At 43.6% G+C, this 72,089-nt stretch overlaps 1 long non-coding RNA gene across 2 annotated transcripts; it reads right to left on the bottom strand.

Annotated features, from left to right (window-relative positions):
- Positions 1-32,456: 32,456 nt before the first annotated feature.
- Positions 32,457-60,276, bottom strand: LOC134347644 (uncharacterized). 2 transcript variants are annotated; one of them, XR_010018218.1, is made up of 4 exons: positions 59,940-60,276; positions 59,486-59,855; positions 44,789-44,871; positions 32,457-35,447 (listed from the first exon to the last, which is right to left on the bottom strand). It is a non-coding gene; the product is annotated as an uncharacterized LOC134347644 (long non-coding RNA). The 2 variants fall into 2 exon arrangements; XR_010018217.1 differs by lacking the exon at positions 32,457-35,447 and adding an exon at positions 37,474-39,316.
- Positions 60,277-72,089: the final 11,813 nt, after the last annotated feature.

The raw sequence follows: 72,089 nt of genomic DNA, 5'->3' as shown, positions 1-72,089 counted from the left end.
AACCGTACAACTGATATCAGACTGTTGTCTGGGCACTGAGAATATGGAACTTCAGTCAACCTGATAAACTAATTTCTTATCATTGTTGACTTTTTTCTGTGACCTATAAAAGACAAAAGAGTCACTCTTTTGGCGAGACACAGAAGCTCTCTGCTGTCAGGATCTCCAGCTGGAAGTTACTTTAATTGCTGCCATTGGCCTTGAGTGAGATTAGACCTTCTGAGGAGGTTAAACCATTTAAGGCTTGATCTTAAAAGCAAACAAGTCAGTGTAGCCCAGCCAACTGAAGGAACAGCAAGTGTAATCAGGAACGTTATGTCTGGTCAGCAAGGCAAGGAAGGGTGTCTCAGTACCATGGAAGGGTAGCATGTTAACGTAGCCAACTGTAAGATCAGGGTTCGATTCCCACTGGTGTCTGTAAGAAATTGGTCCATTCTCCCCATGACCAGATGAGATTCCTCTGAGTGCTCTGGTTTCCTCCCACCTTCTTAAGATGTACGGTTCAGGCTTAGTGAGTTGTTGGCATGCTATGTTGGCACCAGGAGAGTGGCAATACTTGCGAGCTGCCGAACACAATCCTCGCTGATCTGATTTGATGCAAATGACACATTTCACTGTATGTTTCAATGTACATGTGACAGACAAAGCAAACCACCTTCTTCTTCATTAATTTCTTTAATAGTTACACACCCATCATTGCAGAGATATCTCCTCATCCCCCAGACCTCAGAAGCAATCTGTGATGAATATTATACAATATCAAAAGTGCTAGTAATATCTTAGCTTTATCCATCTTTATTCTAGACATTCAGCAATACTTTGCCTTTATAATCTAAGTGCTCATGTGCCCTATTTAAAAACTGTTGCCCTCATTGCGATTTTATAGCACATTATGGATTATGCAATACTAATCTGACTTCTGGTATGAAGACGTTGCCTTAAGAGAAACGAAGAACAAAGAGAAAGCCTACTGAAGCATCAAGATTCTGCTGGCAGGTTCTGATGAAGGATCTCGGCTGGAAACCTTGACTCTTTATACCTTTCATAGATGCTGCCTGACCTGCTGAATTCATCCAGCATTTTCTGGATTTCCAGCATCTGCAGAGTGTCATGAGTTTAGATTCTGAAGGTATGACAGGATAAATCCTGAGGGAACGTTCCCCCAGTACAGGAGCCCAGAAACAGGCACATACTCTCAGGATAGTGTGCACCAGATAACATTCCCCTGGTACAAGAGCCCAGAAACAGGCACATACTGTCACGGTAATGTGCACCCCATTTAAAAGAGAGGTGGGGAGAAACTTCTTCTTCACCCCAACCCTGAACATATTGGAGGCCACCTTAATCATTTGGACCATCATGGCTGAGTGACATAGGACCTATGGGCATCCCAGCAGTGCAGCTGGTGGAGCTGCTGCTTCACAGCTCTGTGGGCCTGGTTTCAATCCTGTCCTCTGGCACGGTGTGTCTGGAACTTCCATGTTGTCCTGGTATTCCAGTTTCCTTTTTCTCCACAAAGCAGGCAAGCTGGAGGGTTAATTGTCTGTCGTAAGTTATCTGAAGTGTAGGTGAAGGTTAGAATCCAAGGGCTGTGGGGCGAGGGGGTGCGGTGTGCGGGTGCAAGGGAAGTTGATAGGAATCTTGAGGGAATAACATGGGATCAATTTAGGATTAGTATAGGTAGGTCAGCACAGACTTGGTGGGCCTACGGGCCTGTTTTATGCTGGATCTCTCAAGGGCATAGGCAACGTTGAGGCCATGATCAAATCAGCCCACGATCTTATGAAATGATAGGGAGGGTCTGAGAGGCCGAGTGGCCTACTTCTGCTCCTTTTGCTCATAGCTTACTGTAAAAATTGAGCACCATCTTGCCACTGACTGCACAGTCTGAACTTGGTTTACATAAAACCCTTGCTAGCACGTATAATGGGGCTGGTAGCCATTATCAATTTACCTCACTAAGGAATGTGGTGAAGCACCTGCTGCTTCATGCTGACTTTATTGAATTTGCTATTGCCAAGTGCAGTACATTGGGAAAGCTAAAGTGCGAGACTTCGCACCCTGACCTGCTGCAACCACTCTGTTGTTGCTCACACTCCATTACTGCACTGGTGACCTAAGGGATCAGAGGTCAATCTCCCAGACACTGCTGAAAGGTCAGGGGTTGGGTGGGAGGGTGCGCAGTTGTAGTTAAGATAGATACTGGGATGGGAAATGGGGTTCAAGGTAACAGCAAGTGTTGAATTGGGGAAAGTGTCAAATCATAAGAACATTAGAGGAAGTTGAGTGTTTTTCACATTTTGTAAGTGTGCTACTAGTTAGCAGGAGAAAGGCAAATTGGACATCTGGAAGCCAGAGGTCATTTGATCAACATTCCAGGGTTATGTGCAATTAGAGCCAGCAAAGGTTTCACCAGATGTTTTAGGGGGCGTAACAGATGCGAACAAAACCACTTCTAGCAAAAAAGGTGTTAACTCTTCTAAAAGAAAGGGAAAGGGAGGGGAGGAGAGAAAACAAGACAGCCCTGCCATAGCAGAAATATTTCTCAGCTTAGTATTGGAATAAGTGCCACATTTTCAATCTTGCATTGAAAATGGAGGAGCTTGTAAGATCAGCTTTATTTGTCACGTGTATATTGAAACACCGAAAGGCACAGTGAAAAGCACCGTTTGCGTCAGTGTCCGACACACTCTGAAGAGGTGCGGGGGCAGACTGCAAGTGTCGCCATGTTTCTGGCACCAATATAGCATGATCACAACTCACTAACCCTGAGCCACACTCCTTTGGAATGTGGGAGGAAACTGGAGCACCTGGAGGGAACTCACATGGTGTTGGGGGGGGGGGAAGTACAAAGTACAAACTCCTTACGGACAGCAGTGGGAATTGATCCTAGGTCATTGGTGCTGTAAAACATCGTACTAACTGTTAAACTACAGTGCTGTCCACTGGAGATAGTGACCTGTGCCATGATGCTGCTTAATCCAATACATACCCATTTTAAAATTGGCTCTACTGTTTTGCAGACAATAATAACTTTCTTGTACTTGCATTATGAATTTCTGGGATCAAAGCATTCACCTTTCTAAGCCAGTGACATCACAGGCAACCCTTGTCGTCACTCACTCATAACCTTTAGTCACCCGTAGCCACCCATTCTGAGTTTTGATATCTCCAAGCCTTCAGGCTTTTAGGAGAGATTCCAGACCTCCAGTCCCTGTGTGTGAAATGTGTTTCCTGATTTCAGGAAAAGGAAACACCTCCACAGACTCTCCTTTGCCAAGTTCCTTCAAAATGCACAACTCCAATAATAAGATTAAGTCACTTTTCTCATGACCCACTATAACATTTAAAACACCATGCTTTGCTGTTCTATTTGGGACAAAGACACCACACAAGTAACTGCTGAAGATAGCTACCAAGTCACCTCGGTGTCTAAGACTTATCTTCCCAGTGCAGGGAGGGATGGGTAAGAAGTGCCAGCCTTACTCAGTAACACATACATCATGGGATAAATGCAATCAATGTTCCATTTTAAAATATTAAAATCTTCTGTCTCTGAAGTGCCTCAGAGCGATTCACACTGAATTATTTTGCAAGTTCAGTGAATGATTTCAATCAGCAAAACAACACTGTACTAAAATAGTCCAGTGCCGTCATTCTCACAGCGTACAAATCTGTGGTCAGATCTCTGCATCGCTAGAGCACAAGTGTGGCATTCAAACTCTGGATCTGGTTCACAGAAATGTCACCAAACTGATTTCTGATGCCAGACCAGAACTATGAGGGAGGGCATGAGACCTCATAGCTTCCCGTCTCTGTGCCCCTGTGGCCTGGCCACAGAGTCCCTGTTGGAATTTCTATGTGTTTATAAATAACAAATAAAATGGATATTCAGGACATCACTCAAGACTAGACAGGAGTGCAGGTTAAAAGTAGAATCATGGAGCTATTCAGCTGGGAAAAAGGCTTTTCTGCCCACTAATGCTGTGCTGGACATCAGGACGAGTCACTTACTCTGAGCCTTTTTTATTTTCGCTACCATCCCATCGGCATCAAGAAGCACTGCAGGATGAAACGTGGAAGGAAGCTGTTCTCCACACACGGATAGTCACGTTAATGTTTTTTACAGTGGTGTTTGATGAAGTCACTGCAAGCAGAATGACGAGAGCTTTGTGAGACCGGTGACCATCCCAAAAGCAATGGAGCAGCTGCTGGTTTCAGAAAATGGGAGCCATCGAGGAAACAGCAGATTTGGATTTTGTGCCAATTTTCTGGGTGGACATGCTAGAACTAGTTAAATGATCCTTAGAGTCATAGAATCCTACAGAAACAGGCCCTTAAATCTACCACATCCACGCCAACTGACATGCTTGTCTATACTAATCTTATTTGCCTGTATTATTTCCATCACCCTCTTTGCCCTGCTCATTCAACTACCTATCAAGTGCCTCTTTAATATTAATTCGTTCTGCCTCCACCACATCTTTGGAAGCTCATTCAAGGTACCAATGACGCCATGGGTGAAACGTTCACCCCTCGGATCCTGTTTCTACACCCTTCCTATCACTTTGAGCTTGTGTCCTCTGGTCTCAGACACCCCTAGCACAAGCACCAAGCTCTGACTTTCTCCTCTATCTATGCCACTCATAACTTTATAAACCACTATCATTGCCACCTCTCAGCCTCCTTCACTTCAGGAAAAACAGTCACAACCTATCCAAACTCTCCTGATAAGTCAAGTTTTTCCATCCAAGCAACATCCTTGGGAATCCTCACTGCACCCTCTCTAGCTTAATCACGTCCTCCTTATACCATGGCAACCAGAAATGCCTGCATATTCCGAGTGTGACCTCACCGAAAACCCGTGCAACTTAGCATAACGTCCCAGATCTTGTACTCAATGCCTCTGCAAATGAAGGTAAACATGCTATGGGACACAATGGAGATGTTTTAAGATTCATTCAACAGAATGTGCTGAGCCAGTATTTAATTACCCATCCCTAACTGCCCTTGTGAAACATAGAAAATAGGTGCAGGAGTAGGCCATTTGGCCCTTCGAGCCTGCACCACTATTTATTATGATCATGGCTGACCATCCAACTCAGAACCCTGCACCAGCCTTCCCTCCATACCCCCTGATCCCCGTAGCCACAAGGGCCATATCTAACTCCCTCTTAAATATAGCCAATGAACTGGCCTCAACTGTTTCCTGTGGCAGAGAATTCTACAGATTCACCACTCTCTGTGTGAAGACGTTTTTCCTAATCTCAGTCCTAAAAGGCTTCCCCCTTATCCTCAAACTGTGACCCCTCGTTCTGGACTTTCCCAACATCGGGAACAATCTTCCTGCATCTAGCCTGTCCAATCCCTTTAGGATTTTATACGTTTCAATCAGATCCCCCCTCAATCTTCTAAATTCCAACGAGTACAAGCCTAGTTCATCCAGTCTTTCTTCATATGAAAGTCCTGCCGTCCCAGGAATCAATCTGGTGAACCTTTTTTGTACTCCCTCTATGGCAAGGATGTCTTTCCTCAGATTAGGGGACCAAAACTGCACACAATACTCCAGGTGTGGTCTCACCAAGGCCTTGTACAACTGCAGTAGTACCTCCCTGCTCCTGTACTCGAATTCTCTCGCTATAAATGCCAGCATACCATTCGCCTTTTTCACCGCTTGCTGTACCTGCATGCCCACTTTCAATGACTGGTGTATAATGACACCCAGGTCTCGTTGCACCTCCCCTTTTCCTAATCAGCCACCATTCAGATAATAATCTGTTTTCCTATTTTTGCCACCAAAGTGGATAACTTCACATTTATCCACATTAAATTGCATCTGCCATGAATTTGCCCACTCACCCAACCTATCCAAGTCACCCTGCATCCTCTTAGCATCCTCCTCACAGCTAACACTGCCGCCCAGCTTCGTGTCATCCGCAAACTTGGAGATGCTGCATTTAATTCCCTCATCCAAGTCATTAATATATATTGTAAACAACTGGGGTCCCAGCACTGAGCCTTGCGGTACCCCACTAGTCACTGCCTGCCATTCTGAAAAGGTCCCGTTTATTCCCACTCTTTGCTTCCTGTCTGCTAACCAATTCTCTATCCACATCAATACCTTACCCCCAATACCGTGTGCTTTAAGTTTGCACACTAATCTCCTGTGTGGGACCTTGTCAAAAGCCTTTTGAAAATCCAAATATACCACATCCACTGGTTCTCCCCTATCCACTCTACTAGTTACATCCTCAAAAAATTCTATGAGATTCGTCAGACATGATTTTCCTTTCACAAATCCATGCTGACTTTGTCCGATGATTTCACCGCTTTCCAAATGTGCTGTTATCACATCTTTGATAACTGACTCCAGCAGTTTCCCCACCACCGACGTTAGGCTAACCGGTCTATAATTCCCCGGTTTTTTTTTGAAGGGGGTGATGAACAACCTTCTTGAACTGGGAGGGTAGTTGCAGGATCTTGACCCAATGACAATGAAAGAACATTGATATATTGCCAAGTCAGGATGATGTGTGGCTAAGAGGGCAACTTCCAGATGGAGGTTACCAGGGCTTCACTACCCTTGTCCTTTAAGCTAGTCGTAGGTTAGAAGTTGGTGTCTAAGGAGTCTTATTGAGTTGCCACAATGCATCTTGTAGATGTTACAAATGCCTGTTACTGTGCATCAATAACTAAGTGAATGAATGTTTGCAAATGGGGTGCCCTATCAATTGGGCTGTGAGTGGTGCGAGTTCTCCTGAAGTTAATAACAATCTATTTTGTCATCTTGATATTGATGAAGAGGTCATTTGCTTTGAACTCTGCTACCTCCCTTCTAGACCATCTCATCATTATTGGTGATGAGACCCACTAATGATGGCACTTTGTTCTCATAACATGTACACATGTAAGTAAAATGTGTTGCTGTGGATTGAAGAAATGCACCTAGGAAGATTTTGTTTTAGGGTCAGCTTTTTATTGATTATTGTGAAATGCATTAGCCTGGGATAATAAAGGTGCTATATAAAGGAAGTGTTGCTGAGTGAATCCCATGTTATAGTGGGTGTCTATCTGGCTGTGCGACCCAATCGTTCATTGTGGCAATAACCCAGGAAATGTTGGTGACAAATATCCGAATTGTTATGTTTGGCTGATTCTTTCATTACAAATCTACTCCACTTGTCCTAAACCAGACCCTGGTCTCAGGAGGCTCACCCAGCTCTGTCTACTTTCTGCTTAGATCAAGACTCAGCTGACGCAAATGCCATGAGATTGTCTCTGTCCTAGTGAAGCGTTGTCAATTTGCATCATGGTCTGGTATAGAAACACCAATGCCCAGGACTGAAAAGCCTTCAAAAAAGTAGTGGTTTCGCCCAGTCCATCACAGGGTAAGCCCTCCCTACAATTACAAGGAGGACTGCCACAAGAAGGCAGCATCTACATCAAAGAGCCTTCACCATCCAGGCCATACTCTCTTCTCGCTGCTGTTATTGGGAAAGAAGTACAGAAGCCTTAGACCCACAGTACCAGGTTCAGGAACAGTTATTACCCTTCAGCCAACAGGCTCCCGAACCAGCATGGGTAATTTCACTCGCTCCAATCCTGAAATGATTCCACAACCCATGGATTCACTTTCAAGGACTCTACAACTCATGTTCTCAGTATTATTTATTTTCTACTTCTTTATATATTTGCATTTACACAGTTAGTCTTCTTTTGCACATTGTTTGTCTGTCAGTCTTTGTTCGGGTGTAATTCTTCATTGATTCGACTGTATTATTTTTGTATCTACTGTGAATGCCCACAAGAAAATAAATCTCAGGGTAGTATATGGTGACATATATATATATATAAAATATTTGATAATAAATTTACTTTGAACATTGAGGTGTCTACCAGAATGTGTCTCTACCTGAAGCAGGATTTTATTCCAATACTATCTGCAGAATGGGATCAATCTTGTAGCACAATTTCTTCCTCATCTGAGTAAGTTGCAAGGGAACGGCTGCTGCAGAAAATGGAAGTGTCACACGTAGGCACTAGGAGGTGTGCTGATCAATATGCAGTGACTTTCTACCTAACTCATGCTGGGTCCGAACAGAATGTCATTTGGCAGTGTAGAGGGGTGCTAGCTCTGCACTTGAACTAAACTCTGCCTGATCTACCTATTATTTAAAGAGCAGTGTCAAGGGAGATTTATTCAGGTGCCAGTAGCTTCAGCTGGTAATCTTACACTCATTCAGCATGGAAATTGCCCCTCCGGAAAACTGAGTCCTCACCAACCTACACTTATGCTAATCCCACATTTCCATCAACACCTGAGAATCCACTATTCACCCATATATAGAATCAATTTACAGTAGCAAATGAACCTACCAGCCTGCATGTCTTGGGAATGTGGGAGGACACTGACTCAGCAGAGGGAAACCCTTACAGGGAGAAGGTGTAAACCCACGCAGAGATCGGGATCGAAATCTGGTCCCTGGAGCAGCCCTACCTGCTGCTTCACTGTGGTACACATGAACCTGGGTGAAAGGGATTGGCAATTTAATTCCCTCCTCAGCAACTTGAGCCAAAAAAAAGAGTAGGTTGAACTTCAGTTCAGTCCAGATGGAACAGCACTCCTCTTTATAGGCTATGTCTTTTTTCAAAAGATATGAGAACAAGTTGTCTCTCCAGGTGAGCTCTGACGAGGCATTCCCTGAGGTGACGTTCCCTGATACACTTCCTCTGGACTGCCTGACAGCCTTTGAGAGTTCACTGGTTTTAAAAGGCTTTTTTAAATCCATTTTAAAACATTTCTGAAGGTCAGAGATGTTTAAAATCTGCTCTATGAGATTTAAATTATCTCAAAAACAATTTTAAGCTGAGCAATTAAAAGTACTAAAATAAAGTGAAGTAACCTATTTCCCAATGGTCAGCGTCACTGAAATGCAAGGCACCTACAGCCATCACAACTGTTCTTATGTTGTAGGCACTGGGTTGTTTTCAATTATCTCATTGTACGCAATTGCTAATCACGTTTATGACTTGTGCAGTTAATGGATTTATGGAAGAGCAAGTGGATATTCTGTATAAACATAATAAAACCGTGTCATTCTGGAAAGGATTTCGGCAGTTTATTGAAGAAACAAAATAATACTGTGCATTGACTGTTGAATATGAAATGGTCTAATTAAGCAATAAACCGCATGGGCCTTGGACCACATACAGTCGATGGGAGATCTTGCCAAAACAAACGTACACAATACACTAAATGATATTTTTTTTGCCAAAGTAAATATTAGATATACAACTTGAGATTTGAATAATATATTAAATATGGTAAACAAAATGGAAATAATTAAAAACTATACAGACTGCAATAGAGCACTTCTTGATAAGAGAGTGGGATAAGTACATAAACAAAAGAACTTAAGAATTCAGAGCAGGAGGCCATTTGGACCTTCAGACCTGCTCCCCCTTTCATTGTAGTTGATCTCCCTCAGTGCCATTTTCCTGCACTGTTCCCATAGGTATTGATTTCTTTAATATCCAATAATCCATTAATCCCTATTTTGAAAGAATCCACTAAGTGAGTTTCTACCATTTGCCAAAGAACTTTGCGACTGCTCTGCCTGAAGAAATCTCTTCTCATTTTCAGTGCTAATTGGCCCATTCCTTGTCGTGAAACGTTGAACCTTTGGGCTAATTTCTTCATCCATGGGGAACATTCACCCTGCTTCCAACCAGATGGGTTACATGAGAATCTTATATGTTTCAATGAGAGCTCCTCTAATCCTTTACACTCTAGAGGATACAGGCCTAATCTATTCAATCTGTAAAATTCAATCTATTTAATCTGTTAAATGTAAAATTGGTCAGCTCCATCTTGGGTACTAGCCTCTGTAGTATGCAAGACATCTTCAAGGAGCAACGTTTCTGAAAGGCAGCACTGATCATTAAGGGCCTCCATCACCCAGGACACGGCCTTTTCTCATTGTTACCATCAGGAACAGGAACAGAAGCCTGAAGGCAAACATTCAGTGATTCAAGAACAGCTTCTTCTCCTCTGCGATCCAATTCTTAAATGGACATTGAACCCATGTACACTACCTCACTTTTATAAATGACCTAGATGAGGAAGTGGAGGGATGGGTTAGTAAATTTGCTGATGACACAAAGGTTGGGTGTGTTCTGGATAGTGTGGAGGGCTGTCAGAGGTTACAGCGGGATATCCATAGGATGCAAAACTGAGCTGAGAGGTAGCAATGGAGTTCAACCCAGATAACTGCGAGGTGGTTCATTTTGGTAGGTCAAACATAATGGCAGAATATAGCGTTAATGGCAAGAGTCTTGGCAGTGTGGAGGACCAGAGGGATCTTGGGGTCCGTGTCCATAGGACACTCAAAGCTGCTGCACAGGTTGGCTGTGTGGTTAAGAAGGCATATGGTGCATTGGCCTTTATTAACCATGGGATTGAATTCAAGAGCTGAGAGGTAATGTTACAGCTATATAGGACCCTGATCAGACCCTTCTTGGAGTACTGTGCTCAGTTCTGGTCACCTCACTACAGGAAGGATGTTCAAACTATAGAAAGGAAGCAGAGGAGATTTACAAGGAGGTTGCCTGGATTTGGGAACATGCCTTACGAGATAGGTTAAGTGAACTTGGCCTTTTCTCCATGGAGTGACGGAGGATGAGAGGTGACCTAATAGAGGTGTATAAGATGATAAGAGGCATTGATCATGTGGATAATCAGAGGCTTTTTCCCAGGGCTGAAATGGCTAGCACGAGAGTGCACAGTTTTAAGGTGCTTGAAAATAGGTACAGAGGAGATGTCAGGGGTAAGGTTTTTAAGTAGAGATGGCGAGTGCGTGGAATGGGCTGCCAGCGACTGTGGTGGAGGTGGATATGATAGGGCCTTTTAAGAGACTCCTGGATAGGTACATGGAGCGTAGAAAAATAGAGGGCTATGTGTAACCCTAGGTAATTTCTAAGTTTGGCACAGCATTGTGGGCCGAAGGCCCTGTATTGTGCTGTAGGGTTTTCTATGTTTTCTATGTTTATTGTTTCCGTTTTTGCACCATTTTTAATTAACTATTTAATACACATAGATATACTATTGTAATTGATTTACTTATATATTTTTTTCTCCATATTATCATGTATTACATCGTACTCCTGCCAATAAGTTAACAGATTTCACAACATATGCCGATGATAGTAACCCTGATTCTAATTCTGATCCTGATCTTTCCTTGTACAGTAAGTCCGCCATCCCTTGCACCTGTCAGGTGAACAATCAGATGAAAAGAGACTAAAACTGCATTCAATATTCTAGTATTCTAGGGCAGTGATTCCCAGTGGTGGTGGGGGGTAGTTACGTGAACTAAGGGGGCGTTAGGGGCAATAAAAGGTGTTCAAGATTCTTGAAGGAGGAGTGATAAGTAGCATTCTAACTTGAGGCACAAGACCTGACCGACTGTTAGTGCTGCAGACGCTTCCAAAAAAAAGAATGAGTCACTGGAACACAGGAACAACCATTGCTCTGTGGGCGGTGAGCAGTCATCATCACAACGTGTCTGAAACTCTGCAATCTCATCCGACCTTAGCAACCAAACAGACATTATTGGGGATGCATAAATTAGCAACCATTTCCCCTTGACTCACGGTACAGAATGAGTTCATGCAATTTAACAGTAGGTAAGTCAAGTGTGCCCTCTCAAATTTCTGTACGTATCTACAGTCATGCAATGATACGGCGCTAGCTGTTTCCAAATGGTGAAAGAGAGCCAATCAGTGAACCTGCCAACCCAGAGGATTTCTCTTAAGGTGTTCAAAGCAACCTTGGCTTCGTATGTGGATTCAAGAACTATGTTTAGGGATTATGAGACCTCACGTGATTGGTCATGTAATAGTATAAATGTAGCTTGCTGAACACCAGCTCTATCCTGACTAACATTCAGATTCCAATCCGAAGGCAGGGAAGCCTTGAATTCTTATCCTGCTGAGAAACAGAAACTACAGAAAGTGCATCAATATAAAGTTACATACCTGGAATATGGGTTTTATTCTGTTCCTGTCAGATCAGCGACACCCAATGTGTCTTATTCGAAATACTGCACTGTCTAATGAAGCCATGAAACCATCAAGGTTGCAGGAAAACTTCCATAAAAGTCACCCGGAAAAGGCTCCTTATGGTATTACTCAGTTCCAGAAGATGGAAGTGACATTTGAAACACATTGCACACTCGAGTCATTTGGCAAGAATGCTTAAAAATGACCTTGATAGTGGTCTCATTGCTTTTTATAACATCCCCAAAATGATAGCAAAGTGTGGAAGATCTCACACAATTGGTGGAAGATTAATAATGCCTGCTGTATCAGAAGTGGTCACCACTGTTCTCAAAATGGATACCAGTATTTTAAATCAATTTCTCTGAGTAATAACTCTGTAGCTCATCGTTTTGATGAAATGAATGAAGACATTGAGTATCAACTATGCTCAGAGCTACGAAAAAACAGAATTTGTGGTATAACTAGATGAGTCAACTGTGAAAAACAATGAGCCATTGCGAACAGCACATGCATGGCTTATCAAAAATGGAAAAGTTTATGATGAGATTCTCTTTCGTAAAAAGTTAAAAACAAATATCAATGGAGAATCAATCTACGACAAGATCAAAATGTATATTGAGAATAAAAGTATTCCAATTAGGAACATGATTTCTTGTGCATCGGATGGAGTACCATACAGGACAGGTTGCCATGCTGGTTTAGTGGCATTTATGAAAAAATAAATTCCGAGTCTGTTTGCAATCTATTGTACAATTCATCATCAACATCTCGCAGCCAAAAACCCCAGCCAGCGACTTTTTCAAGCGTGACTCTTGTAATATCTGCTATCAACAAAATTAAAGCTCATCCATTAAACAGCATAATATTTCACCAGTTATGCCAAGATAACGATGAAGAGTTTGAATGCTTGCTTCTTCACACTGAAGTGTGTTGGCTGTCAAAAGGCTGCTGCTTAAAATATTTCTTTGATCTTTTAGATACTGGGATTGAATTTTTGCTCAAAGTTGACAAGAGCTTGGAAAACAAGATTGAACTTTTATGTGGAGATGTGGCATATGAACGTTCTAAATATGAGACTGCAGGGTGGGAATTTCAACTTAATCCAGGCAAAAAGTGCAATGTCCACTTTTATCAGAAGATTGAAAAAACATACACGAAACCTTGGGAGAAGGCTGTTCTTACAGTTTTCCTGCATGGAAATTATGGCACTCTCTTTCACAGACAGTGATTTGCAAGAGTACTGCTTACACCTGCAGTCACTGAAGAAAGATTTTCAGAATTAATTCCACTATTTGAACCTTCTGGAAATTCCGGACTGGGTAATTAACCTATTTCTTTGCAAGGTGGAAGAACAGGAAGAGAACTTGCAAGAAGACATTATCAAAATTCAGAATAATGAAGAAGCAAAAATGCTTTTCAAAAATGTCAGCTTTTGCGGTATGTGGCTACACTGCCTTATGAAGTTTCCTAGTCTTTGGAGAAGAGCCAAACTGCTCTTCATTGCATTTCCTACCTTGTTAAAAGAGGCTTCAGTGCAATGAACCACATACTCAAAACACAGAAACAGCTTGGACATTGTTACACATAGGGCCTTAACACTTTTGCTGTCACAACTTGAACCAGATATTTCAACTCTTGCTAAAAACCATCAAGCTCAAGGATCACATTCATATTGAAGCTGCTGTACAGTGCATAGGTACTGTGTTACCTAGGTTTAAAGAGAAATAAAATTTAAAACAGAATCATTTTTCATATGTTAGCATATGGTAGACATATTTTTTACACTATGGGGGGGTGGTGGAAAGTATATTGTGTCTAAGAGGGGCGTTGGCAAATATGAAAGTGCTTCAGGGAGGCATTGGGCTTAAAAAGGTTAGGAAACACTGTTCTAGGTCCAGTCTCACCAGGGTCCACTATAAATTGGGTTCAACTCTCATAGTAATTCTGTCACACGTGTGTACCATAACATTGATCAAAACACTCTAAAAAAAATCATCTGTGGAGTTTCTTTCAGGCTCTACAAATTAATAAGAGAAGCCCCAAATCTTCCCATAGCCCTTCTCCTCTGAGCTTCTTGTCATCTATCACCTTGATTCTCCTTTCTACAGCCACTCTGACCTCTGACTTTAGCTCTCTCCGATGATATGGCTATATGCCTCAGTCTAGTTTCTTCTGTTTGAAAAAGATAGTTGACAGCTTTGGTCTAAACCCCTTGCTCTCTTTTACATGTTACTAAGACACAGAGGACAGCAGACGAAGGGAAGTCGAGTTGGTGGAGATGAATACGATGGCCACTATTGATAAGGTGGGTTAAAGACCTACTTCTGTTCTGTATGACTCCAAGATGGGAAGGTCTATCATGTCCATGGTGGCTACAGGCAGAGCAGATGCATGAGTCCCACTACCCACCTCCTTATTTCCCTGTGCTCCTGAACCGCATTCTCTTTCCCATTCCCATTAACTCCCCTTTGAAACTTTTGCAACTTACTTCCACTAGGGGCAAAAGACAGTACATCAGGAAGTGGAAGGAAACTGGGTCACTAGGAGGAAACTCACAGCATCACAGGGAGAATTTGAAATCTCCACACGAAACCCCTGAGGTCAGAATTGAACCTAGATCTCTGGAGCAATGAGACAACACAGTAACTCCTCTCTCACTGCCCTCTCTCACTCCACAGTAACTCCTCTCTCACTCCACAGTAACTCCTCTCTCACTGCCCTCTCTCACTCCACAGTAACTCCTCTCTCACGCCACAGTAACTCCTCTCTCACTGCCCTCTCTCACGCCACAGTAACTCCTCTCTCACTGCCCTCTCTCACTCCACAGCTTAAAGAATGCCTGATTTTCTTTCACTTTCCCCATTTGTGACGATGGGTCTTCAGTCAGAACTGTTATCTCTGTTTTCTCTCTCTCCAGATGCTGCCTGACCTGCAGCGTGTTTCCAGCATCTTCTGATTTCATTTCAGATTTCCAACATCTGCAGTTTTTTGCTGCAATCCATGTGGGGACTGTTTCATTGCAAGTTAAAAGACTAAGCAGTTCTTCTAAGCCACCTTACAGATAATAGTGCTGGGAACTAATGTCAGATAGATCAACTTTAACTTAAAAATCTATCCAGGAGATCCTCCCATTCCTCACCCCTTTGCCTTTTGCCCCTTCACCCATAATTTCACCCTGACATCTGCCAATCTTCCTCACCTTCACCCTCTAGAGAGTTCTATGGCAGTCAGCTCTGACTGGAGCGTAAAGATGCTCACAAATGCAGCCTGTTTAACACCACCCTGGACTCCAAAGAATTTCAGGTCCCATTTGTGCTGGTCATGAGGAGTGAGTGAATTGGAGCGGGAGTTGGACACAACAGCTCCTGGACCCTGCATGCTGCTCAAAAAGATCATCTTTTACCACCTCTCCACTTCTCCATCTAATCACCAGATTCCCATATTCCTTTATGAGTTCCAACTTGAATATACTTATCAGATCTCCAAAGGGTGGATAACTCCAATAACCAGGAATAGAGTGAAGTAAATCTTCCGCAAGGTACTTTAGCCAGAGGATGGTGAATCTGTGGAATTCATTGCCACAGACGGCTGAGGAGGCCAAGTCACTGGGTATATTTAAAGCGGAGGTTGATATGTTCTTGATTAGTAAGGACGTCAAGAGTTATGGGAAGAAGTCAGGAGAATAGGGTTGAGAGAGAGAATATATCAGTCTCCATGGAATGGTCTAACTCTATGTCGTGTGCTGTTATCTCATCCCCTGAAATGAAACTCCACTTTGTTCTTCCTGAAACAATGGAAGTTCAAAGCTCTGTGTAATCCTCCCCACTACCCCCCCCACCCGCCCTCACTGTCTGTGTACCTAGACATACAGTAAGGTAGACTTTCATTGTTCACACTCACAGTATTCACTAACATCCTGCGTGCCACGTTGCTTGCCTTAAATAATTAACGGAGAATCAGCTTCCTTGTATTTTCTGTGTTGCTAGGGACAGCATATGATGTAACCAGGGTGTGTGCATGTTAATAGTTAAAAAGTTAGCCAAATATGCAATAGAACGTTGAAAAACTGCATAATTTGGAGTCACCCTGGTGCTGAGTGTTTGAGACTTTTCTCGCACATCAGGTTAGAAGTTAGGGTCCAGGCTTTTCCAACTCCAACTATTCCAACCCAAACAGCCGCGCGAGAAACCGATTTTAATGACTGTTAAAAGATCTGTCGGCTGTTTCAGCTCGTTTCTCAGTGTTTTACACAGTCATAAAACACCTCGTTACACCTCTCAGCAAAGGTATGCACTGAGAGCTGCTTGGAAGTGCAGTCGCTATTCTTACACTTGGCCAATGCAGGAAAGTGGGGTTTTAGCAAAGCACGATCCCACAATCTACAATAAGCTGAATGGCAGCCAATCTGTTCTTTGGCAATGCCGACACTTGGGAGGAGAAATGATATACAGTGGAACGCTGAGGAATGTTTTAGGAACAGAGTCTTCCTCTGTGACATCAGATTTCTGAATGGCCCATGAACCAACCAACACGACATCACTATTCCTCTTTTGCACTACTTTTTTATTTGAATTTTTATTGTAACTGATATTGATGGGCCAAAAAGCCTAATTCTGGTTCTATGTCCTCTGGTCTTATAGTAGTTTTTGTCTTGCACTCTATTCCTGCCATAAAACAAATGTCAGTGATAATAAATCTAATTATGATTCTGATTCTGGTGCCAAGCTCCTCTTAAATCCTCAAGATTTCCCTGAGTTGGGAGGCTGCAAGTCTCGCTCAGGAGACTTGAACAGCTAATTTAGAATAAGACCTCAGTGCAGACATGAGGGAGCATTACACATTCAGAGGCCCTGTCTTTCACCTAAAGTCCAAACGAAAACCACCCGATATCACTGCAACAAATGACCGAGCAATTTATCACAATGCTTACTCAGTAAGCTGCAGTAGGTGTTTCCTTCATCGCAACAATGGTTCACGTCTGAATATACTTTGTCAGCTATAAAGCACTTTGGGATGTGCTGAGATAACAGAAGGTGCTCTATGAATGCAGATCTTTTTCTCCTTATTATACAATATTTGGACACTTTGCAAGCACTTTAAGATGCAAGATTCGGGGTAGTTTAATGTCATTTCTAGACTGCAAAGTGATGCTTTAATATGCACATTCTGACCTTGAGGTTTAAGTACCACCAGTCAACCAAGCTGGAGTCAGACAACACCCATGGTGAACCCAATTATTTTGCTAGAATGCAACGCTATCAATCCAAAATTGCTTTCATAATGAGCCATGAATCCAGTTAAATAGAAGATATCTGCATTTCCCCCTTATTACTGTTGTGTCCAAAACTATTCAGCTTTCTTTGTCCTATCTATACCTCTCCCGGCAACTTAAAGCAAACTTGTTTGTCGTCTGTCTCCGTCTCAGCAAAGGGTCTTTGACCTGAAGCGATAACTCTGGGTTCCTCCACGTTCACTGACGGATCTCTAGAGTGCTTCCAGCATTTTCTACTTTTGTTTCAGCGTTTTGGCTATTGGAAAGAACTTCCCGTTTTACTGTTAATCAATTTCCTCTTCTGTTCATTTAGAGTTCTGAAGTAATAAGTTAGACAGGAATAATGCTGGAATTATTCAGCAGGTCAGGAAGCATCTGTGGAAGGAGAAACAAAGTGATTGTTTCCTTTCAACAGAGTCAGGGAAAGTTGGTGGTAAATAAGTTTCGAGAACTCTAGAGAGGGGGCAGAGGGGAGGGTGACACAGGGGTGGCTGTGATTGTGTTAAGTGCATGAGAGTTTATGTGACAAAAGGAATGATGAGAGAAGGTGATGGATATTGGCATCAGCAACAAACGAGGAAATGAGAACCGTCTGGGGGAGGTGTTTATGGGAATAGCAGAAATGGAAACTGAGACTGTTAGACTTGATGTGGAGTCCAGAGGCTGCAATATGTCTCTTTTGGAAGATGAAGTGTTGCTCTTTGAACTCCATTGGAATAGTGTAGGAGGTGAGGGTCAGTAGGGTCAGAGTGGGAGTGGATGGTGAATTAAAGTGACAGGGAACTTGAAGATTCGACTGATGCTTATGGACTTAACAGAGGGGTCTACAGAACAGACTGCAGCTTGTCTCCCTGGTGTAGTGGAGGCTGTATTGTGAGCATTGACAGCAGTGCACGCATTCGAGAGAAGAATGAGTGAATCATTGGTTCACCTGGAAAACACGTCGGGGTCCCTGAACGGTGGCTTGAGAGGAGGTAGAAGTGGAACTGTTGCTGATTTGCAACAGTATCCCCAAAGCTACTGTCGATCTATCACAGCAGAGTTACCCCGATCCTTTGCCATAACGCAATGGATCCCCGGCATTCTCAGTTTGACTCCAGAGACCCGGGAGAAGAGAACTGATGCACGCACTACAGTGCTGTACTTTGCTGAGAGAGTACTCTCAAACTCTCAAATCCTCTGATTTGATTTGATGCAAATGATACCTTTCATACAACATAAAACATAGAACATTACAGCACAGTACAGGCCCTTTGGCCCACAAAGTTGTGCTGACCCTTAACCTACTCTAAGATCAATCTAACCCTTCCCTCTTACATAGCCCTCCATTTTTCTATCATCCCTGTGCCTATCTAAGAGTTTCTTAAAGGCCTAGAATTCTGCCTCTTCCGCCACTGCTGCCAGTGCATTCCACACATCCAACACTTCCTGTGTAAAAAACTTACTTTTGACATTCCCCTATATTTTCCTCCAATCACCTTAAAGTTATGATTTCTTTGTATGTTTTGATGTTTCAGTGTACATATGACAAATAAAGCTAATCTTTCTCTTTCTTTCTCCAGCCCCCAGCTCCAAGTTCTGAGCAAGGGATCCTAACCCGAAATGTTAATTGGTCCCTCTTCCCATGGATGCTACTTGACTGACTGGCTGAGCTCTTCCAGAATTTCCGCCTTTGTTCAATGGAAACCAAGACTGGTTTCAACATTTCGTCCTTGCTTGGATTCTGCATCTAAACAGTTAGACACATTCATTATCCCCTCTGTCCAGTAAATTCTAACTCAGTGAGAGGTGCAGCATTGTAGACAACAAGCAGCCAGTGGCAAACCTCTGTCACGTGACCATTACTCATGAGGGCTGAGACAGGAAACCATTCAAAGGGAAGATGGTCTTGTCCGTTTGCACAATGACTAAACCCAAACAAACTACTAAAGTTACAAACATGAGGGGGACTAACCCTAGTTCCCCTGATAAGAGACATAAAGTTACACAACACGGAAACGGGCCCCTATGACACAAATGGTCCCTGTTGACCACGTTCCCCATCTAGGCTAGCCTCGTTTGTTTGGCCCATATCCCTCTAAACCTTTCCTACCCTGTTGAAGTGCATCTTAAATGTTGTGAATCTACTGCCTCTACCACTTCCCCTAGCAGCTCTCTCCATATACTCAACGCCTCCGGGGAAAAAAGTCCTCAATTCCCCAAAAAGACTTTGCGTCTTTACCCTCATTATTTTATGCACCACTCATTTCTCCTGCACTCCAATGGATAAAGCCACAGGCCGTTCAGCCTTTCTCTAAAACTCAATCCCTGGCCACATCCATAAGACCATAAGATATATGAGCAGAATTAGGCCATTCAGCCCATCAAGGCTGCTCCACCATTCAATCATAGGCTGATCCAATTCTTCCAGCTATCTCCACTTCCCTGCCTTCTCCCCATACCCTTTGATGGCCTGGCTAATCAAGAACCTATCCATATCTGCCTTAAATGCACCCAATAACTTGGCCTCCACAGCCACTCATGGCAACAAATTCCACAGATTTACCACCCTCTGACTAAAGTAATTTCTCTGTATCTCTGTTCTAAATGGACGTTCTTCAATCCTGAAGTCATGCCCTCTTATCCTAGACTTCCCTACTATGGGAAATAACTTTGCCATATCTAATCTGTTCATGCCTTTTAACATTTGGAATGTTTCTATGAGATCCCCCTCATTCTCCTGAACTCCAGGGAATACAGCCCAAGAGCTGCCAGACGTTCCTCATATGGTAACCCTTTCATTCCTGGAATCATTCTTGTGAATCTTCTCTGAACCCTCTCCAATGTCAGTAGATCCTTTCTAAAATAAGGACGCCAAAACTGCACACAATACTCCAAGTGTGGTCTTACGAGTGCCTTATAGAGCCTCAACATCACATTCCTGCTCTTATATTCTATACCTCTAGAAATGAATACCAACATTGCATTCACCTTCTTCACCACCGACTCAACCTGGAGGGTAACCTTTAGATTCCCGTTGAATCTTTTCAGCATGCTTTTTGGTTTTAAAACATCTTTCACACAGCAGGGTGGCCAAAACTGAACACAGTATTCCAAATGGGTGGGTGGAGCTAAGGAGACAATGGAGCCTAATAGCAATTCCCTTGCTTGCATCTTCAGAAACAGTTCTATTTCTATCTTCAATATCTCTATTTTCTCCTTTCAGGGTTCTTTTGAAGACTCTGACCTGATGTTACATGCTGAATTGGTTCCTTGAGGTAATGGGATCCGCTCCCGGAGTCTCACAACTGACCATTATTCAATATACCAAGGACGCGGCCTAGAAGATTAGCTCACCTTCTGAGTTCTGGGCTCTGGAGGTGGGCGGACTCATGGTCGGTGCCTCTGCGAGGAATCGATGTGTCGTGGGAGATGGAAGATCAAAAGCAGCAAGCTGGCTACTGGCTGTCTGCCTAGAGATCCGAGTTCTTTGGGCACAGCGCTCGACGCAACGGACTTTTAACATCGTAAATCAGCAAGTTGTTTGTTACATCTCTCCTCTCACTGTGAAATGGAGACACCTCTTTTTCCCTTATTAGGGTGAGAGAGAACCTGTGGTATGTTGAATTACCAGGTGAACGAGTAGTCTTTCGGGTACTGCAAGACTGTGTCTTTATTGATGCTTTGCTGCACGCTTGAGTGCTTGGTGGGGGTTGCTAATACCTTTTTGCTGGTGGGGGTGTGGGGATCGTTGTTTTGCTGCTGCTTATGTTGGGGGGAGGAGCTGGGGGGTCTTTGGGGTTCTAACATTTAACTCTCATTCATTCTTTGGGGGCACTTTGTTTTTGTGGATGTTTGCCAAGAAAAAGCATTTCAAGATGTACATTGTACACATTTCTCTGACATTAAATGTACCTTTAAAACCTTTGAAATATGGTCTCTCTAATGTCTTGTAGTAATATAATACCCCAACTTTTATACTAGAGCCCTGATTATTGAATGCCAGCATGCCAAAAGCCTTATTCCCCACCCTGTCTACTAGTGATGCTACTTTCAGGAACCATGGACTTGTAGTCCTTGATCTTTCCGTCCTATTGGAAGAGAAGATGGCGGTGCGACACAGCTCGCAGCTGCCACTCTGGTGGTGATGTCTGTTATTTGTCAAGTAGGATGCCGTGCACAATCCTGATTTGATGGAGACGGATGTGAGAAGCACGGAGGAACATCTGGTGAAACTTCTGAAATGCCTGTTTTGCTGCCGCTGCTACTGTGCGATCCAGAATCTCCGGAGGGGAAGGCCCCAGATCCTCGGCTTTGCCTGTTACTTGGCGGCCAGAGTCAGGGTTGAAGCGCTCAGCAGACATGGTGCTTGGTGCTCGGTGCTGGAGGGCTGGTCGGAGGCTCGAAGTTTTCGGACGGACTCAGAGTCAGCTGTGATCGAGTGCTTCCAGGGTGCTGCATCGGCAAGTTTGCGGTGCTGGAGGTTCATGCAAGGGAGAGTTTTCTTCCTTCTGCCGTCTGCGTGAGATGATGGAGCTATCGGGACTTTGAAACTTTTTTTTACTGTGCCTATGGTCTGCTCTTTATCAAATTGCGGTATTGCTTTGCACTGTTGTAACTATATGTTATAATTATGTAGTTTTTGTCAGTTAGTAGTCTTGGTCTGTCTTGTGTTTCTGTGATATCATACTGGAGGAATATTGTATCATTTCTTAATGCATGCATTACTAAATGACAATAAACGAGGACTGAGTGTCCTCATAATCTAATCTAATCTACAATACCCCATTCACTGTGAAGGCCTTCCCGAAATGCAACACCTTGCACTTACCCAAATTAAACTCAATTTGCCATTTCTCAGCCTAATTACCCAGCTGATCAATATCCTGCTGTAGTTATTGATAACCATCTTCACTGTCTATGACACCATCTACTGTAGTGTCAGCTCCACTCACAGGGCAGCACTCTCTAAGTGTGTGCCTCAGGCCTGTTTGTCCAGTTCTTTTGGAGCTGGGCTGAAACCCCTCCGATACATTGAGGATCAGGTTAACTCTGTCTGTTGTGATGGATCTTACAGTACTGTTTGGATATGGTGATGAAGGAAGTGTGGTGTATTTAGCATCCTTAGGGTCCTACCTACTAATGTCAAAATATGCTTGTTCTGGATATCTGAAATAAAACAGCCAATAATGGAATTGCCCAACAGATCAGGCAGTGGCTGTGAAGAGAGGGAAGGTATTGAACTTCCCAATCCATCAACTTGAATTTGTTCTTCTTTAACCCCTCCCCCCACAATTTCTACTTTAAGTGATCTGGAAATGTTACCATAGACAGTCACTGTAAGGTCAGGGTTCCCTGGGGACTTTTCGGTTTCCTAATATCTCAATTCTAAATGAATGCACTTTCCAATACAAAACAGAGTTTTGATATATCAGCCTGCCAGATGAATCAACTTTAAAAAATATTTATTGCAACTGCTAGTACTTGAAGTCTGGATAGATAGTGTTACGAGAATACACATAAAATTAAGATGTTTGCTGGCCTGGGTTAGCATCGGTGGCATCAGCAGTTGGTCTGCCACCTGCCCTCAGGGGAAGGAGAGATAAGGAACAATGGAGCAGCGTCTGGAGATGTGTAATGAAGGGACGTGGGAGAGAGAGCTGTCTGGAGCGGCTCCCCCCTTTGAACCCTGAACTGTTTGAAGTGATGGACAGGCGATACCCCAGCAGGGGGATAAAAAGGGACAGGTTCGCTAAGGCAGGACACACGCCACCCGAGGGAACGAGACCCTGGAAGCGGTGCGCCTCTCACGAGTGGATGAGAAGTACCAGACAACGACAAGGGTGGAAAGGTACGATCAGCGGGAACCCGGTGTGTGTCCGCCCTTGCCTGGGTGCCGGGTTCACTGCAGAGGATCGACCGCATCTGGAGGAGGGGTCACAGTCGGTGACCTCAGGTGACATCACCAAGGACCCGCCCAAAAGTTGCTCGTGAGCCATCCCGCCGGTCTGTGAGTGAAGCTGTGCTGAATGATCAGTTGTTCCTGTTCTCTCTGTCTCTCTTCCCCCACCTTGTCCATCGCCATGGCAACGATTACTGCGAACTGAACTACTAACTGGACTGAACTTTGAGTCATTTTGAAATTGGTCATTTACCCCTAGACAACGATAGAGCTTGATTGATGCTAATTCTGTGCACATGTGTGGTTATCATTGTTGAATTGTTGCATTTATTATCCTTTCGATTACTGTGTTGCTTGTTTCTTTAATAAAACTTTCTTAGTTCTAGTACTCCAGACTCCAACTGAGTGATCCATTTCTGCTGGTTTGGCAACCCAGTTACGGGGTACGTAACAATAGCAATAAAACAGTTTGCTCATCTTAACCATTACTTAATACATATCTATCAGAGCATGAGCTCCAGACCAAGGTTAAAGTTACATAACCAGATAATCTAGGGAGTGAACACCAATTATTAGTTTTCAATGGGTACTTTGCAAAACATGACAAGTACTTTTTCTTAACATTTGTTTTTCAGTGATACACTCTTACTGTAACTTTAAATGATTATATTAGTCAGCAGCCTTGAAGAGATGCTGTCTGCAGCACAGTGCTGTAGCAGTTAGCGCAACACTACCACAGCACCAGCTGTGAGATTGGGTTTCGATCCCCACTACTGTCTGCACGGGGAAGAGTTTATACATTCTCCCCGTGACCACACGGGCTTCCTGCAGGTGCTCTGGTTTTCTCCCACATTCCAAAGACATACAGCTGGGGTTCGTGACTTGTCAGGTTGCCATGCTGGTGCCAGAGGCGTGGCAACACTTGCTGGCTACCCCAGCACTGTTCTCGCTGATTAGATTTGATGCAAGCAATGCATTTCACTGTACATTTTGATGAATGTGTGACAAATAAAGCTGATCTTTAATCTGCAGTCATAAAACAAAGCCCATGAAATAATCTTACACTAAACTAGCTGGTGTAAATTCCTTTGCTTGGTCACCTATCTCATCTGCTTTCTGTCATAGTATAATTGTCAGTATATATTCAGACCTCCAGAGAGGGAACTTCTGGTAAGAGACCCTTAAAATTGATTGTCACACCCCTGGATAGTAACTGACTGCATTGTGCTCTACTTTTCCTTTGAAAATCTGTTTTAATTCACCATAGGTCAGCGTTGACGATTGCTAGTATTGGTACTGATTTGTTATTGTTACTTGTGCTGAGGAACAGTAAGAAGTTCTTGTTTCTTTGCTATCCAGTAAGATCATGCCATTCATAAATACATTGAGACAGTAAAAAGAAAACAGAATGCAGAATGATATTGCAGCTACTAGAGAAAGTGTAGTATCCGCAAATAAAGGCAGTGCAAGGGCCACAGTGACGTAGATTAAGAGATCAAGAGTTGTTTCACTGATTCAAAGGTAATGGGTTCACAAGACACATGTGGGGCTGATCAAATGGTCCAGACGCTAGGGTGTCACTTTCATGCAGTAGCACGAATGATCAAATAAAACTGTAATGGGGAACAGGTTGTGCTCTTCATAAAGGTATAAGAAAAGAAGCAGAGGGACATCGCTAACACCACTCGGCAGTGCTGTCATAGTGGTGCAGCTGGTAGAGGTCCAGTGACCCAAGTTAACTGATTGGAGTTTGTATGTTCTCCCCATGACTGTGTGGTTTTCTTCCAAGTGCTCCATTTTCCTCCTACATCCTATTTGTGGGTTATATGGCAGTAAAGATAGCTGCTAGTGTGCAGCAGAGTGAGGGAATCTGAAAGGAATTGATAGAAATATAGAGAAGAGTATTGCCCTATGAGCAGCATAGTCAGAGGGCTGAATAGCCTCCCAGATTGTAAGGAAATATGGGATATTTATATTTCAAAAATTCTTGTATTACAGTATTCTTGCATGTTCTATGAAGCATGTGAAAGAAAGGGGATCTCCATAGAACAACAGCAATATGGTGAACAGTGGCATGGTCACTGAACCTGTAGATCCAGTACTCAGACTTCACCTTTAAAAGGCAAATGACAACTCTGTACTGGGTATGGACAGGGTAGGCCTGCGTGGCCATTTTTAACACTCATGGAAACTCAAATCAAATGCTGCCTCTCCAATTATCTCCAGGGCACATAGCCAACATACACACAGCTACACAGGTTCCAGAACCAAGACATGAGTGTATAGGTTGCTCCAGTGCCACATGCTAAGAGGGAGAAGAAAGTGAGACATGCATTGTCTTTCCAGCAGCATCCATGTCTCCAAACTGAATGAGAATAATGTTACACAGAGACCAGAGTCAGCTCTGTCGTGGAGCATCTATAGGAAGGGGTACAGTCGACGTTTAATTCCACATCCCATTCCCATCCTGATATGTCTATCCACGGCCTCCTTTACTGTCAAGATGAAGCCACACTCAGGTTGGAGGAACAACACCTTATATTCCGTCTGGATAGCCTCCACCCTGATGGCATGAACATTGACTTCTCTAACTTCCGTTTATGCCCCACCTCCCCTTCGTACCCCATCCGTTATTTATTATTATTAATTTTTTCTCTCTCTCTCTCCTTTTTCTCCCTCTGTCCCTCTCACTATACTCCTTGCCCATCCTCTGGGCTTCCCCCCTCCCCCTTTCTTTCTCCCTAGGCCTCCTGTCCCATGATCCTCTCATATCTCTTTTGCCAATCACCTGTCCAGCTCTTGGCTCCATCCCTCCCCCTCCTGTCTTCTCCTATCATTTTGGATCTCCCCCTCCCCCTCCCACTTTCAAATCTCTTACTATCTCTTCTTTCAGTCAGTCCTGACGAAGGGTCCCGGCCCGAAACATCGACTGCACCTCTTCCTTTAGATGCTGCCTGGCCTGCTGCGTTCCACCAGCAATTCTGATGTGTGTTGCTTGAAATTCCAGCATCTGCAGATTTCCTCGTGTCTGCCATGGACCTGGCTGTGAACAGAGGAAGATTGGGCATCGGACTAGCAGCCCCATCCCATAAAAGCCCCGAGCTACAGAAACGCCAACACAAGTTGCAAGGACCTCATCCCCAGGAGATCTGAAGATGGGCTACACCTGGACCTAATGTGGAAGACTGGCCCAGGATAGAGGACTCTTGTAAGCAGTCCTCAGTGGCTTACGCACAAGTAGGGGTGATAGGCTTAAGTAAGTGAGCAAGAGCCCAGTCAAAAGTGTCACAATCACTTTGGATCCCCCTCTTAAATCTGGAAATCAGCTTTCTGTGCAAACTTCTTTAACCATTAGTGTCAGCTTTGAGTGTCAGAAAACTGCAGGTTCTCAGAATGTCGATGTAATTAATCCTCTCAAACAGCCTCAAAGCGCAAATACCTCAATAAGCATTTTAACAGATGCGTTGTTCAGGGACCGGGGAGAACATCAAAGCTCAGAAATGAACAACCAGAAGATGTTTGCTCTGCCTAAAGATCCCTCTCACTGGAAGCTCACATTATGATGTGTTGTAGATGTATCACCAGTGATTGCAGGTCCACCCAAGATCGGGGTGAGCCAAAGGTCTAATCTCAGCTCAAGTCAACCAGCCAGTAAAATAAAATAAATAGCTCTCACTTGGCTGTGCTGGGATTTGCAATCCAGCTCCAATGGGTGAGGCACTAGTCTTGAATGGAACATCTTTACATGTCACTCAGCTATCCAGCAAACGTCACCTTTTTTTTTGGAGACTTTAAAGGAACATTAACATCCTGGTAAAGTAATAGATATTTGCTTTCTGCATTCCTCCATACAGCTCTCGGAAAAATACTACATTCATATAACGGTCGGGAATAACACAAAGCATTCAAGTACTTCATCCTGTTACAGACATTGCACCAGGGCGGAGGTCAATCTTCCAACTTTCCCCGAAAGACCACATGAAGGTAAGTCCTTTTTATCAGTAAAGAAGCAAACTTGTATTTTTTTGTAACATTAACTTTATTTGTGTCCAGTACATTGAAACAGAAGAGCATACACTGAATTGCCCCCTTTGCGTCAAAGTGTGGAACGAGCTACCAGCACAAGTGATGATTTCAACATTTAAGCAAAGTTTGGATAGGTACTTGGACAGTAGGGTTATAGAGGGCTATGATCCCAGTGCAGGTCGATGGGGGTAGGCAGTTTAAATGATTTCAGCTTGAACTAGATGGGCTGATGGGCCAATTCTGTGCTGTACTTTTCGACCATAAGACCATAACCCATAGGAGCAGAATTAGGCCATCTGGCCCATCAAGTCTGCTCCGCCATTCAACCTTGGCTGATCCTTTATTTCCTATCTCCTCCTCGACCCCAGTTCCCAGCCTTCTCTCCGTAACCTTTGATGCCATGACCAATCAAAAACCGATGTAATCTCTGCCTTAAATACACCCAACGACCTGGCCTCCACAGCGGCATCTGGCAACAAATTCCACAAGTTCACCACCCTTTGGCTAAAGAAATTTCTCTGCATCTCTGTTTTGAAAGGGCGCCCCACTACCCTGAGGCTGTGCCCTCTTGTCCTAGACTCTCTCACCATGGGAAACATCCTTTCCACATCTACTCTGTCTAGGCCTTTCAACGTTCGAAAGGATTCAGCGAGATCCCCCCTCATTCTTTTGAATTCCAGTGAGTACAGACCCAGAGCCACCAAATATTCCTTGTATGATAACCTTTTCATTCCTAGAATCATCCTTGTAAACCTCCTCTAGACCCTCTCCAATGTCAGCACATCTTTTCTAAGATGAGGGGCCCAAAACTGTTCACAATACTCAAGGTGAGGCCTCACCAGTGCCTTATAAAGCCTCAGCATCACCTCCTTGCTCTTATATTCTAGACCTATTGAAAAGAATGCTAACATGGCATTTGCCTTCTTCACCACCAACTCAACCTGCAAGTTAACCTTCAAGGTGTTCTGCACAAGGACTCCCAAGTCCCTTTGCATTTCAGATTCCTGGATATTCTCCCCGTTTAGAAAATAGTCCACACATTTATTTCTACTTCCAAAGTGCATGACCATGCATTTTCCAACTTTGTATTTCATTTGCCACCTCCTTGCCCATTCTCCTAATCAGTCTAAGCCATTTTTCATCCTACCTGTTTCCTCAACACTAACTGTGTCATAAGTGGGGCATTGGTGGCAGACCCAAATGCAAGACGCAGACATTGGGGTGTCAAGAAAGCAAGGGAAGTGAGGAAGAAAATGACGCTGGATAAGGCACAAGCCCTGGACGAGACTAGGATACAGGGCCTAGGCTAGGACTAGACTAGGAAAGTGGGACCTGGACGAGGAACTCGGAACTTGGAACCTGGACAAGGACTCCGAGCCAGAGACTGGACAGGGACCCGGAACCTGGGTCTTTACTCGGGCTCGGACCCCGGATCTAGGCGAGGACAAGATGTGGCTACAGGACGAGGAGTGGCAACAGGACTGGACGTGAGACTCCTGGACAGGACAAGGGAACCCCAGCACCGGGCTGGGTGAGGTACTCCTGAGCTGGGCGAGGCACATGGACAGGACGAGAACAGGAATGCAGAGCCTTGGTCGAGGGAGAACAGGAACGCAGAGCCTTGGTAATCTTGGGAGAGAGGAACGCAGAACACAGAGCCTTGGTCTTGAGAGACAGGAACATGGAACACAGAGCCTGGACCCCTCCTTGGGAACAGGACGTAGGGCCAGGACTCATACACAGAATGCTGAACACAACGAGATGGTTCCTAACACAAGGTAGCGGTAAACGGCCGGACCTACTTAGCAAAGGCGTGGACACAAAGAGACAGTTCCTTATCTAGACACAGCAAGGCCCCGATCTTGCCCTGGTGGTTGAACCTGACGGCGTTACAGGCAAGGACACAGGCAAAGGTAGCAGGCGAGGCTTCAGGCGAAGGTAGCAGGCAAGGCTTCAGAAGGAAGGGGAAGGGGAGGGAACAGTCCAGCAACTGAAGCTGAACCCAGGAGATGTTTATGTAGCCAGCCCAAAATGAGAATCATGTGCCTCAATTAAGGCACACAACAGGACAAGGGAAAACCAGAAAATCTGGAATAAGGAACAATGGACCGGACGGTGAACCGGAATGCGGATTTCACGGACCGGACAATGACAAACTGCCCCTCCACTTGACAACAAAGCCATCTATTCCGTCATCTAAATCACTTATATATAGCATAAAAAGAAGTGGTCCCAACACCAACCCCTGCAGAACACCGCTAGTCACTGGCAGCCAACCAGAAAAGAATCTTTTTATTCCCACTCACTGCCTCTTACCAATCAGCCAATGCTCTAACCATGCCAGTAACTTTCCTGTAATACCATGGGCTCTTAACTTGGTAAGCAATCTCATGTGTGGCACCTTGTCAAAGGCCTTCTGAAACTCCAAATAAGCAACATCGACTGCGTCCCCTTTATCTATCCTACTTGTAATCTCTTCAAAGAATTCAACAGGTTCGACAGGCAGGATTTTCCCTAAAGGAAACCGTTATGACTTTGTACTATCTAGTCCTGTGTCACCAAGTACACCATCACCACATCCTTAACAATTGATTCCAACATCTTCCCCACCACTGAGATCAGGCTAACTGGTCTATAATTTCTTTTCTGCTGCCTTCCTCCTTTCTTAACGACTGAAGTGACATTTGCAATTTTCCAGTGCTCTGGCACCGCGCCAGAGCCCAATGATTTTTGAAAGATCATTTCTAATGCCACCACAATCTCTAATGCTGCCTCTTTCAGAACCCTGGGTGCAGTTCATCTGGTCCAGTGACTTATGTACATTTAGGTCTTTCAGCTTTTTGAGCACCTTCTCCCTTGTAACAGTAACTTCACCCACTTCTCTTCCTTCACGCACTACAACATCAGGCATACTGCTGGTGTCCTTCAGTCCTGACGAAGGGTCTCGGCCCGAAACGTCGACTGTACCTCTTCCTAGAGATGCCGCCTGGCCTGCTGCAATCACCAGCAACTTTGGTGTGTGTTGCTTTGGGATTGAAGATGACTTGCTTCACTCCAGTTTTAGGGGCTAGGGTATTGGTTGATGAAGCTATTATAGGAACAGCAGATACTGCCACAAATGGGGCGGGTGACGAGATAATTTGTTAGGTGACCTAATGCATGGACCCATGTCTTTTAATGCCATCCCAAATGCTCCTCCTCCATCTAGGGATCTGAAGGACTAGCGATGTTCCATTTTATCGAGGAAGTTTTGCAAGAGTCTTTGAATCTTTTCCTCTGTCCACTTTGTCCACTGTGATGCAACTCGTTTGTGGGAAACTGGTGTCAGCCATGAAGATGACGTGTAACGCTCATTGGAACTGACTGGGTGTAATTAGGGCTTCAGAGCTAAAGAGGTTGATATGAGTGAGGGCCCTGGCATAGGTTTACTTTTCCTGCTAGTGGATTTGGAGCTCTCTGTGAAAACACCTTTGGTGATATCTCTCGAATTCTATAAGTGATCATGCCTCGGAACACGAAGGAGATCAGGGATCTCTGCAGCTCTGCAGACCGTACATCTTGTGCCAGGTTTGAGATCTTGATCTTTGCCCAGTGGCCAAAGGCTGTGCTGGTTCACCATTTCATCATCGATACCTGCTTTGCTCAGTTATGGCTCCCATGATATGGGGAACATTTCCACATTTTCCATGGTCTTGTCACGGACGTATATTGGCAGAGGCTGGTGTTGTATGGAAACGATTTTTGTTCTGCAACCATTAAGCGTAAGGTGCATTATCTTGCTATATTTCAGTAAAAAGAGCAATGGGAAAATGACATGGCCTTGCTTGACACTGGTCGGTACTTAAACTTACCCCATTATGGACCTGTCAGTAAGTTCATGATTTGCATGCAACTTCAAAGAGATAAATGATGGAGACATATTTCCATTTGAGAAGGGTGCTCCATATTTTCTCTTGATGGACAGAATCAAGGCTTTTGTGAGGACAAAGAGGCCCAAAAGAGCAATCAATGCTGCCCTTTGCAATATTACTTGCAGGTAGCTACTGGTGAATATCATTTTATTCAGAATCATAATGAAGTTTAATATCATTGGCATATGTCGTGAAATTCATTGTTATGTGGCAGCAGAACATTGCAATACATAGTAATAAAAACAGTAAAATTTCAGTAAGAAATGTGCATATATCTATTTTCTAAAAATTAAATAAGATCTTTTTGCATCGCAGTGCAAAAAGAAAGAAAAAAAAAGTAGTGAGGTAGTGTTCATGTGTTCAATGGCCATTCAGAAATCTGGTAGCAGAGGGGAAGAAGCTATTCCTGAATCGTTGAGTGTGTCTTCAGGCTCCTGTACCTCCAGTTTGAGACGGCACTACTAAAGGTATGTGACAGCTTACTGGTAGTTAGAAAGGCAAGAAATTCAACTAAAAACATTACAAATAAGACCTTTTTCTGAAGAAAATTGTGGTAAACTATCACCACAAACAGCGAAGGAGCATACAGAGGCAAAGCTGATTGGAAGGATGGGTGGTGCTGGTGCATCGCAAAGCTGAAACGCAAGGTGTTCGAAACGGGGTTGCAGACCGAGTTGTTACCTCTGTCAGAGATGGAGTTGGACTGAGCGAATTGGAGAGGAGTTGATGCAGACGAGTTTCGATGCCCACCCACCTAACCCGGGTGAGAGGCTGGATCACTCCAAGCACAGAGGCGATTTGGTGAGATCGAGAGAGGCATTGGGCTGGGCAGCCCTCGCATTTCACTGTGCCGGGGTCTGGGTCCTGCAGTGAGGCACTACGTGGTGCTTGGACAATTTAAGCGCCTGTCCAAATAGACTGAAAAGCCTGAGGGTCAGGGATTTCACTCACTGTCTCGTGATGTCCATTCATCTCACAGTGGTGAACTGCCCCGGCTGCTGTGCTACTGAGATCAAGGCTTGGGCACACTCCAACTGCTCTGGGGAGCGAACCTAAGTACTCATTCTGGTTCGGAATGCTGTTGCTTGCTTCTATTGTGTACATGATTGTGTTTTCCTTCTCTGCAAAGTGGTTTGGTCTTTCTTTTTTTTAATTAGGTTCTTCTGGTTTCTTGTTTTTGTGACTGCCTGTAAGCAGACAAATCTCCAATTTGTATAAGTTATAAATTCTTTGATAATAAATGTATTTTGAATCTTGAATCAGAATCAGAATCAGGTTTATTATCATTGACATGTGACGTGAAATTTGTTAACTTAGCAGCATCAGTTCAATGCAATACATAATCTAGCAGAGAAACTTAAATAAAAATAATAATAATCAATAAGCAAGTAAATCAATTAATGAATAGATTTAAAAAGTGCAAAAACAGAAATGCTGTATATTTTTTAAAAATTAGGTAGTGTCCAAGGATTCAATGTCCATTTAGGAATCGGATGGCAGAGGGGAAGAAGCTGTTCCTGAATCGCTGAGTGTGTGCCTTCAGGCTTCTGTATCTCCTACCTGATGGTAACAGTGAGAAAAGGGCATGCCCTGGGTGCTGGAGGTCCTTAATAATGGATGCTGCCTTTCTGAGACACCACTCCCTAAAGATTCCTGGGTACTTTGTAGGCTAGTACCCAAGATGGAGCTGACTAATTTACAACCTTCTGCAGCTTCTTTCGGTCCTGTGCAGTAGCCCCTCCATTCCAGACAGTGATGCAGCCTGTCAGAGTGCTCTCCACGGTACAACTATAGGAGTTTTTGAGTGTATTTGTTGACATGCCAAATCTCTTCAAACTCCTAATAAAGTATAGCCGCTGTCTTGCCTTCTTTATAACTGTATCGATATGTTGGGACCAGGTTAGATCCTCAGAGATCTTGACACCCAGGAGCTTGAAACTTTGAATTATCCCTGATGGCAGCAATGAGAAAAGGGCATGTCCTGGGTGATGGGGGTCCTTATTGATGGATGGTATCTTTTTGAAGAATCACTCCTTGAAGATCTCCTGTATGCTGGGGGTGACTGAGTTAACAATTTTCTGTAGCTTATTTTGATCCTGTGCAGTGTGTTCCCTCCCCTCCACTGTACCAGATGGTGACACAGCCAGTGGGAATGCTCTTCATGGTATGCTGTTGAAATTTGCAACTGTCTCTGGTGACGTACTGAATCTCCCCAAGCTCCCAGTGAAATATAGCCATTGTCATGCCTTCTTTATAACTGCATCAATATGTTAGGCCAGGATAGCTCCTCAGAGATATTGACACCCAGGAATGTGAAATTGCTCACCCTTTCCACTTCTGATCTCTCAATGAGAATTGGTGTGTGTTCAGTCATCTTACAATTTCTGACGTCCACAATCAATTCTTTGGTCTAAATGACGTTAAGTGCAAGGTTGTTGCTGCAGCATCACTCAACCAGCTGATGTAACTCGCTCCTGTATGACTCCTCATCACTATCTGAAATTCTGTCAACAATAGTTGCGTCATCAACAAATTTATTTAAGGCATTTGAGCTGCGCCTAGTCATGGATGAAGTGAGAGTAGAGCAGTGGACTAAGCACACATTCTTGAGGTGCGCCACTGTCAGAGAGGTGGAGATGTTGTTTCCAATCGGCACAGACTGTGGTCTTCCTGAGAGGAGGTTGTGGATCCAGTTGCAGAGGGAGGTACAGAGGCCCAGGTTTTGGTGCTTTTTGATCAGGACTGTAGGAATGATTATGTTAAATTCTGAGCTGTGGTCAATTAACAGCAGCCTAACGTAAGTATTAGGATTGTCCAAGAGATCCAAGGCTTTGTGAAGAACCAAGGAGATTGCATCCACTGTAGACCTATTGTAGTGATAGGCAAACTTGCTTAGGCAGGATATGTTTCTAGTCACAACCACCCTCTCAAAGCACTTCATCACCATAGATATGAGTGCCACTGGACAATAGTCATTTAGGCTGCATACTCTGCTCTTCTTGGGCACTGGTATGATTGTTGCCCTTTTGAAGCAGATAGGAACTGCTGACAGGAGCAATGAGAGATTGAAAATGTCTTTGAACTCACTCATCAGTTGGTTGGCACAGATTTTTAGAGCTGTACCAAGTACACCATTGGGGCCTGTAGCCTTGTGAGGGTTCTCCCTCCTGAAAATCATTCTGACGTTGGCCTCCGTGACAGAGATCACAGGGTCACCGGATGCTATAGGTATCCTCACAGCTGTAGTTTTATTCTCCCTTTCAAAGCATGCATATAAGGCATTGAGCTCATCTGGGAGTGAAATATCCCTGCCATTCATGATGTTAGGCTTCACTTTGTAGGAAGCAATGCCCTGCAAATGCTGCCAGAATTGGCTTGCATCTGATTTCGCCTCTAACCTCAATCACAATTGTTCTTTTGCTCTTGAGATAGCCCTCCCTAAGTTGTACCTGGGCTTCTTGTGTAGTCCTGGATCACCAGACTTGAATGCCACTGATAAAGCACTCAGCAGACTGCAAATCTCCAGCTTCATCCCTGGCTTTTGATTTGGGTATGTACAGTATGTTCTTGTAGGCACACACTTTTCCACACAGGTTTTAGCGATGTTAGTGACAGCTGTGGCATATTCATTCAGACTCAAAGATGAATCCCTAAATACTGACCAGTCCACAGACTCAAAGCAGTCTTTAAGTGCTCCTCTGCCTCCCTTGTCCAAACCTTCTTGGTCCTCTCTATTGGTGTTGCAATCTTTAATCTCTGCCTATTTTCAGGGAGTAGAGGTACAGCTGGGTGATCTGACTTTTCAAAGTGTGGGCATGGAATGGCACAATAAGTATTCTTGAAGGTCATATAACCATGGTCCAGTGTGTTGGTTCCTCTGGTTCCACATAAAGCATACTCTGGTGATAATTATTTAGAGACTTCTTCAAGCAGGCCTGGCTAAAACCTCCCAAAATGATAGAAAAGGCAGCAGGGTGCGCTGTTTCATGCCTGTTGATTACATCACTTAGTTCGCTAGTCTAAATGACATGGGCCTGAGGTGGAAGGTAGACTGCTACCGAGATAATGGCTGAAAACTCCAGCAGATAAAATGGACGACACTCGATCGCTCGATGTTCCAAGTTAGGTGAGCAGGACTGGGACATAATCATCACGTTTGTGCACCACGAGGAGTTAATCATAAAGCATACTCCACTTCCTCTGCTTTTGAAGGATTCAATAGTCCAATATTGGTAGTGAATAGTGAAGCCAGCAAACTGTATCCCTTCGCCCGGAATGGCGGGAGATAGCCAAGACTCTAAGAAACAAAAAGAAATTAATAGTTTCTGATGTCCCTCTAATACAGCAATCTTTTTCTGAGGTTTTCAGTTTTATTTTCCAGAACCTGTACGTTTGCCAGCAGAATAGACAATAGTGAAAGTCAGAATCCTCTTCTCCTTAATCGAACTTTTAATCCAGCACAGCATCCTCTCTTCTGCTGTCTTAAAGGGGAACCACACTAGTAATGGGAGACTGCCATCTGAGGTTCTTCAACTTTAAGTAGTGATAGATTTTTTTAAGTGCCTCGAAACGATATTGCTTACTGTATTGCCCATGGCTGTAGCTGTGGATCTCAGCTCTAGTAGTCTAAAAGGGCAATATTTAAAAGTTTCCATCGGCACTGCTCACACAAGTCGCCTTTTTAATAATGCCATTGGAAAGACTTTTATTGAATTGACTTTATTTCTTACATCCTTCACATACATGAGGAGTAAAAATCTTTATGTTACCTTTCTGTATGAATGGGCAATGTGCAAATTATAGTAATTTGTAATAAATAGTATGTACAATAAGATATACAACAGAACAGTCAATTTAGATTAGAAATACAATTGTGTCAGTGTGAATTAATCAGTTTGGATTCAGAATCAGCTTCCACTAGGAGACACCGGGTTGCAGCGGAGGTCGGTGACCAATGGTATTCCACAGGGATCAGTTCTGGGACCTCTGTCTCTTTGTGATAAGTATAAATGGCTTGGATGAAAACACACAGTTAATGAACGGGCTAGCAAATCTATAGATGACACAAAGATTAGTAGGGTTGTGGACAGTGAAGAAGCTTATTAAAAGATACAGCAAATATACATCAGTTAATGATTAAGGGCAGGGAAATGGCAGATGGATTTAAAACTGGGCAAGTGTGACATGATGCACTTTGGGACATAAAATGGAAGGGGTAAGTATAAAGATACTGACAGGAACCTCACAGCATTGATGTACACAGCGATTAGGGGTCCAAATGCTCCCTGAAATGCCACACAAATAGTTGAATTGATAAAGAAGGCATATGACATGGTTGCCTTCAGTGGTTGGAGCATTGAACATAAGAATTAGGACGTCATGTGACAGCTATATGAAACTCACATTGTGCCACATCTGGAGTATTGCATGCAGTTCTGTTCTCCCCATTACATGAAGGATGTGGATGCTGAAGAGGTTTATCAGGGTACTGTCTGGATTGCAGGGTATGAGCTACAAGGAAAGGTTAGACAAATTTGAGTTTTTTCTCTCGAGTGGAAGAGGCTCAGTGGAGGTCTAATCTATAAAATTATGAGAGGCATAGATAGAGCAGAGAGTCAGAATCTTTTTCCCAAAGTAGAAATGTCAAATATTCAAGGACTTGCATTTAAGGTGAGAGAGTGAAAGTTTAAAAGAGATGAGTGGGGGCTCGTTTTTTTTTACAGAGAGACTAGTAGATGCCTGGGTCGATAGTAGCTTCGGAGAGGCTGTTAGGCACATGAATTGGCAGCAAGTGAAGAGGAATTTCTCAGGTGCAGGCAGAAGGGATTTAGTTTCATTCAGCATCATGTTTGACATAGACATCATTGGACCAAGCGCCTGTTTCTGTGCTGTACTCTTCTGTGTTCTGTGAACAGATGTGCAACTGAGAGAGATGGAGATGTGTCCAAAGATGGGATTCATCTGGAAGAGGGGCAATACAGAACCAGGAGTCAGGGCAAGTGGGAGCCAAGAAAAGAGAGAGGTGTGTAATCAGGAGTGTAGACAGGCATGCAGTTGAGGGAGGTACAGGCATACAACCAGGAACAAGATATTTTGTAACTGGGAGTGGGGGCAGATGTGCAACATCAAAATAAATCTATTGTCATAGCATGTATATGCTAATATACTACCTTGAGATTCATTTTTTGCCAGCATTGCTGCCCAAAAAACATCACCACATGTTGCCAGTGCCATCTACGTATTGCAATCAGAAGTGAAGGCAGATTACGAAAGGTGCATTTATCTTATATCTTGCACCTTTCACAACCTGAGGATGACAGCAGGATGTTTTCTTTGATGTCCTGGACACACGACGTTATGTTAAATCAAATGTTTGATTGTTGAGGGCTCCTATTAGCTTATGTTTTCATGCCATCTGCAGTACCACTCCCTTTTCAACTAAGAGGCGAATCCCACTCAGGCCTTTAGTGACAATATTGTGGATTAAAATTTCTTGTCAAATATTCCCTGGTAGTCACATTACCTTTGTACAACGGAAATCCACAATAATAGAAATTCCAAGTGTCATGTATGCATCCGGAAATGTCACACAAACTTCCAGTAGACTTTCACAGCCTCTGTTTATTGCTTTATTTACCCACGTGGTATGTTCACCCCTTGTACATCAGTGGCGATATAAACCAAATTCTAATAGCTTAATAAACGTGCATTTTGTGACAAATATCCTCAGAAAACTTGTGACCCCTCCTCCTTCACAGATTCCTTCCCTCCCAGTTTTCCTCAGCCTTCCTTGCTTGTGCAACAGTGCATTATCCATCCCACAGCCGCAGCTCTAAAGGAACGCCTAGTATGCATTATACCTTAGACTGTGTACTGTGAGTACAGGAATGACACAAAACTGAAATGAAAATATATTGTGAGGCACTGGGGCTCTGCTCTTTGACTGATATAAAACCAGACATCAGCAGCTTACCTTGGGAACTTTGTGTAATATCTTAATGGTGGAGTGAAGGCTTTCATCCACACTGGGAATTCAGTTGAATTAGAGTTGAATGCAAGGCCAGACCCCAAAGATTGGAGTCTGTCCCACCAACCCCACAGAGCGGAGGAAAGTTTGTAAGTGGGGAAGGAAGGCGCAGGAACAACTAAATGCTGTCACTGTTTCTACGGCAACTGTTTTGGCCGCCAGGCAGTACACCTGAGCAATCAACTTCTAGAAAAGTGTACTCCACTTAAAACTTGAGAACAGTGCACAGCATTAAAATAATCTTCTTGGAAAAAGAAATTAGCTCAGCCTTTTGGCAGGCAGCCAGCTTCCCCTGTGAGCCAAGTGGTGGTGGGGGGGGGGGAGGGGGGTGGTGTTAGCTTTTCCAGGCCTGGACAGTGTCTCACAGCTTCACTCTTGCCTTCAATGACCTGATTCACACCAACTCTCAGCAATTTCTCTCAGTCCGTCAGCGCAATAAAGAAAACCAGCCCACGTCTGGGGCAATCACCCCAGGATATAACTTGCAAATAAGTTCTGCCGTGGCAGAGAGTCGCCCCTGTGTCACACAACTGAGCCGACCACATTCATTTGAAGGAGCTTGTCTGAAGAGAATAACGCAAGGCCTTTTCGTTCCCTGAATGCTGTGACCAAGTAATATAAATTAGCTGTTTTGTTGCTTCCATTTACATCAGCAATGTGGCGTGAATGGAACAGGCATGCTGGTCTTTTCTTTTATCCCCTTTGGAAGACTGCCAGTTCAAAGAAGTATCTTTGTCCTAATGGATAACTCTAAAATTGAATTACTCACTGCTCCTTTTTGAAGGAAAAGTTTCCCAAATGCGTGGATAAAGTGCACATTGTTGGGATGTGCTGTTCACAATGCTGATGATGGAATTCATGAATCACAGCAGCTAAAGCAGTTGATTAACCGATCAGTTAGCTACTGGCGCACACAACGTCAGATGTATCAGCTAATCAGGCAGCCCTCTGTGTAATCCACAAAATAAGGCTCAGACTATCTCGGGGCACAAGAGCACCCAGCAGTGTGATTTCCACTGGACACAGCTAGCGGGAATTCTGGACCATGTTCCATATCAGTTTCAAGATTCAAGATTGTTTAATGTCATTTCCAGTGCACAAGCGTAGAGAAGAACGAAATAATTGTTACTCGGATCCAGCTAAAGAAAACACAATATGATAAGGAACTCTGTAATAATAAGAAAAACACAATTAAATATAAATACATAAGGTAGCTTTATATATATAGTACATAGATTGATTGTATGTACATGAAATGACATTAGGTACAGGAATATCTGTACTTAAGTTGATTCTGACAGGAAATGATGAAGTAGTGGAGACGGAGGGCTGTGGTGGGGTGAGTTAATGGGTGGAGGTGTTGATCAGCCTTGCTGCTTGGGGAAAGTAATTGTTTCTGAGACTGCTGCTAGCCTCCTCCCTGTTGGGAGTGGGACAAACAGTTCATGAGCAGGGTGGGTGGAATCTTTCATGTTATTGCTGGCTTTTAACAGCACCTCTCTCTATATATGCCATTGATGGCGGGTAGGCTCATGTGGGTGATAAAACACACAGGTATTCAGCCCATCCGGTCCATATTGGTATCTATGCTCCACACGAGCATTCTCCTGCTTCTCTACATTTCACCATCTCAGCATTTCTATCTCTTCTTCTGTTGGTTGCTTTTATGGGCCCTAAATCATCCATGTCAACTGAGTCAACATCACCCTGCACATGGCAGTCAGCTGGGGTGCTGAATGCTCTGAATCTCTGTGGAGTTGCAGAGGTTGGTGGGTTATGGGATGAGGGGATTGGGCCAGAATATTATTGGCTGGACAAGCCAGCACTCTAAATTGGCATGGAGGAAGCTATGGACGATTTAGATGTTTTTGAGGTAATTGACAACAGCTTTCTTTAATCTAGCAAATCATTCCAAGGGATTGCAGGGGAGAATTCATATTTCTGTTGGCCCTGTTAAATTTCTTAATGAATTCAAGCCTTTCAGGGCAGGTCACAGGGAAGGGTTTGAGGGAGACATCAGAGAGCCCTGGAATGAGCTGCTCACAACTTATATGGAACACACATGGAAACCCACTAGTCTGAGAGCATATCTGCCGAGGGGAGTAGTGTGCAAAGCTCAGTGTATGTATCACAACCATGGACTCTCCCGGAGGGTCTATGCACCCACGCAGGTGGGCTGCGCAACAGGTTCGACAATTGCAGTTGTGAGTATACACGTTCCCACTAATTAGTGCTCTATTATGGTGGTATTTAACTCCCTTCCTTTTGTTCTAATCTTGTCAAAACTTGACCAAAAGCACAGCAACATTTACACTCCCTACTTCCCCTCATCCTTGTCTGGGAATGGAGACTACCATTTCGACTGACACTGTCAAGAAGCGATACTCATTTAGTATCAGTTACTGTTTCCAGCCGCAATGTTAGCATTAACTTTCAATTTGAGAAGTTTAGTTAATGGCCCTGTTGGTCGAGCATTTATTATTTTTCTTTTCCTTTAAATCCTATAATAGTTCAGTCACGGTTGACCCACTTCAGTGTCTGTCTCTGTCTCTGTCTCTCTGTCTCTCGCACTCTCTCTCTCTCTCACTCTCTCACTCTCTGTCTCACTCTCTCACTCTCTCACTCTCACTCTCTCACTTTCTCACTCTCTCACTCTCTCACTCACTCTCTCACTCTCTCACTCTCTGTCTCTCACTCTCTCACTCTCTCACTCTCTCACTCTCTCACTTTCTCACTCTCTCACTCTCTCTCACTCTCTCACCCTCTCACTCTCTCTCACTCTCTCTCTCTCTCTCTGTCACACACTCTCTCACTCTCTCAGCACTTGGGCTATATCTGAATACTTTGACATTATGAGTCTCAGATTGTCTTCAACTTCCACGACCGAGTTTATTTATACTCAGTGGCCAATTTATTAGGCACACCTGTACACCTGCTTGTTAATGCAATTATCTAATTAACCAATTATGTGGCAGTAACTCAATGCATAAGAGCCTGCAGACATGTCAAGAGGTTCAGTTGTGTTCAGACCAAAGATCAGGATTAGGAAGAAATGTGATCTAAGTGACTTTGGCACCAACATCATTCCACAGTCAGCTGGGGTGGTTTGAGTATCTCAGAAACTGCTGATCTCCTGGGATTTTCGTGCACAACAGTCTCTAGAGTTTACAGAGAGTGATGCAGCAAACAAAGCATACAGCAAGCAGCCGTTCTGTGAACTATTTAATGAGGGAGGTCAGAGGAGAATGACCAGACTGATTCAAACTGACAGGAAGGTGACAGCAACACAAATAACCACGCATTACAACAGTGGTGTGCAGAAGAGCGTCTCTGAACGTACAATATGTCGAACCTTGAGGTGGACAGGCTACAGCAGTAGAATACCATGAACATACACTCAGTGGTCACTTTTTTTAGATACAGGAGGTACCTAATACAACTTCCATTCAGCCTATGATGGAGGAATTTATCCTTTTCTTGACATGATAGAAATCATATCACGCTGATAGGGCCACTCATAACCTAACTTTTAGAAGGATTGTTGCTGAGCAGGAGTGAGGTGAACCTTTTGGGGAGAGTAGCTCTGTAGGCGTGCACTGTACTTGGCTACTGCCAAGCAGAACTGTACAGGTCAGAGGTGGAGAGTAATTTCCAATACAGGAAGGTTTGCAGCACTTAACATCCAGTCTGTTACTCTTTCCTGTTGAAATTTACAACCATTTCCTTTTCAAATGATGCAGTTCTCCATTTATGCACTCAGTGGTCTCATTATTAGGTACTTTCTGTACCTCATGAAGTGGCTACTGGGTGTATATCCATGGCCTCTGCTGCAGTAACCTACTACTTCAAGGTCTGATGTGTTGTGTGTTGCTGCACACCACTGTTCTAATGTGTAGTTATTTGAATTACTGTCACCTTCCCATCAGCTTGAACCAGTCTGGCCATTCTCCTCTGACCTCTCTCATTACAGGGTGTTTTCACCTACAGAACGGCTGCTCACTGGATGATTTTTTTTTTGTTTTTCACACCATTCTCCATGAACTCCAGAGACTGTTTTGCATGAAAATCCTAAGAGATCAGCAGTTTAAGGAATATTCAAACCACATGCTTGGCACTAACAATTATTCCATGGTCGAAGTCACTTAGATCACAATCCTTCCTTATTCTGGTGGTTGGTCTGAACAACAATTGAACCTCTTGACCATGTCTGCATGCTTTTATGCACTGTATTGCTGTCACATGATTGACTGGTTAGATATTTGCATTAACAAGCAGGTGTACAGGTGTACACAAACAAGTAACCACTGTTGATAGCTATGACTGAAGTAGCTCCCTCCATTCCTTGAGTCTGTGTATTCCTGACTGTAGCTAAATGCCTCCTCTGTCTTTTGTTTTTTTTACCAAATAACCTACCTAAGCAGATTCTCTCTAACTATTCCACCAGCATCTTTCACTCTGCACCGAAGAAGAGAACAAACTCAGCATCTCCACCCTCTCCATACAACTGAGTCCTTCATGCCATTCCAGTAAATCTCCTCTGAAGCCTTGACATCCTACCTAACATAGTGAGCCTAATGCTCCAGTGGACACCCAGGAGGTGCTGAGCAACTCCTTGTTGCCCCCAGCCATTGCTCCTGGTGAGATTTCCAAATCCGACAAACCATTTCAATGTAGGCAAGGTGGACTCCAGGTAACACAACCAAGTTTTTGGAGGAACACACACAAAATGTTGGAGGAACTCAGCAGGCCAGGCAGCACCTATGGAAAAGAGGAAATAGTCGACGTTTCAGGCCAAGACCCAGATGCTGCCTGGCCTGCTGCGTTCCTCCAGCAGTGTGTGTGTGTGTGTGTTGCTTTGGATTCCCAACATCTGCAGATTTTCTCGTGTTTGCAAGTTTTTTCAGGTTTGCTTCTCCCTTCGCATGAACATGGTCATTCCCCAGGTTTGCCCCAAGGTTGCCTCATTACAACCACCAGGTGGATCAAGCAGCTGTCATTCACTTTCAGAAACACTGGCTTCCCCAGATACGCAACAAAATTGGCTATGATGTTACAATTGTACAAAGCATCAGTTAGGCCACAGCTGGAGTACTGTGTGTATTTCTGGTCACTGGACCTGAGGATGGATATGATTAAGCTAGAGAGGATACAGAAAATATTCCCAAGGATGTTGCCAGGATTGGAGTGCTTTCCTTCTCAGGAGAAATTTGTTAGACTGTGTCTGCTCCACTCCCGGACCCCACCTGGGAGAAGGAAGATCAGAAGTGGCCTGATAGAAGTACATAAAATCAGGAGGGGTACAGGTAAGATGGACGCTCACACTCCCAGGGTAGGAGGGTCTATAACTGGAGGGCACAGGTTTATGGTGAGAGGGAGAAGGTTTAAAGGGATCTGAAAGGAAAGCTCGTTCACACAGAGCATAGTTGATATTTGAGCTACCAAAAAGGGTGTGGAGGCAGGAACAGTACCAACATTCAAGAGGCATAAGGATGTGTACTTGAATGTACAGGGCATAGTAGAGGGGTGCAGAACCAATACAGGCAAGTGGGATGAGTACAGGCAGGGGTGATGTTCAACATAGATGTGTACGATGGGGGTGGGGGTTTTGGGGGGGGCACCAGGGCCAGCATCAATGCCACATGCCTCATGTAACTCAAAGTCAAACTTGTTCCTAATTCACTAAAGAAGCCACATCAGCATTTCACAATCACCTGCCTGCTAGTTGCATTCCTTTCTCATGAGATTAAGCCGCACTATTCACAATTGATGACACTCTGTATTGATTTTACGCAGACAGTTCTTTATAAACTAGTTGGAACTCACCTTGGTCTTTAATGCTGTTTTTCTACTCAGTCATATTCTGGGAAACATTGTGAGCTAGATTCCAGAATGTCTGCTGTTAAATCTGTGGCACGAATTCTCTAGATTCCCAGCAAAACTAAATCTATGAACCCACAGATCTCCAGACCTCGGATTTAGCGAGTTCAAAGCCGACTCCCAAAATCCAACTTGAAAGATCAAAAGCAAAGCTCCAACAATTAGGTGCACTCATTTGCTGTCAAACAACAGGAAATTTTGCTGGTACAATATTGCACTCTTTGCCTCCCTCAGGAGAGCTCTGCAGAACACCAAGCTTTGCACTTTCAGTGTGGGATAATATTTTTGGCAGAGTATGTCACTCACTACAAGTCGGCACATTTATTATGTTAGCTTAAAGGTAATTAGCATAACAGATATATGACTAGCCACAGAATCCAAACAGACAGTGAAAGGCAAAATAAAACACATCATAACCAAACCAATCCAAAACATCTACACGTGTATTATTCCTAAAGTTTCTTCATTTATACATGCGTAAATAAGGACGTCTTCAGAGAATGTATCCTCCCTAAATATTGCAACATGCAACAGTACAGGCCCTTCAGCCTGTGATATTGTGGCAGCCACTATAAATCTACTCCATGATCAAACTACCCTTCCCTCCTACACTGCCTATAAACCTCTATTTTTCTGACATCCATGTGCCCAAGAGTGTTTTAAATTGTGCCAATCTCTACCATCAACCCCAGAGCTGGGTTTCAGGCACCCACCACACTGCATGAAAAACATACCTCTGACATCTTCTCTAATCTTTCCTCCACTCACCCTGAATGGATCTTCTCTGGTCTTCCCACTTCCACCACAGTCAACAGTTCTATAGCAGAAAACAGAGCAGTGAGTTCAAAATATCGGGTAAGAAAACGTAACAAAATCGCAAAACTCTTTGCCAAGGGGCGAGGTTGCCAAGACCTAATGTATTGTGTTAAAGGGGGGCTTATTTGGTTTGTATGTCTCTGCTGCAGTAATCCAATGCATCACCAGTCCTGTCACATAAAGCGCTTTTGAATGAGCTGGATACTGAATGGCTGTCTTAAACTCAGAAAATGAATGAGGGTGAACATTTTGCTTGGTCCCACAGGGAACCAGGGTTTAGGAAGGATATGTAAAACTTCAATATTGCATTCAGACATGGAGAATTGAGCTAGTATTTCGTATAATAGAGGTTCTTGTAAAAGTCGGGGCTTTGGACATGTTATGACTTCTGCTGAATGTATTCAGAGTGTTCTCATTAGTAAGATGAAAATGAGTCATTTAGAAAGTGTTAATGAAGAGGGTAACACTTACCAGTCTTCCTTTCACTTACTAATATAGATCTGAAAAAATGACAATGAGAGACTTATGGCCCATCTCAACTACACTTATCATCTTGACAGAGTTCAGTTGGTTCTTTAGCAAAATGGTTGATGAAGCACATTCTGATCACAATATATTACCTCCTGCAGTGGGAGGGATGCTTTTCCTGCAGTAATTTCACTCAGAACAAACCTGTTGACAAAGGAAAACAGCAGAAAGCTCTATTGTCCATACTTTCTCTCTGTTTTTATTGCCTTTGTACAAGAAATGAGAAGGTGAAGGTTCAGAAACAAAATTTGATGTGGTGAGCATTTTGGGTTTTGTTCCAGTTTCCATGGTAAAGAAAGATTAATTGAGAAACAAGTGAGAATGACACAAAGTTTTAGAGCCATAACAAAACTTTAATTTCATAAATACCAGGAAAGATTGCAATTTCCACATTGGATGTTAGTGATACCTGATGGAATATACATTAAAATTAGGAAGGTCTGCAAGGGTAGATACAGAAAAGATCTTTTCACTTGTATGAGAGTTCAAAAGAATTGTAAATTTAAAGCAGCTTCTAAAAGATCACCATGGAAGTCAAGAGAGAGCTCTTGAATCAGGGAGTAGTTTGAACGAGGAGCTCACTATCACCTGGAGTGGCTCAGGAGATTTAGAAGAAGCCAAAATGGAGGAAGGAACAGCAGAATATCTTGATGAGGTGAACTGAAGGGAGGTGGTACTAACTACAACATTGACCTTTTGACTACCATTTCTGCAGAACTCTGATACAACGTACAAAGTGAGTGGTTACAGAATTTTCTCAGCTATCAGCAACTTGTATCACAGTCCATGTGGTGTGCTGGAACTGCTCACAAAGAAATTAAAGCATTTCAGGCAAACTCCTGAGGCACCCTACAGTTAGTCCCTGCACACCATCCCCGCCCCCGACACTAATTGTGGTCACATGCAGATCCAATGATATTTACACTGGAATGACAAACATGGGTAAGAAAGAACATTTAATCCCCTTATAAACTGTAATCAACAAGAATGATGTTAACTGGGATTTCTGAAAAAAAATCATTACAAGGATCAAGCTGGTTTTTTGTAAAGACTTCTTCTGTAGGTCAATCATACAAACCATTTTGAATAAATTCATAGTCACTACTCCCCACCTAGACAGTCCTTCACGGGAGTAAACGAGGAAGCATCCTTAGCTTGCTCTGCTGGGAAGTTCTAGTGGAATCTGCTGGATTTTTCCTGATGGTTAACACCATATTACAGCAGAATGTGGCTTATTAAATCTCAACCTGCACAGGATCTACCTGAGCAGACACACCACAGCAGACGAAGAGGCAGAAAAAGCTGGCAATGGATCACTTTCATCTTCAGAAAATAGGACCTGGATGTATATGAGTCTGAAATTAATACAAATTAGAACATTCGAACATTAGCAAGTTGTTGACAAGAACAGGCCATTCAGCCCAGCAAAGCTTGCCAAATTCCTACTCACATAGCATGTTGAAATAACTCTCAAGTTTAGATTTGAAAGTTTATCAGATACTACTCGCAACTACACCACTAGGTAGTTTGCTCCATGTGTCCATAACTCGCTGTGTAAAGAAATGCTTCCTGATGTTAGTCTGAAATCTCCCCTTAACTAGTCCCCACCCATGGCCCCGGATACTTGTTAATGGATTAATTTTAAACTAGCAGCTGGCATCCACCTTACTTATACCCTTAATGATCTTGAATACTTCTATCATGTCTCCTCTCATTCTGCATCTACTTCGGCTGAAAAGATTTAATTCTTCCAATCTTTCTTCATCGCTCATACCCTGTGGAGCTGGAATGAGTCCAGTCGCCCTTCTCTGAACTCTCTCCAGTGCCTTCACATCCCTCACACAATATGGAGAGCAAAATTGCACAGAGTACTCAATTGTGTGGCCTCACAAGTGCATTGTACAGCTTAAGGAGAATGTCTCTAGACTTGAACTCCACTGAGCGCATTATACAGCCTACATTCTATTAGCCTTCTGTGCAATTATGGGGTTGGAGATTGGAGATTGCACTTATGGGGACCTGTTGCTAGAATATGCAATTTGATGCAATATCTATCAATGGCTCTTCAATATAGTGTACACTTTGTTTTCTGCCTGAATAATAATAGATCTAGTGCCTGATACCAATTCCCCAAATTTATCAAACAGAAACTTTCACCAATAGCTCAATATTGACTTCTCCAGCTTCAAGTGACTTGCATGTTATTTCTTCTTGTACCTGAACAGGCCACTTTTGCCATCCCTTCTGGCCACGTACCAATAGACCTGTATTATCACTTTACTCTATTACCAGAAGGATGTAGAGGCTTTGGAGAGGCTGCAGAAGAGGTTCAGCAGGATGATGCCTGGATTAGAGAGTATTAGCTATAAGAAGAGATTGAAGAGATTCAGATTGTACTTTTCTGGTGACCTGATAGAAGCATATAAAATTATTTGATGCAAAGATAAGGTAGATAGTAAGAGTTTTTTCCCCAAAGACTAGAGGACATTTGTTTAATGTGAGAAAGGGGACAGTTTAAAGGAGATTTGCAAGTTTTACTTAGACAGAGTGGTATGCAACCGAAATGTAAAGTCAGGCAAGTTGTGGAAGCATTTAGACAGTCACATGAACAGACAGGGATATATATTGTGGAGGGATATGAACCATGTGCAGGCAGATGAGATTACTTTGGCACAGACATCATGAGCCTAAGGATCTGCTTCTGTGCTGTTCTATGCTCTTTGACTTCAGCACATTAGCAACACATCACACAAAAGATCTTAACTATCCACCCAATTACAAATGTCCCCTTCATTCCACCCATCGTCCTCCCCCATCTCCTCTGCTGGCCAGACTTTCTCTCTTTCTCAGTTCTGATGAAAGATCTTTGGTCTCATATTCAGACCTCTTGTGGGATTTTATCAAAGGCTTATACTTGTCTTCAGTACTGCTAGCTTAAAAAACATCATTCCTCCTTCTGCAGACAGCATAACAGCTTTGTGAAGCCCATGTTGGCGATAGCTACTGTTGTCTCCACCGTGCTTAGTTTGTTTGGTGCTGTATTAAATTAATGATTGTGCAAAGAAATTGCCTTTTGCTCATAGGGTCATATAGCACAGAAACTGTGCTGTCGGCCCAACTTAGCTGCACTGATCACATAGTCTTCCAGTGCTAATCCCATTTGCCCACAGTCCTATCAGTGAGAAACTTGCCTCTCACATCCCTATTAAATCTTTCCCCTCTCACATTAAACCTATTGCCTATAGTTTAAGATTCCCATATCCTGCAAAAAAGACCATGGCCATCAACCCTATACACACCCTTCTTGATTTCATAAACCCCTCAGCCTCCTTTGCTCCAGAGAAAAAGTAGTCCCAGTCTATCCAGCCTCTCCTTATAACTATGCTCTCCTGCGCCGACAACATCCTTGTGAGCGAGTAGATCAGCATGCAGTTACAACTGCCCAACACATCACCAGCACCGGCCTACCCGCCGTCAAACATACATACAGAAAGATGACGGAAAAGTGGTAGCACTGCGATGAAGGATCACACCCACTCTGCTACGGACTGTCTGGCCCACTCCCATCAGGAAGGAGGGTCCGCAGCATTCACACTGGGACAACTCAACTCAGAAACAGTTACTTCCCCCAAACCGTCAGGCTGATCAACACCTCCACCCCATCACTCCATACATCACCTGGTGTTACTTTATATACATATAATCTGTATATATATGTAACAATTACTTGTACATTGAGTTTTATGGATTGCTTTTATATTTACATTTATTGTGGGTTTTTTGCTTTTTTCAGTTGTATTCTGTATGCTTATTGTGTTTTTTATGCTGCATTGGATCCAGAGAAACATTCATTTTGTTCTCCTTTACAGTCCTGTACTGAAGAGTGGCAATAAACTAGAGTGAATCTTGAACCTGAAATATTCAATCTTGAGACTTTACTGCACCCTCTCCAGTTTAATTAAAGGTTGCAGGCCAAGAAGGAAAAGAGTGCAATCATTTTGGAAATCAATTGTTCAGCCATCACCCAATGGAATTAACTGGAATTTTGCAGACTGACTGTTCATCAAAGTGACCCAGAATCGAGCTGGTGGTGAAACACACAATGGGCTGAACCTTATTGGACCATCAATGCAAGGGACACTGTCCACTGTCCACTGTCTCTCAGGACCAGTCATTAGGAACTACCTTGCTGAGCTAAAGCATTCAGAGAAGAGGTCTGCATGTCAGAAGGGTTTCCAGTGAAGCACAGAGGGAGCTGTCAAACCCAAACTACTATTAAGGGTAGTACAGATTAAAACTATCTAGTCTGACACCCATAGGACCACAGAAATTACTGCTGATCACCCTCCCTGCCCTGCCCTCCACACACACTGAGCGGACAGCTGTTCTATTAAATGCAGACACTCCTGCATCAATTAACAATAACGAGAACTGACTATAATGTAAATTTTCCATAAGCCAGAAACTGCTGACTGAGATCACGAAGCTTGCACTAGGGAGATAATTCGCTATAGGTTAGTTCAGGTCTTAGTTAATTTTAGATTTTAATTAATATTAGTTGATTATCACAAATCTGTACTACAGATTCAAAGCATGATAGGTCTCAGGAGTTGCTGGACTAGAGAGTTTCGAAATGTGTATATAGGGAAAACAATATTTCATCTATAAAAGTATATGAAAACTTTTATCTAAAAGAGTCTGACAGAGAGAGGGCTGAGAATGTGCTTCCACTTGAAGGACAGTCTAGAACTAGGCTTCACTGGTTGGCCCATTGCAAAGCTTTGAACCTAGGCAGATGATTTACTCTGAGATGGTTGTGAGCCTCTTCCTTTGATGGGCAGTGGAAGTAGACAGATAACATCACAGCCTGCTACGGAAATTCCAGAACATTGGAATGCAAGAGGCTACGGAAAACAGTGGGCTCAGCCAGTTCCATCCAGGGCACAGCTCTCTTCACCATTGAGGACATCGATAAGAGATGATGTCTCAGGAAGGAGGCATCCATCATCAGGGTGCCCCACCATCTGGGCCATGGCCTCTTTTCGATACTGCAGGAAGTACAGGAGCTTGAAGACTCACACCTCAAGCTTCAGCAACAATTTCTTCTCCAATGCCATCAGGCTTTTGAATCCTAACACTATCTTAGACTACATTTCTTTCTTCTTGTTCTCATCTTGCATTAATGTCATGATGTTTATTTTATCATGTTATTTATGTATAATCTAAGTTTATGTTAACTTAGTTTGTAATGTACTGTGCTGCTGCTGCAAAAAGTGATCTTTCAATGCAATAATACCCTGTGTATGCTGCCTGCAACTATAAATTTGATACTTGAATATTGAGGTATGGAGCTATTTTTTTGAGCAATGGATTGAAGAGTTACTGTGGGAACGAGAAATTGCTGTTACAGTCAGAACAGTCACAATATTATTAAATACGAGCCAGGGTCAGGTACAGCTATAGAAGCAGCTAAAAATTTATAATTGCATTTGTTAAACTAAATTGAAATAACAAATGAAAAGAACTTATCTTCCCCCCTGGGTTTTGTCAATTTCCCCATAGCCTCCATGGAAAGGAATGGGAGTTGCTGACCCTCAGCTGGAACAATAAATGTAAATATATGTAAATATGTACGGTGAATGAAGTTGATCTCTGACCCTTGACCTTTAATGCTTAATTTACCAGCGAAATCTGGACTAAGATTTACCTTTCGAGAGAAAGTATGAGTTGTTAGATGGCTGACACTCCCAATAAATCTCCCAATACCTTCAATGAGCCTCAGCACTCATTCCCACTTGGCCAACAGAAGGCCCGTAACAATACGACTACAGGCAGAGAGCAGCACAAAAAGAAGTGACAGAAAGAACCCAATCTTGGCTTAATGACATTATGAATTACCACAAAGAGTAGTCTCCTATTTATGTCCAAACATGCAACAAGGCAGTTTCACCCAACAGAACCAAAGCCTTCATTGCACATGTTATATACTTTGAGGCATGAAATTGTATTAGAATCGAGGGTCATGGTGAAGTTGAGCCAAAATTCTTATTGAGCAGCAATGCACTCTCAAGAGGGCCATATCATCTTCTCCTGGTTCTACTTCTCATGTTGTGTTCATTTTAACTACCTGCATACTTACAAACAATATTAATCAAAGCTTTTGCCAGTCCAGGCGAGTTTGGGGTTCAAGTCCCACTTCTGATTATTGGGTACAAACTTTACGTCCTCTGCTTCAGTTCATTACTGAGGGAGGGCTGCACCACGGGAGGTAAGAATGAAAGACGAATGATCAGTTTTATTTGTTAGATACAGTGGTATGCAAGAGTTTGGGCACCCTTTGTCAAAATTTCTGTTACTGTGAATAGCTAAGCGAGTAAAAGATTTCCAAAAGGCATAAAGTTAAAGATGACACATTTCTTTAATATTTTAAGCAAGAAAACTTTTTATTTCCATCTTTTACAGTTTCAAAATAACAATAAAGGAAAAGGGCCCGAATCAAAAGTTTGGGCACCCTGCATGGCAGTACTTAGTAACACCCCCTTTGGCAAGTATCACAGCTTGTAAACGCTTTTTGTAACCAGCTAAGAGTTTTTCAAATCTTGTTTGGGGGATTTTCACCTATTCTTCCTTGCAAAAGGATTCTAGTTCTGTGAGAGTCTTGGAATGTCTTGCATGCACTGCTCTCTTGAGGTCTATCCACAGTTTTTCGATGATGTTTAGGTTGGGGGACTGTGAGGGCCATGGCAAAACCTTCAGCTTGCACCTCTTGAGGTAGTCCATTGTGGATTTTGAGGTGTGTTTAGGTTCATTATCCTGTTGCAGAAGCCATCCTCTTTTCATCTTAAGCCAAAAAGTTCTTTTCAAAAGGTTCAAAGAAACATCTAAACAAGCCTGATGCATTTTGGAAACAAGTCCTGTGGACTACTGAAGTTAAAATAAAACATTTTGACCGCAACAAGCAAAGGTATGTTTGGAGAAAAAAGGGTGCAGAATTTCATGAAAAGAACCCCTCTCCAACTGTTAAGCACAGGGGTGGATCGATCGTGCTTTGTGCTTGTGTTGCAGCCAGTGGCACGGGGAACATTTACTGGTAGAAGAAAGAATGAATACAATTAAATACCAGCAAATTCTGGAAGCAAACATCACACCGTCTGTAAAAAAGCCGAAGATGAAAAGAGGATGGCTTCTACAACAGGATAATGAACCTAAGCACAGTTCAAAATCTATAATACCTACAGTGGACTACCTCAAAAGGTGCAAGGTGAAGGTTTTGCCATGGCCCTCACAGTCCCCTGACCTAAACATCATCGAGAATCTGTGGATAGACCTCAAAAGAGCAGTGCATGCAAGACGGCCACTTTTGCATGCCACTGTGTGTGTGTATATATATATATATATATATGTATGTGTGTGTGTGTGTGTGTGTGTGTGTGTGTGTGTGTGTGTGTGTGTGTGTATTGGGATCAGGTCATGGGTTTGTTTATACATATACATATGACATCGCCATTTGTTGGGAGGGAGGCAATTTTAAAAAAAGGCATCCGTTAGTCTTGCGAGACCATGGATCTGCGCCTGGAAAGTCTTCACTCTCCAGGGCGCAGGCCTGGGCAAGGTTGTATGGAAGCCCATGCTGCAAGTCTCCCATCTCCACAACACCAATGTTGTCCAAGGGAAGGGCATACAGCTTGGCACCAGTGTTGTCGCAGAGCAATGTGTGATTAAGTGCCTTGCTCAAGGACACAACACGTTCCCGCGGCTGGGCTCGAACTAGGGGGTCAGTAAAGTGCACTTTACACTCGTATTGATTTTTGTTGACTCCTACAATGCTGTCTATGTTGGCAGTATAAAATTGTTCCAGCGTTCCATGCCAGCACTGCACAGCGCACAACCTGCTGTACACCTGTCCCTGTACTGTACATCGGGCAATGCAGCACATTGCAACAGCACATTCAGGAGAACTTTGCCTGCTCAAAAGGGGTTGAGCTGCAAGGCACATGAGGAGCAGTAGATAAATGTAGCAATTATTTCACTTGAATAACTCCTTTGATATGTTTTTATTTTAAATCAGTATTATGAATGCAGGCAGAATTGCACAAAATAAAATAACATATTCTAGGCCATCAGTACAGTGCCATAACGACTAAGTGGTGATACTTGCCAGAGGTCACGAGTTCAAATTCAACTAGGTCAAGACGTGAAACTGAATTCAGTGAGTGTGGTTGTTAGTGGACTGGCACTGGGAAAGAAAACACAAATGATCCTTCTGAATGCCTGTTTACTTCAGTAAGGTTCTTCACGATACAAATCTTGCTCCAGCTTCTTTGCTTGCTCTACATAAAATTTAATCGAGTACAGCTGATTCAAAATGCCCTCAGGGTAATTGGGATCAGGTCATGGGTGAAGATATAAAAAAACTGGAACTGCTGTAAATCTAATATAAAAACAGACAAGGCTGGAGATACTCAGCAGGTCAAATAGTATCTGTGGTAAGAGACAGAGCCAACATTTCGACAGAACCTTGACCAGTTCTGATGAAAGCTAATCAGCCTGAAATATTGACTCCCTCCATAGACGCTGACTGGCTCCAACCTTGTCTGTTTTGTATCACTGGTCACCAAGACTGCTTTGCTAATCAAACAAATCAAATTCAAATCAAATCAAATCAAATTTGTTTACTTATCATTCAACCATGCACAAATACAGCCAAATGAAACAGCGTGCCTCTGGGGCCAAAATGCAAAACATACACGGCACATCCAAAACAGCAAGTAAAAAAACATAGTCACGCAAAAAACATATATATAGCCCAAGTCCCTGAGCAACGTGTTCTGCAGATTTATGGTGCAGATTCCCAACAGTGGGCAAAGATACACATGCAATCCAGCCTGTCATTCCACTAATGGGAGAGGGCAGCCCCCAACCGAGCACAGACACTATGCTACACCACTTCAGGCGTGTCCTGTTCTGGACTTCAGCAGCAGGAAACCCCTCGGCTTGAGGCCTATTCCTGGCTATCATCAAGGCCATGCAGCTCCTCCACCATCTATCACGCCACCAAACAAGGGAAACAGGCCTGTGGCATCTTACATTACCTATGTCCAGCAGGGTCTTGCAATCACAAGAGAAACGTCCAAGACAATTACCCACAGTTAAGCCTGGTTTATATTTCTGTGTTAACTGGACGCCGTAGCCTACGCGCGTTGTGAGCATTTATACTTGTGCGTTTGTGTGTCTGCGTCACTTGGCAATTCGGGCACATCACACATACGCACTCATCCATCCGAGCAAGGCTTCATGGTCATGGTAGTCTCGGGGTAAACAAGACGAGAGCGTCTTTTTTTGTGCGAAATGTGTCCTCCATAATTTCGGAGGTCTGTAAAGCTTTATGGAAAGCATTGTAGCCAGAGTTCCTTCCCTGCCCTTCAGTCGCCCAATGGGAAGCTACTGCAGCGTAGGATGACATGCGATGCTACCAAGCGGACCAATCACAGTTGTTGTGTTCTGCGTTGCCGTGACGCGTGGTTACATTTTCGGAGAGGTGCTCGTCGCAGCAACGCAGACTCTCCAGTAGGGTTCCGCATCGAATTTGCGGAGGGTTTGCGGCAACGCAGACCTTACAGCGACGCGTTGACACAGAAGTATAAACCAGCCTTTACACTGCACACCGTCTTCTCGCACCAATTCTGATGCCTTTAGTGCCTCCTGCAACAGGCAGCAACAAGGTATGCACCCAGTGCAGCACCTCCACAATGAGCAGTTCACTAATGGGGTCATCTTGCAGTACCCAAAGCTCTTGGAATCCAGCATTGCTATCATAAAAACAGACATTTAACAAAGAAAAAAATACCTTTGGTTGGCCTTCCAGACTTCCTCCCACCTCCTGATCCACCCACCTTCCACCTCACCTGGCTTCACCTATCACCTGCCAAATTGTGCTCCTTCCCCTCCCCCACCATTTTATTTTTGCTTCTTCCCTCTTCCTTTCCAGTCCTGATGAAGAGTTGAGGCCCAACATGTTGACTGTTTATTCCTCTCCATAGATGCTGCCTGACCTGCTGAGTTCCTCCAGCATTTTGTGTGGGTGTGTGTTGCACTAATTTATTGTTGGTGGGGCCTGCAAGAAATTATGGAAGTGTTTCTCCTTACTGGAATCTGGGGCTCAATAGAAAGCTGCAATTGCTATTGAGGAGTTTTGCATTTACAAAGTGATGAAGAATGTTGTGTCACCGTGGTGTTATGACCCTGCAATTACCACATTATACTACTACATTTCCCTCTGGGCAATAAGGACACTGAATTGGGAAGGAAGTCTTAGATCCAAGAGGACTAGGTTCACTGATCTACCTGGACCTTGTAGATTTAGCAAAGTTCGTTTTGGCATCATCAGTACTTGGTGAATGGACCTTGCCCTATTTTATTAAATTGAAAGTTTCTCCCGCCTCCGTTGTTCTGAAACCATTCTACCACAAAGTAAGCTGTGAAAAAGAATACTTCGTTCTCTGAATGTTTGTTACCCATTCGTCATCGGTGGTTGTTTGCCATCTTATGATTTTGGCAACTGAGTCAAACAGTTACTTGATTAGTAACAGCGGGTATATGATTCTTATTTTAATCCAGTCATGCTTTGGCATCCCACGCGCATGTGATATTCATGTAAATTGAGTTACTGCAAAGCACAAGCCAGGTCCTTCAGAAAATGAGATGAGTATACATGGTGACCCAGTGGTCAACATGGAAATGGTGGGCCAAAGTGTCTGTACTCCATAAATGTATTACTCTAAAATTTGAGACCCACATTATGATACTATTTCCAGTATTTGCTACCAAACAATTAGCATAAACTTCGTGGCATTGAGAATGAGATTGTCTGGGGCTGGTAGGAACAAATGAATGTGAGAATGTCAGCAATTGATGATCAGAATTGTCACATTCAGTGTGACCAAAGACATACTTCACACCCAGGCTCTTTTGCATATTCTTACAACCAGCTAATAAACAGCAGAGATGGGGCTGCTCCTCCACAAAGGTCAGGGAATATACGGGTATGACTCAACCCTTAAAAGTACTACCCACACCTCAATACCACAAAAGCTTTGAGGCTTTGAAGTGGGCATCCATCTTCTCTACCAAATTTATTCCACTCCACTTAGATCGCTGGCTTGTTTTCACAACAAAGATATTCTGTCTTTATTACTTCACTTCCTGGCATTCAGTAGTAACGGCAGAACTTTTTCATGAGGTCAGAACTCTTTGTGGTTGATATCAAAAGTTACTACAGCTGCCAATCACTCGAAAGCTGACCTTTCTCATTGCCTCTCAACAACTATATCAAGACCCACATTAGAGACTGATGAAGTGACAGAAAAACATGTTTACCACTTTCAGTACACTACTGTTCACTGCAAGAGCTTACAGTTCATGTCCAACCTTGTTTATGAAGCTTCCTACACATGCAGTTTTACATTCTCTGTCATGTACAGTATGCTTATGGGCTTCCAGTTCTATTATATCCCTGCGTGGTTAAAAATACTTCAGTAGCACAAAGTAAGCTGAGCAGAACAAAATGTTGACTGGAAAAGAATATTGAATCATTCACTGGCAGCTCTTGCCTGCAACTCCGTGCCTGGTCAGTGGAAATAAAAAACACTTCATTAAAACAGAAGTTGCTGGAAACACTCAGCAGGTAAGACAGCATCTGTGGAGAGAGGCACAGAGTTAACGTTGCAGGTCAGAGACCCTTCCATACAAAACTTCTTGGCGAAGAGCCTCTCTCCACAGTTGCTGCCTGATATCCTCACAGGGAGATGAATCTGTGGAATTCATTGCCACAGACAGCAGTGGAGGCCACGTCATTGGGTATATTTAAAACAGTGGTTGATAGGTTCTTAGTTGTAAGGGTGTCAAAGTTATGGGGAGAAGGTAGGATAACAGGGTTGAGAGGGGCAATAAATTAGCCATGGTCAAAAGGGGGAGCAGACTTGATGGGACAAATGGCCTAATTATGCACCTATGTCTTATGGTCTTACGCTGAGTGTTTCTGGTTTACTCTATTTTATTTCAGATTTTCATCATCTGCAGTTTTGTTGATTTTCTAAACCCATTCTGCACTTATGTTACTAAAGAGAATTAAAGTTTGGAAGGACAGTACACTGCGACTTCAATGCCTCATCTTGATTCACAGACCAGGAGAATTTTAGACATGCAGTTCCAGTTTAGTACTGAAGGCCAACAAGGTACTTGCTTCTCCCTCAGTGTAGGTGTCCACCGTTGTACAACCAGTTCTCAGATCTTTCAGCTCATGAGCAGACACAGAATATATTGTTGCCATATGGGACAGAGAAATTAACTGAAAATGTTTTGAAGATAAATCTCTGAGTTTAATGCAGAAGGCATTTGTGTTTGGGTTACAGGAGTGTTGGGAAGAATCCATTTGGAGCTTGCTCCAAGGATGTACTGGAAACCTGATTATTCATTATGCTGAGCTCACCAAGTTCCGTTCCCACTGAATGGAATATGCAGATCATGTCCTCATTTGAGTGTATTGCAAGCAATCAAAGGCAAATGTGTCCCCTGCTCTTTAATCTCATTAGTTTCAATACCAGGAATACCTGGCAAAGGATTATGTGTTGCAACCATTACATAATTTCATCCTGGTCTTTTTATGACCGATGGTACAGAGGCTGGGACATAAGTAGGACATTTTGGCTTTCATTGCACCAATATCCTCCACAGTGAGACCCAACAAATGTAAGCTCTTCTCTGGGGCAGGGTCTGCTGATGAATCAGAGTGGCCTTTCTTCCCTATTCTTTTTTTTTGTAATTTATGATGGCCCTAACTTACTACTCATGGTATTTCAATTCCGCGCCCCCCACCCCCCCGCCACCATTCACTTTTATGGATATGTGTGAACTGATCACTGATATAAAGGCATAACTAAATGCTTTAAGGATATAACTGCTAATATAGATCAGAGAAATTGGTATTATACAGCATTCCACAAAATCTTGATAAAAATTCCTAGCAAAATACTCTGAAGAACCTAGGATGCACATCCTCAACTCCATGTGTACCCACATTGCTTCGGAGTATTTTGTTGGAAATATTATCAAATGATTTCTGGAAAGCCAAAACACAGAAGCAATTATTGAGGGGTAAGAGATAAGGGTAATAGATATGAATTCTGTTTAGCAGGAAGGACTAGCGAGGCCCCGATTATCGGTACTGATGCCACTGATTTTCAACGAAGTTATAAATTACTTTACGCTAATGGAAGATGCCTAATTTACTGACAACCCTCAAAATGGGCTGTGCTGTCAATAATGCTGGAGGGACATTGAGAGGTTAACACTGTCTGCATGAGATCCATTGTTGGCAAAGGTGGGAAAACATCGGAACCCAAATCAGAACATCTTCCAAATGGTGGAAAACTAGTCTCTATGAAGGAACATGAATTAAGCATTACTCTCCATGTAGAGAAATTAATAAAGATTATTGGGTCAGGCACATAAAGCTTAATGGGCCTGGGAGAAGTTAAGTTACAGCTGTACTGAGCTTTGGTTACATTCACTGGAGGATGATGTTCAGTTCTGGGCACAGACACAGTTCCTTTGCAGGGCGATTAACGTGTATTCACCTAAGTGACCCTGAAGGGTGGAAACCAGGCCTACTTTCACCTGAGCACAGAAGATTAAGATCTGATTGAGCTGCTTCAAGTAGTTAGATATGTTGATAGGGAAACCATTTTGCTCAAAAAAGGTGGCATCCATCATTAAAGGCCCCCCTCAGCCAGGGCAAGCCCTCTTCTGATGGCTACCATCATGGAGGAGGTACAGGAGCATGAAGACACACACACACAGCATCTCAGGAACAGTTTCTGCTCCTCCACCGAAAGATTTCTGAATGGGCAATAAACCCATGAACACCACCTCAGCATTCTTCCTCTCTCTGTTTGCATTGCTTATTTAATTTAATTTTCTTCTTTTTATATACACTTCTTATTGTAATTTATGGTTTTTATTATTAGGGATTGCAATGTACTGCTGCCGCAAAACAACACATTTCACAACATATGCTCGTGATACTAAACCTGATTCTGGTTTCTCTGGTGGCCGTAAGCTTCAGGTCAGAGCTGAATTGCTCAGGAAGGTCTTGAGAAGCACTCCTTCCCATAAAGTGGATGGGAACCTGGAACCATCTCCCCGCTGAGCGGGGTCATGAAGTAAGGGAACTGGGAGCGAGGAATATGTTCAGCCTCAGGAGGAACTGGACGAGCTGCTCATAGGATAGTGATGAGGAAACCAACAGCCAGCCAGCTGCACGTGTGCAACGATACAGCACCCGCTCCAGCATGCAGTGGTTTGCTTCCAAAAGCCATACAGTCAACAAGTATCCCAGAGTATTCAGGAACCTGCTTCATGATGGGAATTAGATTCTAAGTACTGGAAGTCAGGCAGCATCTGTAAAGGTAGAAAGTTAAACCTCAGGTTGACAAGCTTCTATCACATCTGCGCTAACAGAAAATTGTAGACTTGAAATGTTACCTTTGCTGTCTGACCTGATTAATTCTTCCAGCGTTTCCATTTTTATTGCTGCAAGAAAGGTGGCTGCTTCAGGACAGGATGCTAGGAATAGGCGATCAGTGAAAAACTAACCTCTCACCACCAGTCAGCTACTTCGGAACCCAGTTTGCCCAAGGTGAAAGGTCAAGGTTCCCATTCACTGCAGAAGTCAATCCCTTATTACCGTGACTTAACTTGATGGTGGAAATTCCCCAGTCTTCACTCCCCGGGGACGTAACACCCACTGTAAACCAGCTGTGCTCCGCCCCATTTTACAGTCTGAGACAGAGCAGGATTTACCTAAATTAAAGCAGGAGTTCCGAGGCAAGTCTGGGGTAACTAATTGGATTTTTGTTTAATTACTTCCCCTTGTAGAAAATCACTCACTTTTATTCCTCTTGAACTGATTGGATCCTATGGATCTTTCCTGCAATAAACTTCCTCCCAAACAGGCTGTAGAAAGAAATTCACATCTGTTCCAGTCCAGTATAAAACAGTGCTGACAGACTGTGTAACAGGAGAGCCCTGCTCCCAGACAGGAGGAATGTGGTAATGAAAAACACTCACTTAAAAAGGTCAGGCAGTCTAAAAATAAACCAGGAAAGCTTGTTTTTCTAGACAGAGTCTGCAAACCACAATCCTTGCTACATTTTCTTCTGCAAGAGTCTGATTGGATTTATTGAAGCAAACACTGGCAACATATATCACATACACATTCAGACAGGGACCTAATAAAATTCCTCATTCCCTAACTCTCCACTTGAGATTTTGCCTTTCCTCTCCCACCTTCAGCATCAGCAGTAACTTGCGTGTATAAAAATCACTCATCTCAACACTGAACCGACTCCACAACCTATGGATTCACTTTCAAAGACTCCACAACTCATGTTCTCACTATTATTTATTTACTTTTTGATATTATTTGTACAATTTGTCTTCTTTTGCACATTGGATTCTTTGTCAGTCCGTGTTATTTATAGCTTTTCATTAATTCTATTGTATGGCTTTACTTTCCTGTAAGTCCCTGCAAGAAAATGAGTCTCAAGGTAGTATATACTGACATATGTACATTCATAATAAATTTACCTTGAGCTTTGAAATTTGAGTATTAGGAGAGTAATTTGATAAGTTCTAAGGGACATCTTCAAGATTCAAGATTATTTAATGTCATTTCCAGAACAAAAGTATAAAGGAGAACAAATTAATTGTTACTCTGAATCCAATGCAGCACAAAAACTACAATAAGAACACAATCATTAAAAGTTACAAATAAATATAAATACATAAGTTAGCTTATATACACAGATTGGTTATGTACATAAAGTGAACACTAGGCACAGGAGTATCGGTGACTCTGAGAGGAATAATAATATAGTGGTGGGGGGTGCTGGGTGGGTGGAGGTGTTGATCAGCCTTACTGCTTGGGGAAAGTAACTGATTTTGAGGCTGGAGGTCCTGGCATGGATGGTACGTAGCCTCCTCCCTAATGCGAGTGGGAGCAACAGTCCATGAGAAAGATCCTTCATGATGTTGCTGGTCTGTTTTCTGGCACCATTCTGTATTTCTGTACTTGCTGGTGGGTAGGCTGGTGCTGGATTGGGCAGTTTTGACTACCTGTTGTCTGCTGCAGTGCAGTTTCCTTACCATGCAGTGATGCAGCTGGTTAGGATGCTCTCTACTGCGCATCTGTAGAGATCTTGACTACTGATGTGCATAATCACGCTCTCCTCAGAAAGTAGAGGAATTGTTGAGCTTCCTTGAATGTGTAGGATGTGTTCTGGAACCATGATAGGTTGTGCAAGAAACTGCTCGCAGTTTCCACTGCTGTGCTACTGATGTAAAGAGGGGTGTGAGTGGTACGAGTTTACCTGAAGTTGATAACAATGTCTTATTGACATTGCTGTTTGCTTCTTATTCCTTTCTGTGGCTTGTGGTGCATCAGGCGACCTTGCTGCTTCTTTAGCATTTTGTCTGCTTTTTTCTGAGGCCAAGCTGGCAGCTTGATGCTCAACTCAGCATGAATAGAAAGCGTGCAAGGAGACGGCAGGATTCGAACCGGGGACCACTCGTCTCCAAGTCCAGTGCGGGTGCCGCTACATCAGTGGGCGGCATTGTTGACATTGAGGAAGAGGTTAATTGCCTGGCACCAGGCCCTGAGCTTCTCCACCTCCTCTCCGTAAGCCGTATCATCGCTGTTGGTGATGACCCCTCCCCCCCTCCAGCTATTGTCGTGTCATCAGCGAAATTGACATCGTGATTACTCATGTTTCTAGCTATGCGGGATAAGGGTGGGGTTTTAGGGAGGGAGCTTTGAAGGTTGGGACCTGACCTACTGAAATAGTGTGAAGGGGTTAAGAAGCATGCAGAAACACTTGAAGCTGGGATTGAAGAAGGTTCTCCACTCTCGTCTTTCGTTCCAGATGAAATGTCTCAACCTGAAGCATCGATTGTCCATTTCCCTCCACAGACGCTGCTTGACCCGTTGACTTCCTCCAGCAGCTTCTTGATTATCACAGAAGGTTTTAGGGTGGAGAGTAATTGCAGAGACAAGTGCACTGAGGATACAGAAGGATTGACGCTTCTAACATTGTGCGTTGCTTAACCAGTGTTGGGCTGATCTGGTGTGGGTCAGGGCTTTGGAAGCATATGTGTTCACAGTTACCAAGGGTGGTGGGTCTGCAGGTAGTGCTTGGAGTTTGGTCTCAATGAACTAGCTACCAAAAGGTGAGCACAGACAAGCAGACCACCTCACAACAGTGCAATCTAACCAAGTCTCCCTGCTTTCCAGCAGGATCCATCAATCAGCAATCTGCTGCAGGAATAGCCGTGAATCTCCTGTGTCAGCAAGCTGTGAGCCTGAGTTCAGCTTGCAGACACTTAAAACGGGAAACCCTATTCTGATGCTGTAAATGCAGTTCTGAGGTAATGCTACGCTGTCAGACATGATAAATGTGACTTTAAATTGAGGCTCTCCCTGCTCTATTTTCTAAGGGCAATCTGACAAGAAAAGCAAATGGATTGCAACTTCAGGCTTGGCTAATAAAATTGAAGAGACAATGTAGTCATTGCCAGGTTGTTTTTTTTATATATATTGTTGGTGCAGAAATTTGGGAGGGGTCCTTCTTACTCTGTAAATGACTATACTTCCTAGCTTTATGAAAAGCACAACATAAATGTGAGACTATAGAGTGCCCAGAAGAAAAAAAATCTTATCGTATCCTATAGAATGCGGTAGCATAGCAGTATTACCTTGCCAATGACCTGGGTTCAATTCCCACTGCTGTCTGTAAGGAGTTTGTACATTCTCCCCGTGACCAGCTGGGTTTTCTTCAGTTGTTGAGGCTTCCTCGCACATTCCAAAGACGTACAGGTCAGCAGATTACTTGGTAACATAGGTGTAATTAGGTAGAGTAGGCTCATGGGGCCAGGAGGACCAGTAATTGTGCTGTATCTCTAAATAAAATAAAGAATCCTATGCCAGCCCTAACTCCTATTGCTGGTATCCCATCTGAATAAAGAGTGAGGCCAAAACGCTTCACGTCTTTCTTTTGGATTGAAAGAGCTTCATGTGACATTTTAGTGCTGTTTGCAAAAGAGGCAAGATGCACTAGAATACCAGTTGTAGAGGAGTGTTTCATCCGGCAAGCTGTGAGACACCGTGGTGATCTTCTGTGGCCACAGGCAAAAATACTGTGGCGAGAAAGTTGAGTGTCATTGTGAACTTGAACTCCATAGCGACAAGAGTCTTGGTACAAGGGTACGGGTGAAGGTCCTCCTGCAGAAAGCCACAGAATGCCTCATAGTAGGCTGATCCAAAGGGTTAAGGAACATGGTGATTTGGCAGATTGGATTTAAAATTGATGGAGACAGGGAGAGAGGCGGTGGTGGAGTGTGGGAGGGGGAGGTTGTTATTCTGACTGAAGGTCTGTGACCAGTACCGTTCTGCAGGGATCACCGTTGAGACATCCGACACCATGATAATGGCGTAGATATGAAAGGTGAGGAGGTCATGGAGAGGTTTTAGGGACCTAGGTAGAAAGCTGAGAAACGGGACCTGCAGGGTAGTAATCTCTAGATTGCTGCCCATGCCACACGCCAGTATGATTTGGCAGATGACTGCATAACTGAGGTACTGGTGCAGGAGACAGGTGTTCAGATTTCTGGATCATTGGGATCTCTTCTGAAGAAAGTACAACCTATACCGAAGGTACGGGTTACACCTGAATCTGGGGGGGCGGGGGGGGGCTGCTGGTATCCTGGCAGGCAGGTTTGCCACAGCTTCTCGGGGGAGGGGGGTTTAAACTAATCTGGCAGGCCGATGGGAACTGGAGTGATAGGGCTGAGGGTGGGGTAGTTGGTTTACAAACAGATGCAGTGTGTAGTGAGACTGCCAGCAAGGACAGGCTGATGACAGGGCAAAATTGTAATCAGCTGGATGGGTTGCAATGCAAAAGGCAGAAAATATTGGAGAATGAATACAGGATGGAAGATGTTATATTTGTACGTGTGCAGTATACAGAATAAGGTCGATGAACTTGTTGCAGATTGGCAGCTATAATGTTGCAGGCATCACTGAATTGTGGCTGAAAGAGGATTATAGCTGGGAGTTTAATGTCCAAGGATACACATTGTATCGAAAGGACAGGCAGGAAAGCAGAGGGGGCGTGGATCGGTGGGTAAAAAATGAAATCAAATCATTAGAAAGAGGTGATGTAGGACCAGTAGGTGTAGAATTGTTGTGGTAGAACTAAGGAATTTCAAGGGTAAGAAGACTCTGATGGGAGTTATATATAGATCCCCAAACAATAGTAAAATATGGTCTACAGATTACAATGAGAGATAGAAAATGCTTGCCAAACAGGCAATGTTACAATAGTCATGGGGGATTTCTATATTTAGGTAGATTGGGAAAATCCGGTTGGTGCTCAATCCCAAAAGGGGGAGTTTCTAGAACGCCTACAAGATGGCTTTTTAGAGTAGCTCATGGTTGAGCCCACTAGGGGATCAGCTATTCTGGACTGGTTGTTGTGCAATGAACTGGAATAGATTAGAGAACTAAAGGCAAAGGAGCCCTTAGGGGCCAGTGATCATAATATAATAGAATTTACCCTGCAATTATTGAAGAAGAAGTCTTGTATCAGCATTACAGTGAAGTAAAGGAGTTACAGAGGCATGAGAGAGGAGCCAGCCAAAGTCAATTGGAAAAGAACACTGGCAGGGATGAATGCAGAGTAGCAATGGCTGGAATTTCTGGGAGCAATTTGGAAGGCACAGGATAGATACATCCCAAAGAGGAAGATGTATTCTAAAGGCAAGATGACACAAATGTGGTTAACAAGAGAAGTCGAAGCCAACATAAAAGCAAAAGAGAGGATATATAATAGAGCAAAAATTCGTGGGGAGTTAGAGGATTGGGAAGCTTTTAAAAACCAACAGAAGGCAACTAAAAAGTCACAAGGAAGGAAGAGATGGAACACAAAGATAAGCTAGTCAATAATATTAAAAAGGATGCCAAAAGTTTCTTCAGGTATATAAGGTGTAAAACAGAGGTGAGAGTAAATATCACACCTTTGGAAAATGATGCTGGAGAGGTAGTAGGGAACAAGGAAATGGAAGTCAAACTGAGTAAGTATTTTGCATCAGTCTTCATTGCGGAAGACACCAGCAGTATGCTAGAAGTTGAAGAGAGTCAGCGGGCAGAAGTGTGTGAAGTTGCCATTACTAGGGAGAAGGTGTTTGGGAAACTGAAAGGTCTGAATGTAGATAAGTCACCTGAAGCAGATGGTCTACACCCCAGGGTTCTGAAAGAGATGGCTGAAGAGACTGTGGAGGCATTAGTAATGATCTTTCAAAACTCATTGATTCTGGCACAGCTTCAGAGGAATGGAAAATTGTAAATGTCATTCCACTCTTCAAGAAGAAGGCAGGCAGCAGAAAGAAAACTATAGGCCAGTTAGTCTGACCTCATGTTTGGGAAGATGTTGAAGTCGGTTGTCAAGGTGTAGTTTCAGGATACTTGGAGGCACATGATAAAACAGGCTGTAGTCATCACAGTTTCCTTAAGGAGAAGTCCTGCCTGATAAATTAGTTGGAATTCTCTGAAGAAATGTAGAACATACAGGGTTAATGGTAAGGCACTGAGGAGTGCAGTGGAACAGAGGGATCTGGGAATACAGATACAAAATTCCCTAAAAGTGTCATCACAGGTAGATAGGGTCGTAAAGAGAGCTTTTCGTACATTGGCCTTTACTAATCGAAGTTTTGAGTATAAGAGCTGGAATGTTATGATGAGGTTGTATAAGGCATTGGTGAGGCCGAATCTGGAGTATTGTGTTCAGTTTTGGTCACCAAATTACAGGAAGGATATAAATAAGGTTGAAAGAGTGCAGAGAAGGTTTACAAGGATATTGCCGGGACTTGAGAAACTCAGTTACAGAGAAAGGTTGAATAGGTTAGGTCTTTATTCCCTGGAGCGTAGAAGAATGAGGGGAGATTTGATAGAGGTATATAAAATTATGATGGGTATAGATAGAGTGAATGCAAGCAGGCTTTTTCCACTGAGGCACGGGGAGAAAAAAACCAGAGGACATGGGTTAAGGGTGAGGGGGGAAAAGTTTAAAGGGAACATTAGGAGAGGGCTTCTTCACACAGAGAGTGGTGGGAATATGGAATGAGCTGCCAGACGAGGTGGTAAATGTTGGTTCTTTTGTAACATTTAAGAATAAATTGGACAGATACATGGATGGGAGGTGTATGGAGGGATATGGTCCGTGTGCAGGTCAGTGGGACTAGGCAGAAAATGGTTCAGCACAGCCAAGAACGGCCAAAAGGCCTGTTTCTGTGCTGTAGTTTCTTTCTAAATAATAAGCAAGATAGGCAAAGGAGAATTGGTGGATGTTCTATACTTGCTTTTTTCAGAAGGCCTTTGGCAAGGTGCCACACATGAGGCTACTTAATAAGTTAAGAGCCCATAATATTTCAAGAGATATTCTGGCATGGTTAAAGTGATAGTTGATTGGCAGGAGCAAAGAGCAGGAATAAAGGGAGCTTTTTCTGGTTGGTTGCCGGTGATTAGTGGTGTTCAACAGGGAACTGTGTTGGGACTGCTTCTTTTTACATTATATGTCAATGATTTGGATGACAGAGTTGATGGCTTTGTAGCCAAGTTTGTAGATGATACGAAGATAGATGGAGGGGTAGGTAGTTCTGAGGAAGTAAAGAGGCTACGGAAGGACAGACAGAATAGGAGAATATGAAAAGATGGAGTACAGTATCAGGAAGTGTATGGTCATGCACATTGGTAGAAGAAAGGAAAGGATTGACTATTTTCTAAATGGAAAGAAAATTCAAAAATATGCAGTGCGAAGGGACTTGGGGGTCCTTGTGCAAGATTCCCTAAAGGTTAATTTGCAGGTTCAGTCTGAGGTGAGGAAGGCAAATGCAATGTTAGCATTCATTTCAAGAGGACTAAATATAAAAGCAAGGATGTAATGTTAAGGCTTTATAAAGCACTAGAGAGGCCTTACTTGGAGTATTGTAAGCAGTTTGGGGCCCCTTGATCTAAGAAAGGATGTGCTGGCATTGGAAAGTGTTCAAAGGATGTTCATGAAAATGATTCTGGGATTGAAAGCCTTGTCATATGAGGATTGTTTGATGGCTCTGGGCCTCTACTCACTGGAATTCAGAAGAATGAGGGGTGACCTCATTGAAACCTATCGAATGGTGAAAGGCCTTGATAGACTGGGTGTGGAAAGAATGTTTCCTATGGTGGGGGAGTCTAAGACCAGAGGGCAAAGCCTCAGAATAGAGGGACACCCTTTTAGAAAGGAAATGAGGAGAAATTTCTTTAGCCAGAAAGCGGTGAATCAGTGGAATTTGTTGCTACAGGCTGTCATAATGGGGGCGCTGGTAGTGGACCAAAATGCAAGACACAGACACTGAAGTACTAGGGACAGGACTTGACTAGAGTAGGGACGTGACAGGATACAGACAAAGAGCAGAGACAAGAACGCAGACTTGGGCTAGGACATGGACAAGACAGGGAACCCGGACAAGTTTCCATGCACTAGGAGCCTGGGCTTGGGCTCCGAGCCAGAGACTGGACAAGGACCCAAAACCTAGGTCTTGCCTCAGGCTCGGGCCCCAGAACCAGGCAAGAACATGACATGACTACAGGACAGGATGTGGCTGAGGTCTTGGCTCTTGAGGCTTGCAGGCTGGGGTCTTGGCTCTTGGATGCGGAGGCTGATAACTTGGAGGCTAGAGCTCGGAGACAGACTGGGAACTGTACATCAACATAGAGCCGGGACTTATCTTGCGACTCATCTTTAACATGACACCAACATGAGACAGGACAGTATATAGACATAGAGCCAGGACTTATACAAGCCAGGACTCAACTTCTTCTCCACACCAAGGTGGGACAGGACCATCCGTCGGGTAACAGCAGAATGGCCAGACTTACCCAACAGAGGCAAAGACAAGACAAGACAGGTCTCCCCACAGGGCAACAGCAGAACAGCCTGGCTTACCCCATGGAGGCAAGGACAAGATAAAAAAGATCCCCCTGCAGGGCAACAGCAGAACAGCCTGACTTACCCCACAGAGGCAAGGACAAGAAGAGGCAAACAGTTCCATCTCTGCATTGGGGTTGCTCCGAGTCTCAGTTCAACCAGCAACCTCAGCTGGCTACAGAAACAGCCAGATCCCTACCTAGCTCAGAGTGACTGGCAGCCACTCGGCTGGCCCGGGAAACAACTGAATCCATACCACAAAGAAAGCTCCAACTACCAACAGCAAGGCTCCATGAAGTGATGGTTCTCCAACATGGCCTAAAGATAGCAAGTGGCCACTTTAGCCTTCCACCAGCAGGTTGCTCCCAGGAAAACTTGACAAGACAAACCAGCAGCCCACACTCAACCCCAAGGCTACTTATATTCCAAGCCCCAAGTTGGGAATCAGGTGCCTATGATTAACTCAAATATAACAAGGGACAGCTCGAAGACCCGGAGTCCTGAGTCTATGGACCGGACCGTGAACTGGAATGCGGACTTCATGGACCAGACCATGACACAGGCAGCTGTGGAGGTGAAGTCATTGGGTATATTTAAGGCAGAGGTTGATAGTTTCTTGATTAGTCAGGGCACGAAGGAATATGGGAAGAAGGCAGGATATTAGGGCTGAGAGGGAAGATGTATCAGCCATAATGAGATGGCGAAGCAGACTCGATGGGCCAGATGGCCTAATTCTGCTCCTATATCTTATGATCTTATCTGTTGTTTGTGATCTGTTCAGGATGAAAATGCAGGTTGGTTGATTAGTAAGTTTACAGACTGCACTAAAATTGGTGCAATGTGAATAGTGAGAAAGGTTCTCAAGAATTCAGCAGGATATAGACCAGTTGAAATTTTGTCTGAAGGAATGGCAAGTGAAGTTTAATTTGGTCAAGAATATGGTGTTACACGTTAGGAGGTCCAATCCATTGCCCGCTTGATTTTCAAGGCGGTAGCCATCATTCCAATGATATAAAAGGCAACAGTAACCTGCCTAACTGACTATCATCCAGTGGCATTAACATTAACCATTACAAAATGCTTTGAGTGGCTGGTCACGGAGCACATTAAAGCCTTTCACCCAGCCACATTGGACCATTTCCAGTTCTCTTATCACTCAAATCAATCCACTGATGATGCAATAGCCTCTGCCCTCCACACCGTCCTGTGCCACCTGGAAAATGGGGTTTCATATGCCGGACTGCTGTTTATAGACCAGTTCAGCACTCAACGCCATCATACGCTAGAAACTGGTGGGGAAACCATCATCGCTGGGTCTCACCACCTCCCTCTGCAACTGGATACTGGACTTCTTAACAGTAAGATCACAGTCAGTCCGTGTTGGCAGCAATGCCTCCCGTCCCAGTACAATGAGCACTGGTGCTCCACAGGGCTGTGTGTTCAGCCTGATGATGCACGACTGGGTCGCAGGAGCCAGCTCAAACCGTGTCTTCAAGTTTGCAGATGACACAACAGTGGCTGGCCTTATCAAGAATGATGATGAGATGGAGTATACAGAGGAAGTGGAGCGGCTGGTGGATTGGTGTGAGAAGAGCAACCTAAGTCAGATCATGCAGGACACACAAAAAAATCATTGTGGAGTTCAGGAAGATGCAGATGAACCGTCCCCCTCTGTGAATAAATGGCCCCTCTGTAGAGAGAGTTCATATCACGGATGACCTCACCTGGTCCCTTAATATCACCTCCCTGAACAAGAAGGCACAGCAGCACCTCCTCTTCAAAGAAGATTGAGGCAACAAGGCTCCCTCCACCCCCATATTAACTGCGTTTTACAGGAGCACCATGGAGAGCTTCCTGACACGTTGCACCTCCATCTGGTTTGGGAGCAGTCGAGCATCAGACCAGAAGTCCCAACAAAGGACTGTCAGAACAGCTGAGAGGAAGACAGGGGTCTCCCTACCATTCATCAGGTACATTTATCAGGAGCACTGTGTACACAGGGCTCTTGGTACTATTAAGGATCTCAGCCATCTATCCAGCATCCTCTTTGACTTTCTACCATCAGGTAGGAGACTACAATGCATAAAAACAAGAATGGTCAGGATGAGAAACAGTTTCTTCCTCCAACCCATTAAGCTTCTGAGCTCCCTGTCTCATCGTATTCAACGTGTCACTGGTTAATCTGTTCTGTACCTTACAATATTTAATATTAATGCACTTTAGTTTGTTATTTATGTGTGATTCCCCTGTACATTTTATCCTTACCTTCAAAAGTTATTGTGTGTTATGTGTATTACTGTGCTTTACACCCTAGTTTGGAGAAATATTGTCTCATTTCTATATATATTATATTAGTCTAGATTGAAGCACAAGGAGATGGTTGGGGCTAACCAGCTAGGCCACCAGGGACTTGGATGGACAACCCACAAGTGGTGGTCATCTTCTACAGGTAAGGAGCACCGTGAGCTTGTGTCACAAGAAATACGAGAAGTAGAAGAGGAGAAGAGGTTAGCTAAAACAGCTGGCCTGGCCAAACAAGGGGCTTGGACCCGGTGGGAGAGTGTTGAACAACGACATCTATCTTGGAATGTTCTGTAGCAGATGGAACCGCTCCGCATTTCTTTTCTATGCAGAGCAGCGTACGATCTGCTCCCAACACCTGCCAACCTCAGCACCTGCTATGAAGATAAGACAGACAGGTGTGCTGCTTGTGGCGAGAAGGAAACACTTCAACATATCTTGAGTGCATGCAGAGTCAATCTTTCCAGCAGCTTGTACACTTGGAGACATAACAACGTTCTCAAAGTTGTAACAGAAGCGGTTGAGCAGAGAGTACTGCAGCACAACTTATCTCATGCCCCATGCTGCACAGAACATTGTATATCATTTGTGAAAGGCAGCTCCAAGTCAAGGGTGTACAGCACAGGCTCACGATCAAGCATACTTTCTTCAACCAATGATTGGTGTGTCAAGGCTGACCTGGATGGGGAAGGCAGTTTCCCGGAGCAAATAGCTTCACAACATTGCGTCCAGATATAATCGTATGGTCTGACAGCAGTAGAGAAGCGGTTATTGGTGAACTCACAGTTGATGAAGCCCATGAGCGCAAGTTAACCAAATATGCAGAATTAAGATCAGAGTGCAGAGACAGAGGGTGGAAGGTCTCATGCTATCCATTCGAAGTAGGCTGCCGTGGGTTTATTGCGTTCACTTTCCAGAAATGGCTGTGTGACCTTGGCTTTACTAGAAGAGAGATCAAGTCAACCAGCAGGGCTGTAGCTGAGGCAGCAGAGAAAGGATCAGCATGGGTGTGGACCAAGTATGTCCAGAGGGGCAGATAGTCAGACAGTGTATACATCTTTTGCAAACCCTTCAGTAGTTGCATAGACACCTGAAGAGCAGACTATCTGTTGGATGGAAGTGACCAACAACTCTGATAGAGGCAGCTGCCAAGTTTTTAAGCTCACCAGTGGGAGGTGGTGCTTTACACTGCTGGCCCACCACCTCGAGGGAGTCTTGATCAGAAGCGGGCCGAAACTCCTGAAGACAGGTGGCAGATCAACTGATGATCCCACTGGTGATAGCACAGGACAGTTAACATCTTAGTCCACGTGTATTT

Source organism: Mobula hypostoma, chromosome 6 (genome assembly GCF_963921235.1).
Source record: "Mobula hypostoma chromosome 6, sMobHyp1.1, whole genome shotgun sequence".
Classification (NCBI taxonomy): Eukaryota; Metazoa; Chordata; class Chondrichthyes; order Myliobatiformes; family Myliobatidae; genus Mobula; species Mobula hypostoma.
The sequence above is the reverse complement of the archived record's forward strand: the minus strand, read 5'-3'. Positions and strand labels throughout refer to the sequence as shown.